This window comes from Aotus nancymaae, unplaced genomic scaffold (genome assembly GCF_030222135.1).
Source record: "Aotus nancymaae isolate 86718 unplaced genomic scaffold, 86718_ANA_hifiasm-v0.15.2.pri h1tg000015l_1, whole genome shotgun sequence".
Lineage (NCBI taxonomy): Eukaryota > Metazoa > Chordata > Mammalia > Primates > Aotidae > Aotus > Aotus nancymaae.
The window spans coordinates 8,774,028-8,834,975 of NW_026988427.1; the positions used below are offsets into that span (position 1 = coordinate 8,774,028).

A 60,948-nucleotide genomic window follows, 5' to 3' on the forward strand; every position below is an offset into this window, starting at 1 on the left:
TGAACCAAGATGGCACCACTGCACTCCAGCCTGGGCAACAGAGCAAAACTCCGTCTCAAAAAAAACAAAAACAAATAAATAATAAAAAATAAATAAATGGATCAATTTAAACCCATAGCTTTTCTTTCATTCCTGACAATTTACAGCAATCTTTATAAAGAGAAATTTGGGAACCTCTCTGGAGGCACTGGGCGTACGGTCAGCCCTCTGTGTCAATAGTGCTCCATCCCTGGTTTCAACCAACTCTCAGTCAAACATAATAGGAAAAAATGGGGAGTCGTATCTGTATTAAACACGTACAGACCTTTTTTTCTTGCCATTATTCCCTAAACAGCCGTGTAAAATGCAGGGTAACGATGGTTTCCACAGCGTTTACGTTGATTAGGTGTCATCATCTAGAGAGAATCTGAAGCAGATGGGAGGATGCGTGTCGGCTATGTGCAAATACGACATCGTCTTCTGTAAGGGACTTGAGCATCCATGGATTTTGGTATCTTTTGAGGGTGCTGGAACCAATCCCCCACAGATGCCAAGGGATGACCATACTTACATTACTACATAATAAAACCAGTTTCTACATGTTCACTTCCTTTCTAAAAGTTCAAGTGACGTGCACAATGTAAAGCTAGCAATAGACAGCTGACTTGGACTTTTGGAGAAGAAAGAAATTTGCGTCGAGAATGCTATTTTAAAAAACACTTTAGGCCGAGCGTGGTGGCTCACGTTTGTAATCCCAGCACTTTGAGAGGCCAAGATGGGTGGATCACAAGGTCAGGAAATCAAGACCATCCTGGCCAACATATTGAAACCCTGTCTCTACTAAAAATGCAAAAATTAGCTGGATGTGGTGGCACAAGCCTGTAGTCCCAGCCTCTCAGGAGGCTCAGGCAGGAGAACTGCTTGAACCCAGGAGTCGGAGGTTGCAGTGAACCAAGATCGTGCCACTGCACTGCAGCGTGGGCAACAGAGCAAGACTCCATCTCAAAATATATATATATATAAAATGGAAAAATTCAGATGTTTGCACAAGCAGAATAGTGTAATGAACTCCCATGCATGGACCCCACATCCAGCTTCAAGAAATTCCAGCTGCATCTCATCCACGCCCCCTTTCTCTGATGTATGACTTAGTTGTCTTTCTTCTAAAAAGCCTATAGCTGAATTTTGGGTTCTATCCAATCAACAGTCTTTGCCTTTTTACTGACAAGTTCATGGCTTCAGCTTGTCCCCTGCATTTTCTAGGCTTCTTGGTTAATACTTTCTTTTTTTTGAGAGGGAGTCTTGCTCTGTTGCCAGGCTGGAGTGCAGTGGCGCAATCCCGGCTCACTGCAAACTCCGCCTCCTGGGTTCAAACGATTTTTCCGCCTCAGTCTCCTGAGTAGCCAGGACCACAGGCGCGTGCCACCACACCTGGCTAATTTTTGTATTTTTAGTAGAGACAGGGTTTTACCATGTTGGCCAGAATGGTCTCAATCTCTTGACCTCATGATCCGCCCACCTCAGCCTCCCAAAGTGCTGGGATTACAGGTGTGAGCCACCGTGCCTGGCCAATCCTTTCTTTTTATAAATAAAACTGTTATCCATGTGAACATCAGTCACAGGACTGCTCCCTCGTGTCCCCGGCTCTCCCCTCCACTCAGTCCCCATCCTGTCACCCTCTCTTTCTCTTCTGGATCTCAGCTAATTGATGGGGGCGGAGGTGGGGAACAGTCTTTGCTTTGGAATCTGACCACCCTTCGATCTACTCGTGTCTTGAACCATGTGCTGCTCCTGTGTGTTTCCTTCCCACGTGGTCTTTACGTGGCTGACTTCTGGGGCCTTCTGTGTTTGAGAATGTGCTGGTCATGCCCTCACACTGGGATGACAGCTGACTGGATGTAAAATTCAGGGTGCAAAGTTCAGTACTTAAAACTTCAGTGCTCACTTCAGTACTCAAAACTGCCTCCTCCCCTGTGGCTTTACAGTCGGCGTGGCTGTCGGAAAGTGTGGTTCTGTTCAAGTCTTGCTCCTTCGTCATGTTCTCTGCTCTCTGGGGACTTTTAGGCATCTCTCGATCTCTGACAGTCTTCAGTTCCACTCGAATGTGTTGCAATATGGATTTTTTCTTCTATGTGGAGCTCTATGGGCCTTTTCAATCTGAGATCCTCCATCTTTCTTTAATTCTAGACATCTCTGTGTTATTTCCCTCCATTGTTATCCTTTCCTCCTGCAGGTGCTTTGTCAGTCTGTGTACTAAGTTGTAATAAAGCCTGATTTCTTATTTAATAAAAGTAATAGGAAGACAGGGAACCTCAAGGAAGAGAGGGTTGAGAATCCTTGGCATATCACAAGCCGTCTTCCTTTTGTTAAATGAATTAATTGTTCCTGAAAGCCTGCCCTGCCTGAGCTTTATGTATGGATCTTCTCTTCCCCACTCCTCTCAGCCCAGCATGGTAGGTCCTGCTTTGCAGACCAGGGTTTTCCGGCATAGGAAGAACAAGGCCTGTCCAAGGTCACACAGCTAGACGTGGGGCAGTGATGGGGTTTGCACCTCGGTCCTCCTGACTGCTGGGATTACAGGCACATGCCACCAAGCCCAGCTATTTTTTTTTTTTTAAGTAAAGATGGGGTTTTGCCACCTTGGTCAGGCTGGTCTTGAACTTGTCCAGGGCCTGGGCAAGGACACTACACTGGGGGTGAGCTTCTCTCAGGCCATGCTGCGTGGCTCGTGGCTCTCCATGCCTTCTCTGCTGCTTCCCTGTTTGAGTTCAGCCTTGGGGCACAGAGTGTGACTGGCATAAGGAGCAGGAAGGGGCCCACTCCACCTGAAGGTGAGGTGGCTCCCAGGAAGGTGCCTGGCTGCAGAACGGAGAGACCGGTGGTCACTGGGCCTGGCACTTGGCACACTGTGGAGCCTGCAAGAATGGCTGGAAGGAGTTGGTTTGCAGAACAAATGGGGCCTTGTCGTGGCAGCGGGAGGGGAGCTTCCCTGGACCTGGTCCTCGATCTGGCAGAGATGAACATCTCAGGCTGTGCAGCACCTGGTTGTGGGTCTGGTGGAGATAAACACCTCGGGCCGGGCAGCGGCTGCATCAACACCACGCTTCCTGATGGCAACACCTGCCACAGTGGCTTGGAGGAGATGCCCACATCAGGCCCTGGGCTGTAAGTCAGTGGGCCAGTGTCCGCCCGAGACAGGACTCCTGGGAGGGGCTGCTGTTGTCCCTCCTGCCTCAGCTGCTCTCAGCTCCCTGCTGTGCCATCAGGTGCTCTCCAGACAGATGCTTCCAGAACAGGCTCCTCCACAAAAAAGGTGTAGGCTCCAGGGCCTGGAGCACGGAAGAGGAAGCTTTTGGACACGTAGGCAGGGTCACTCTGCACAAATCTCTTGGATGAAAATCCTCATTAGAAACTGCATCAGCATTCCTTGGGGACCTGAGGGTTCCTGGGAAGGCCTCGTCTCTATCTCCCACCCCCAGCTACACCTGCCTTTCTGCCTCTGTCCACCTAATGTGGAGTAGCAAGCCTCCTTCAAGTTCAGTCAGAGGCCAGAAGCCAGTGTCCCCTGGCCAGGTCAGAGTCCTTGATTTTGGAGCATTGAGAGATCAAGTGGCAAAGATGAGCAACCTGCAACGGCTCTGGCTGTCGTAGGAATAAATGGCTCTTCAGTCAGGTGCTGGAGCACTGCTGAGAGAACATCTGACCTATGTCCCCACCTTGTGAAAATGGGCACCCCTTCTGTGGATGGCTGGGCTGTTCCTGCTCATCCGAAGTGTTCCCCAGTTTCCTCAGCAGGGAGGTCCAGCCCTGGTCACAGACTGCACATAAAACTTGCATATTTATAGCAGAATTCATCAAAAGTTTAAAACAACAGTGTGAATTTTAGGGTAAGAGCTCTCTCACATGTGTGTGAAATGTGTGGTATCAGAATTCAGTGGCTTTCAGTTTAAACTAAAATAAACAGAGTAGTGCATGTGATGGTGCCAAAAGTGCACGCAATAGAATTTTCCTTCACAAGAAATCTGGCCACAAGAGCTAGACATACAATGCCCAGGAAATACCTTCCGCTGTCCTTCTTAAATTACAGAACAAACATCTCTGTCCCCAGCCTTCAGCACCGGCTCTGACAGAGGCAATGACTAGGCAAACCTGGCACTCAGACCAAGAAGGTGAATTCATTCTGAAATGTAAGACAGCTACAATTTCCTAATTCTAGGACCAAAAGAGTAGTGTTTTACTGAAAGTCTGTGATCAGTGTCTCCAAGAGCAGTCCCAGAAAGGAAGCAACTCTTGTTTCCATGACTAAGAGGAAGACAGAGGTGTGAGGAGAAGCTCTTGCCCAGCAGCAGGGAGGGACAGGACTGGGGTGGGACCGGGTGTGCTTGTGTGAAATAAATGTGCACACTCCTCTGCTGTGATCATTCTTCCTTTGGGACAGAATGGTGTTCTTACAGGAGGGCACTGAAGGCAGAATTTGGATTAGGCCAACCTCACGCAAAACCCTTCTACATCTTCATGTTGAATTATGTTAAACATGAACCTCTGGCCGGGCGCGGTGGCTCACGCCTGTAATCCCAGCACTTTGGGAGGCTGAGGCAGACGGATCATGAGGTCAAGAGATCGAGACCGTCCTGGCCAACATGGTGAAACCCCATCTCTACTAAAAATACAAAAATTAGCTGGGCATGATGGCGCGTGCCTGGTAATCCCAGCTACTTGAGAGGCTGAGGCAGGAGAATCGCTTGAACCTGGTAGGCGGAGGTTGCAGTGAGCCTAGATCACACCACTGCACTTTAGCCTGGGTGACGAGAGTGAAACTTTGTCAAAACAAAAACCACGGCTGGGTGCAGTGGCTCATGCCTGTAATCCCAGCACTTTGGGAGGCCGAGGCGGGTGGATCATGAAGTCAGTAGTTCGAGACCAGCCTGGCCAACATAGTGAAACCCCGTCTCTACTAAAAATACAAAATAATTAGCTGGGCGTGGTGGTAGGTGCCCGTAATCCCAGCTACTTGTGAGGTTGAGACAGGAGAATTGCTTGAACCAGGGAGTCAGAGGTTGCAGTGAGCCGAGATCATGCCACTGCACTCCAGCCCTCACAACACTGTGAGACTCCATCTCAAAAAACAAACAAAACCCATAAACCTCCAAATACCTACAGGGATAAAGGCACAGAGCATTTTTTTTGTTTGTTTTTGAGTTAGAGTCTTGCTCTGTTGCCCTGGATGGAGTGCAGTGGCACAATCTCAGCTCACTGCAATTTCTGCCTCCTGGGTTCAAGCAGTTCTCCTGCCTCAGCCTCCTGAGTAGCTAGGATTACAGGTGTGTGCCACCACGTCCTGCTAATATTTGTATTCTTAGTAGAGACGGGGTTTCACCATGTTTGCCAGGCTGGTCTCGAACTCCTGACCTCATGATCTACTCATCTCAGCCTCCCAAAGTGCTGGGATTACAGGTGTGAGCCACCACACCCAACCAAGTCTTCTTAAGCAAGCAGAAGAAACATCCTTGTTCTCTATGAGGATCCACACAGAAAACAGTCTTGGAGGAATTACTCAAGTAAAGAGAGAAATGAACCCAGAAGAAGCTGTGAGAGATCATGGGAAATAAAGAAATGAAACCAATGGGACTCCCAATGGCCAGCATGAGAGTTCCAGACCTGGTCATTATGGTTTAGGCAGGGCAGCTGGAAATGGAGCCAAGCAGGTGTGTGAAGAGCATGCCTGTGATGGGGGAGGCGTAAGTGGTGATGGGGTTTTGTGAACCTGGGTGTGAGCTGGGGGATGTAATATTAGGAAAATTAGAATGAGTAACTTGTAAAACAGCAGAGGAAACCTGGATTTCTGTAACGAAGAACAAAAATGTAGAAAAATGAAACCGAAATGTAAAATAAATAATATGGAAAATTGAGTTTCTGTAGAAAAGAGTGTAAGATATTTATAAATGAGAAAAGTGACTAATGAAAAAAAAGAAAGTAATGAAAAAGAAAAAGAAAGATTAGAGAGAAATAACAAAGCCAAAATTGGTTATTTGAGCAAAGTAAACAAGACAAGTCTTTAGTAAGATTTACCAAGGAATAAAAGAGAAACTGTAAAGATTACACTACCAAGAAGGGCATTACGTAATGGGAAGGGGTTCAGTTCAACAAGCAAACAACTATTCTAAATATATGTGCACACAACACATGAGCACACAGATTCATAAAACAAGTTTTTAGACACCTACGATGAGACTTTGACAGCCATACAATAAAAGTGGGAGACTTTGACACTCTGCTGGCAATATTAGACAGATCATTGAAGCAGAAAACAAAGATATTTGGAACCCAAACTTGACACTTAACCAAATGGACTTATCAGACATCTACAGAACTCTCTACTAAACACCAACAGAATGCACATTCTTTTCATCTACACATCGCACATGCCCTAAAATCAACCACACAATTGGCCATGAAACAATTCTCGGCAAATTAAAAAAAAAAAAAAATCATACCAAGCATACTCTCAGAACACAGTGCAAGAAAAATAGAAATCAATATCACAAAGATTGCTAAAACCATACAATTACACGGAAATTAAACAATCTGCTCTTGAATGACTTCTGGGTATACAAAAAAATTAAGATGGCTATCAAGCAATTCTTTGAAATTACTGAGAACAAAGACACGACATACTAGACTCTTTGGGACACAGCCAAAGCAGTGTTAAGAAGAAGCAGATCGTGCTAAAAGCCCATATCAAAAAATTAGAGAGATCCCAATTTAACAACCCAACATTACATCTTGAGGAACTAGAAAACCAAGAGAAAACTGACCCCAAAACTAACAGAAGAAAAGTAATAACCAAAATCAGAGGTGAACTGAATAAAATTAAGATGCAGAAAAACTATACAAAAGATCAATGAAACCAGAACTTGGTTCGTTCAGAGATTAAATAACATAGACAGACTGCTAGTTAGACACATATAGAAGAAAGGAGAGAATATCCAAAGAAACACAAGCAGAAATGTCAGAGGACTTTGCCACTGACTGCGCCAAAATACGAAATTCATCAGAGACTATTATGAACACTTCTATGCACACAAGCTAGAAAACCCACAAGAAATGTCTAAATTCCTGGACGCATGCAACCTACCAAGACTGAAGCAGAAGGAGATTCAAACTCTGAACAAACCAATGATGAGTGCAAAAACTGAATCAGTAATAAAAAGCCTACCAACCAGGAAAAGCCCAGGACCAGGCAGATTCATAGCTGAATTCCACTAGACATCTAAAGAAGACCAGGTACCATTTCTACTGGAACTGTTCCAAAAAACTGAGGGGGAGAGACTCTTCCCTAACTTATTCTATGAGGCTGCCATCATTCTGATTCCAAAACCTGGCAAAGGCACAACAATGACAAAAAATGAAACCTCAGGCCAATATGCTTGATGAACATAGATGCAAAAATCCTCAACAAAATACCAGCAGACCAAATCCACCAGGACACCAAAAAGCTAATCCACCGTGACAGAGTAGGCTTTATCCCTGGGATGTAAGATTGCTTCAACATACAAAATCAATAAATGTGATTCATCACATAAACAGAACTGAAAACAAAAAACCACATAAGCATCTTAATAGATGTAGAAAAAGCTTTTGATAATATTCAGCATTTTATCAAGAGCTTTTGATAAGTTTCAGCATCCCTTCATGTGAAAAACCCTAACAAACTAGGCATTGAAGAAACATACCTCAAAATAGTGAGCTACGTATGGCAAACCCACGGCCAACGTCATATTGAATGGGCAAAAGTTGGAAACATTCCCCTTGAGAACTTAAACAAGACAAGGATGCAAACTTACCACTCTTAGTCATTCAACATAGTACTAAAAGTGGTAGCAAGAGCTACAGGCAAGTGAAAAAAGTAAAAGGCATCCAAATACAAAGAGAGGAAGTCAGACTATCTCTATTTGTAGATGATACGACTTTATACCTAGAAACTCTATAGCTTTGGCCCAAAAGCTCTTAGATCTGATAAACAAATTCAGCATAGTTTCTGATTAGGCCAGGTACAGTGGCTTACGCCTGTAATCCCAGCACTTTGGGAGGCCAAGGAGGGTGGATCACAAGGTCAGAAGTTCAAGACCAGCCTGGATAAGATGAGGAAATCTGGTCTCTACTCAAAATACAAAAATTAGCCGGGCACAGTGGCAGGCACCCGTAATCCCAGCTACTTGGGAGGCTGAAGCAGGAGAATTGCTTGAACCCAGGTGGCAGAGATTGTAGTGAGCCGAGATCACGCCACTGCACTCCAGCCTAGGCGATAGAGTGAGAAAGTGCGTGTCGTGTAATGTACATCATTTGCCAGGCTGTCAGTCAGGTTTCTGAAACTACAAAGGCATGGGCTCATACAGATGGTACTTTCAGGGTTAGAGTTTAATTAAAGGACAGCATGGGGATGTGGAGGTTGTGTGGCAGCTTCTTTTATGTTTTATTGTGTGTGTGTGTAGATCAATTTCAGTTTATTTTTTATTTTTATTTTTTAAATTGACTCAGGGTAATTGTACATATTCACGGGGTAGTGGTATTTTGATACATACAATGTGTAGTGATCAGATCAGGGTGTAAGGGTAGCTGAGAGAAAGGAGAATAGACCCAAAGTCAGGCAAGCAAGTTTTATTAACCTGCCAGGCTGCTCGCTCTGTAACAACCAGAGGAGGCAGCCCCGAGCTCACAAGACAAGCGTTTTTAACGGGTGAGGGGGCATAAGGGGGTTTCAGGTAACAGGCACAGAGATAGTTTGTTAACTTGTGACAGACCCACAACACGTTATCCAGTGACTTTTGTGGGGGCAGTCTTTAAAAAAAAGAAACCAGGATTTTTTACAGATATGTGTCAAACAGGAATTTACAAATATGGATAACCAACATATGTCTTCCCTGTCCTCCCTCGAGCTGCCCGTGCTGCCCCATAGCTGTAATTAGGCTTTGCTTAATTGTAACACATCCGGCAGCCTTGATGTGGTGCCTAGGTAGGGGTTCAGGAATGCAGCTGCAGAACAATCAGAGGGGGGTGGGCTCAGCCTGCGCGGAGGGGGTTTTCTGAGGCAGCACAGCTCAGTCCCTAACACAGGATACTTTGCATATCCATGAGCTCTGGCAGGTATCATTTCTTTGTTTTGGGGATGCTTAGGTCCTCCTTCTAGCTATTTGAAACCATGTAATATACTATTGCTAACAATAGTCATCCTACAGTGCCAGAGAACACAAGAACTTACTCCTCCTACCTGGCCGTAATTTTATATCCTTTACACAGTGGCCCCAACCCTTCTGGAACCTGGGAATGGTGGAAGACAATTTTTCCATGGCCAGGGATGAGGGATGGTTTGGGGATGAAACTGTTCCACCTCAGATCATCAGGCATTAGATTCTCACGAGGAGCAGGCAGCCTAGGTCCCTCGTATGCATAGTTCACAATAGGTTTTGTGCTCCTGTAAGAATCTAAAGCCGCCACTGATCTGACAGGAGGTGGAGCTCGGGTGGTGATGCTCACTCGCCTGCAGCTCACCTGCTGTGCGGCCGCTGAGCAGTACCACCCACAGCCTGGCTGTTTGGGACCCCTGCTTTAACAAGGCTCTCCCTAATCCTCCTTTCTCGTTGCCCTTCCACACTCTGATATTCTCTGTCCTAGTTTTTATTGTTGCTGTTGCTGCTTTGGTTTTTATTGAGATGGAATTTCACACGTTGCCCAGGCTGGAGTGCAGTGGTGCAATCTTGGCTCATTGTAACCTCCACCTCCCAGGTTCAAGTGATTCTCTTGCCTCAGCCCCTGAGTAGCTGGGATTACAGGCACCTGCCACCACACCCAGCTAAGTTTTTGTATTTTTAGCAGAGATGGGGTTTCACCATGCTGGCCAGGCTGGTCTCAAACTCCTGACCTCAAGTGATTCACTCACCTCGGCCTCCCAAAATGCTGGGATTACAGGCATGAGCCACCGTGCCTGGCCCTATCTGTTCTACTTTTTATTTCTAGGAGATCACTTTTTTTACCTTTCACGTATACATGAAAACATACAGGAACTTTCTGTTCCTGGTTTGCTTCACTTAAACATAATATCTTCCAGTGCCACTATTTAAATTTTATATGTCCATTATTATATATGTATATATATGTGTAAATAATTACTGCAGTTAAGCAATTTAACACACACAACGACTGATGTAGTTATCTCTTTTGTGGTCAAAGTACCTAAAATTTACTCTGTTTAAAAATTTCTAGAACACAATATAACAATAATAACATAGTCTTTTTTTTTTTTTTGAGACAGTCTTGCACTGTCTCCCAGGCTGTAGTGCAGTGGCACGATCTCGGCTCACTGCAATCTCTGCCTCCTGGGTTCAAGCAGTTCTCCTGCCTCAGCCTCCAGAGTAGCTGGTACTACAGGTGTGCACCACCATGCCCAACTAAGTTTTTTGGTATTTTTAGTAGAGATGGGGTTTCACCATGTTGGCCAGGATGATCTTGATCTCCTGACCTCGTGATCTGCCGGCCTCGGCCTCCCAAAGTGCTGGGATTACAGGCGTGAGCCACTGTGCCCGGCCAATAATATAGTCTTTAAACTGTACTTTAGTTACCTAGATTTATTTATTTTATATAACTAAAACTTCATACCCTTTGACCCTGCATCTCTTCTCCTTCAATTGCCATTCTATCCTGTCTCTAGTATTTAATCATTTTTAAGATTTCATGTATAAGAGAAATTATGCAGTATTTTTCTCTCTCTCTGCCTTATTTCAATTAGTTCACTATCCTCCAGCTTCACCTATGCTATCACAAATGGTAGTATCTTCTTAAAACCTGAATAATCTAGTACATACACACCCCACTACCCCCCGCCTCAATTTTTTTTTTTATTCACTCATCCTCAGTGCACATTTAGCTTGATTCTATAGCTTCGCTATTGGAAATGATGCCGCAAAGGGGGGTGGGAGCAGGGGAGTGCAGATATCCCTACGAGATGCTGGTTGAATTTCCTTTTGATATACAACCCATTAGAGGGATTGCTGAGTCACATGGTAGTTCTATTTTTACTTTTTGCAGAACCTTCAGACTATTTTCCATAATGGCTGCATGAATTTACATTCTCATCAATGGTGTCCAAGGGTTTTCCGTTCTCCACACCCTCACCGATGCTTGTTATCGCTTCTCCTTTTCGTAACAGCCATCCTGACAGGTATGAGGTGATATCCTTTCGTGGGTTTTGTGTGCATGTGTGTGTTTTAATTTCTGTAGTCATACAGAAGTGACAGTCAGCACCGGGGCTGCAGCCTCCTCATCAGCCGTGCCGTCCTTGCCTCTCACGCATTTGGTCTGTTTGCGAGTTACAAACAAACAAACAAACAAAAACCGCTACAAATTCTCTGTATCTGGCATATAAAAACTGAGCAAAAAGTATCTCTTAAAGCAAAACACCTCAGAAAAAGTGCAACACAGGTTTAACTTCTGCAGTATTTTGTTCATATAAACACTAGTAAAATAGGCTTCTTAAAAATTAAATAGTGAAATAGCGACCAAATTGCATACATTGTTGCAGTGCAAGTGAATGAGGCAAAATATCCAGTTCTTAGTTTCCCAGGTGGGGAGGGAGGCGGTCAGTGTCCAGCAGGGAGGGGTGACAGGAAGGCACATTCTGATGTTGCTGTCAGTGCAGAGAAAGGGGCTTGGAGCAGGACAAACAGACGGAAAGAACTGAGTCATGCAGGGAAGATGAGTGGCTCCTTTGAGGAAGCGTGAGGTCATATTTTTATTGCTTGCTAATCCAAGATTTTCCCCTGGCCCGATGCCCCTCTAGGTAGCCTGGATCCCAAATGCTGCAGCCCATGTGGAGCTAATCCACGTCACCCAGAAGCCACAGGGAAGCCACGGCTGCTCCAGAGAAAACAGAATGAGGCTTCAGAGCCCTCAATATCTGAGCTGGGTCCATCCTGGTCTTTCTGGTCCATCAGGGTCCCACATGGTCCAACCGACACACATTTTGCCCGCCGACAGCCACGTTTATCCAAGAACCTGAGGGAGGGAGTGTGGGGAGGCTGAGGCAGGAGAATCGCTGGAACTCAAGAGGCAGAGGCTGCAGTGAGCCGAGATTGTGCCTCTGCACTCCAGCCTGGGCAACAGCAAGACTCCCTCTCAAAAAAAAAAAAAAAATTATTTACGTAACTCAATTTCAATCCCCTCAAGATACAAATTTCAGACTCGCCTGTCATATAAGAAGTTAGCCAAGGCGTCCAGTGAAATGAAATGAGTCCTATTGAAGAAGTCCTAAGATGCTCCTCCACTAACAGCAGGATTATCACTGGGATGTGCAGCTATCTCTAAACTGGGGTGGGTTCTAACATGTACTACAGGCTCTCCGATCCTGAATGGATTGTTTAGTCTTCATCCTCAGTTTTCCTCATCTTAAAAAATGCAAATAATACCTGCTTTGCCCTTTTTGCTTTAAGGATTATAAACACGGCATAAAGGACCCATCTCACTGTCTGGCATGCGGTGATGCTCGCTAAACTAACTGTAATCACGATTAGGGTATTTACATGCACACGGTCTAGTTTAATACATATGACACTATTAAATAGATTTCATGTCTGTAATAAACTAGATGTTAAATAATTGACATTATTTAATCTGTCTCCTCTTCTTTCATAAACTAAACATTATTGGAAAAATTGATGCTTTAGGGCCAGGCACAGCGGTTCACGCCTGTAATCCCAGCACTTTGAGAGGCCAAGGCAGGCGGATCACCTGAGCTCAGAGCAGCCTGGGCAACATGGCAAAACCCCATCCCTATTAAAAATACAAAAAACTATCCGGGCATAGTGGTGCATGCCTGTAATCCCAGCTACTCATGAGACTGAGGCAGGAGACTCACTCGAACCCGGGAGGTGGAGGTTGCAGTGAGCTGAGAGTGCGCCACTGCAATCCATCCTGGACAACAGAGCTAGACTCTGTCTCAAACAAAAACAAACAAAGCCCTGACGTGTTAATGCAGTGACTTGCTCACCTCATCTTCCCAGAGAGCAAATGCCAGAACCTGAATTTGAATTTAAGTTTATTTGGTTGGAGAGCCGATTTCCCTATGTAATGTTATGAAGACTTTTTCCTCTAGTATTTATTTTCAGTTTGGACTTTAAGAGTAGATAGAGAAAAACGTTGAGTCAGGCGTATTATTGAGGAAGAAAGAGTAAGGAAGCAGAGCCCACATTTTTTTTAAGCATTATGTCACGACCCTTTTTCACTCCAAAGACTTCCAAAGGCCATGACAACTCCAACAAGCCACCTTAATGCAGATTTAAAATGGCATGGAATCAGTGCTTATCCTCAGCGATTAGTAAAGGCACTTCAGGAACTAGGTTACCAACGTGTAAAGAGGATGAATTATTGAAAGAAGGGATTTCCATGAGTTTCTTTGACTTTAAGCAACGCTCCACCTACTAGACATTCACCAGGATTGACTTTGGCCCAGATGACCTCTCCAAAGCAATCTCCTTGAAAACACTTCTGTAACTTGCTAGTGATGGTGGCATGCCTCACAGACAGAGACCAGTGGTTCTCAAGCTGGGTTGATTTTGTTCTCCCGGGGATGCCTGGCAATGTCTGAAAACATTTTGTTACAACCGAGGGGATGCTACTTCCATCTAGTGGGCATTTACTGGGGATGCTGCTCGACGCCGTATAATGCACCACACAGTCCCAAAAGCAAGTTACCCCGCCTGCAATGTGGGTGGTGTAGGCCTGAGAACCCTGGTACAGAACCGTACTGCTCGCTTACTGTGTGGCTTTGGGCAAATTACTCTCCCTCTCTGAGCTTCAGTTTCTTCATCTGTAAGTTAAATGACATGATGCAGCTGTGGAGTACCTACCTAGCACAGATACTACAAGTTCAAATTTAACTATTCTTGGCATACCCTGGGATTGAGGGGGTCTTTTTGTTCCAGAAAAGTGAGAAAGCATTTTTTTTGAGATTTTCCTTGCTTCTATCCACAACTTCCACAATAGTTTCACACGGTATACTATCACAGCCATTGAGAGTACAAGTGTGTTGACACTTCTTTTCTCACCCAAAATGGCTCAGGGCTGGCACACTCCTAGGTTGCTCCTTAGTGACTTCAAAGATTTGGATAAGCTAAGCACAAAGGGAAGATGACGCTAAGTTTGGTTCAGGTGACTAGATACACTCCGCGACTAGGACATAAGATATTCCTGGCTTTTAGGTCTCAAGGCAGACTTCTATTTTAGAGGGTTTTTCTCACATTGTACATTAGTGAATGAGTAATCAAACAACCACATTTTCAGTTGCTGGATGCCAAGAAAACCCCCACTTTGCAGATGGGAAACTGGTTCAGAGCAGATAAGATCCTTGCCCAAGGTCCCTATCAGTAGTGAGTCATGGATGTTTTTTTGGATCTATGTTATGTGTCTTTTTTTCTTTCTTTTCTTGTTTTCTGAGACAGGGTCTCAATCTGTTGCCCAGGCTGGAGTGCAGTAGCGTGATCATGGCTCACTGCAGCCTCGACCTCCTAGGCTCAAGCCAGCCTCCTGCCTTAGCCTCTCATGTGGCTGGAACCACAGACCCGTGCCACCACACTCGGCTATTGTATTTTTTGTAGAGATGGGGTCCTGCTGATCTCGAACTCCTGGGCTCAAGCGACCCCCCCAACCTTGGTCTCCCAAAGTGCTGGGATTACAGGCATGAGCCACCATGCCTGGCCTGAAATTTTTTCATAAAGAGCAGACCCAGTGTGGAAACTTTCACAAGCTGAATACTGAACCCCAGGTAGGTGGATAACCCAGTTTATCTAAAGTGGTTCAAGATGCAACAAAGTTCAAGATGGTGGCCTAGAGCATGCCGACTCGGGGACTGGGCATGGAGAGCCCTGGACGTCTGAGTGGGGAGTCTGTGTGTTGCCTTCCTGCATCTGTTTCCCCACCCTCAGCAACATTCAGGCTCCTTTTTGGGTGCAACTCCTCCTCTGCTCTCAGTCATGTGGTTTGAGTTACCCCTGCTCTAGGGATAGATCCAGATTTGGCCAAAGCTGCCTATGTGCTAATAATAACCTGGCCACAGTGATTGATTCCAACATGGCTGTGACTGAATTTGGAGCTGTGTCGGCTTTGGGAAGGAAGCCTCTCTCTCCTGTGGCAGCAAGTGGAAGAGCTCTTCTCTCTGCTTCTGGATGGTGCTGTGTACAGATACGAGGTTCAGCTGGTCCCTTTTTGCAGGCCACTGCCAGACCCGGAATGTTGAACTAGTCAGTTGAGCAGAGATTGACAGAGGCAGTGTCGGGACAAGAGCTTCAGCGACCAAGAGGCACAGAGGAGCCTCTGAGGACCGGCTGGAAGGGCACAGTGTTCGGTTCCAGGGCCTAGAACATTCCAGGTACTTTGTTCAGCCATAACTATTCCCCAAGACGAATGTGTAATGAGGAGAAATGAGGGCTACACATTTAAATGTGTTCGTTAGAGATTCCTCAGAGAGCTTTAAGTAACTTTCTGGAATTACACTTCAATTAACCTGTAGTCTTCTGAATAAACTGAAATCTGCCCACCCTCACCCCCTAGGCTGTTTCTGGACTCCCAAGCCTTCAGAGACTTCTTAGGTGGGAATCTGCTAGACCTGCCATGGCCACGGGCACCCAGAAAAGTTTGGATGTGGCCTGATTTATTTATTTTTAAAATTACTCACTCAAAGATAAGGATATTTTGGAAGACAGGTTTTTTAATTGAAAATAAATTATATTTTGGAAGAACTCACCACATAAGGTGACAGAATTCCAAAATCAAATTACATGAAAATATACATCGCAATTTCTTTGTACAATAGGTGAGAAAAATCTGCAGTAGAGAAGAAAAGAGGCAAAGGAAGATGAAGGACTAAAGAGAAGGCTATGAGAGTAAATAGCATTTGGAACAGCAAACCCAGAGGTGAAGCAGAAAGCCTGTAGCTGTGCATGCTTCATTTATCCAACCTTAATACTAGGCAACTGAAGGTGGGGAGTCAGATTTGCTATTGTTTGGGGAAATTTTCAGTAAGCTGAATTAAGAACCATCTGTTTTTAGTTCTCAGGGGTGATGACTGGGATCAAGAGCTCATAACAGCCAATAAATGTTATTGCTATATCCAATCCAAGAGGTGGGTGCAACCAGAATACGAAAAGGACAAAGCGCCTAGTGAGGACTCCTTCCAAGTCATCATTAAAAATCAAGTAATTGCTCGTTAGGTATTTCAGTATTTGAACTAAATGATTTGAGAACATTCTGGTAGACAGAAGAGATAAAAGCAAAGGGGAGTGTGTCAAAACAAAGAAGATACAAAAGTTTAGTAAGTGAAAAGAGTCTAATGAAGCCTCAATGGTTTAAGGGAAATTAAATGGAAACTTTTAATCCTAATTGCTTTTCATCTGACATGCTTAAAGGAGTCCTTTTAAACTGATAAGAAACAATGACTAGGAAAGAAAACCTGCTAAGATCTTTCAGAATCTACACGATTCTTATTCTACTACAAGAAAGCATTATTTGGTACAAGGTGTATCTGTGGATGTGCATGAACAATATATATATTATCCGGATCATGTTGTGCTATGTACAGGTCTTTACAATTCTTCCTGAAGGTTAAAACAGTTGATTAGAATTCAAAATGTGTAATCATCTGAGCTGGCACTTGTTAGGCTCTTGTCAGCACTGATAACTGGCATGTTTTATTGCAGCCCAGTTCCAGCCAGTGTTTGCCAACTTGTACAACAGAAGTCCAGCAATAGGTGGGTAGAGTGCAGGAAAAACAGTGCCATGTTTCTCAGCTGGAGACCCTGAAATAACTGAAGTTACTAGCTGCTAAATAAATGTCACTCAAAAGCAGTCTCTTGGCTTTTTCTTACACGGCGGGCAACTTTTCTTTTAAATTCTCCATTTCTATCTTCCCTCCATTCTTTCGCAGCATCAACATTAGCAGGTGAGTCTCCATCAGCGTCTGCCAGCGTAGAAATGACACTAATCGTGATGGTTTCCACAGCGTGGGTAGGGAGCCAGCGGTCTTCCGGCTTTTCATAACCACACTCATCTTCCCCCGGCTCATGAAGAATAGAAATGCACACATCACCACTTTTATCAACATTTGGGTGCCAGATTTCTGTAATGAATTTCATTTTAGGAGGCCGGAGGGGATAATCTTTTGGGGAAGTGAGATAAGCCGTAAAAACACCACCTTCACCGCCAGCTGTCTTCGCAGTCGCGGGGCCGACTGCCGCTCCGTCATCCTCCCCGCCGAGGGCCCGGGCTGGCGCCGGGGATTCCGAAGGGCTGGCGACAGGATCCGGGGCGGCTGGAGCGGGGTGTGCTGAGGAACCCGGGCCCCGCGACCCGAGCGCCCGAGCCGAAGGAGGCCGGGCCGAGCGCCTCGCCGCCGGTGCGAGTCCGCTCGCTTCAGCTCTTCTCACAGCGACTCACGCCCGGAAGGGGAGGTGCCCGGGCTGCCGCGGTGCGCACTGGGACTTCGCTCGCCCGCTTCCCTCCTTCAACCCGCCCGTGGGCCCCACCGGGGCCTCCCCCGCCACTGCCTCACTGCGCGCAGGGCCGCTCGGCGCAGGCGCGCTCAGACCCGGAAGACAGGTTTTAAACACACGCTGTCTTTAGGCAGCATATATTCAAAAATCGTTTGTTTTAGTGGGAGGGGGCATTTGTTCATGTGTGATGTCAGTGAGTGTCGTCTTTGGGAGAAGGGAGTTGTACTTACTCTCATGGCTTCCGATACCATCCACAAGCTGATGGCTCTCGAGTTTTTTCACAGCGCAGCCCTCTCCTCTGAGCCCCAGACCTGCTTATCCAGCAGCTTATTTAGAATCTCCACTCGGGTATTGAATGAACATCTCAAATTCGGTATTCCAGAATTGAACTCATTAAATCATCTTCTTACAAATTTCCTGCCTCCAAGTCGACGGTAACTACCGCAGTGACCCGTACCTTTCTCCACCCCGTTACCCACGTGAAATCGTCCATGATGTTTCCCTCTCCCTTTCCTCCACATTCAGCAAATTCTGCCTCCCAAACCTCAGTCCCATGCACCTCTCCTTTTCCATATCCTGAATTCTATTCCAAGCTACCTCATTGTTTTAAATTCTGTCTTCCCACGTATATCTTTACCCTACCTCTACATAGCAATTTAAAAGTTTTTTTTTTTTTTTTTTGAGACAAGGTGTTCTCTGTTGCCCAGGCTGGAGTGCAATGGTGCAATCACGGCTCACTGCAGCCTCGACCTCCAGGGCTCAAGTGATCCTCCTGACTCAGCCTCCTGAGTAGCTGGGACTATAGGCATGCACCACCACATGTGGCTTAATTTTTGTATGTTTTTTAGAGAGGTGTTTTGCCATGTTGCCCAGGCTGATCTTGACCTCCTGGGCTTATGCAGTCCTCCTCCCTTGGCCTCCCAAAGTGCTGGGATTATGGACGTGAGCCATCATGCCCGGCCAGAATCTTTTAATAAAGACTGAAAATCCAATTCTGCCATTTCCCTGCTCACAGCCCTTCATGTGTTCCTATTGCATCTAGGATAAAATCCTAAATCTAAAATCCTGCAGGACCTGGCCACTGCCTCTGTCTGTGCTTCCTCTCACACCAAGCTTGCTGCCACTCTAGTCCCGCTGCCCTACTGCCAGTGATCTCACCGAGCTGCCTCCAGCCTCTCCCTCCTGCCTGGAGCCTTCACTCTGGACCAGTGACCCTGTCCATCCCCGAGATTCAGCTTCATCCTCTCTCCTCTTTAGGGACGCCAGCCCTGACAGCTCCCGTCTCAGGCTAGATTTTGTGTCTCTCATAAACAGAGCAGCTCACACTTTTCCTTAGGAATACTAACCACATATAACTAGATCAAGACAGTTGCAGGTGGGAAAAAAAAAAGGAATGCTAACCACAGTTGTATTGAAGTCCTTGTTTAATGATCAAATATCCATCATCCTCATGAGGCCCTAAGCTCCTGAGACCAAAGTAGGTACCTCTACCACCTGGGACTGTGCCATCCACAGAGTGGGAACTTGGAAGTTTTTGGATGAGCAAATTCATCAGAAGAGGACTTCCAAAAGAGGAAGAATACAGTGTTAAACTAATTTTAAGAAAAATGGGCCAGACATGGTGGCTCACGCTTATAATCTAAGTACTTCAGGAGGCCAAGGTGGGAAGATTGCTTGAGTCTAGGAGTTTGAGACCAGCTTGGGCAACAAAGCAAGACCCTGCCTCTACAAAAAATTTAAGAAAAAATAGCCAGGTGTGGTGGTGCACACTGTAGTCTCAGCTGCTTGGGAGGATCCCTTGAGTCTGGGAAGTTGAGGCTGCAATGAGCTGAGATCATACCACGGCACTCCAGCCTGGCCAACAGAGTGAGACCCTGTCTTTAAAAAAAAAGGAAAAAGAAAAAAGCGAGGGTCCAGCAGGGGTGGCTCAAGCCTGTAATCCCAGTACTTGGGGAGGCTTAAGCAGGAGGATCGTCTGAACCACCTACTACGGGATATAAGCTTGGTCAAGTTTCTCAATTCCTATGAGCTTTAGTTTCCTCTTTTATAGTAGATAATATCACCCATCCTACAAGTTAGTTGGGTGGGTTATAAACAAACTGTCTGGCACACAGTAGGCATTCAATAAATATTAGCGTAATTGTCACCATTATTATTTTAAGAGCCTGTTTCCACTCACGTAATAAGATTGTCCTGGTAAAAGCAAACAGTACTGCTTTCCTTTGTGTATAAATATCATAACCAAGCGTGAAACACATTGAACCAAAGACAAATGCTTTGCCCCTTATCTGACTGGAGACTTCACTCTGTGACCAGCGACCCTGTCATCCACTGAGGGCTGTCTAGCAATTTATATATAATGCTAACATACATAGCAAGCTCTGATATGACTTACATGAGCACAGGTACAGAGGCATTTGGTCTGAGGGATAAGGAAAGATAATCTAGGCAGTGGTGCTTTGGTTCATTCATTCAACAAATATTTTCTTTTTTGTACTAGAGAAACTTCCTTTTTTGAGACAGAGTCTCACTCTGTCGCCCAGGCTGGCGAGCAGTGGCATGATCTTGGCTCACTGCAACGTCCACCTCCTGCAATCTCTGCCTCCTGGGCTCAAATGATTCTTGTGTCTCAGCCTCCCAAGTAGCTGGGATTACAGGTGTGTGCCACCGCGACCAGCTAATTTTTTCATACTTGCAGTAGAGACAGGGTTTCAGCATGTTGGTCAGGCTGGTCTCGAACTCCTGACCTCAGGTGATCCACTCACCTTGGCCTCCCAAAGTGCTGGGATTACAGGTGCCGCCACTGCGCCCAGCGGAGAAACTTCTTTATTTTGTTATTCATATGTTGCTGCTGTTCTTACATAAAACAGGAAGGCTGCAAGACAGCTTTTCAATGAGTATTTTCTGACACTTACTCTGTGCTAGGCGTTTTCTTAGGACATTAAATATGTCCTGGTAAATAAGACTGTTCCTATTTTTTCTTTTCTTTTTTTGTTTTTTTAAGATGGAGTTTTGCTTTTGTTGACCAGGCTGGAGTGCAGTGGTGCCAGCTTAGCTCACTGAAACCTCTGCCTCCTGGGTTCAAGCGAGTCTCCTGCCTCAGGGTCCCGAGTAGCTGGGATTACAGACGCCTGCCACCACGCCTGGCTAATTTTTGCATTTTTGTAGGGATGGGGTTTCACCATGTTGGTCAGCCTGGTCTTGAACTCCTGACCTCAAGTGATCCTCCTGCCTCAACTTCCCAAAGTGCTGGGATTACAGGTGTCAGCCACCGTGCCTGGCTGACCGTTCCTAATTTCAAGAAGCTCAGTCTAACCAGGGGAGGTAGAGAACATTTTAACCCACTTACTGGTGGATTGTTAGAGTCAATTCCAGGAGGTCAGTTGGCAACTGTTGCTTAGTTCATGGTTTCGTTTGCATTCTTGACCTCACGTTCTTTCTTGAACACCTCCCCTCTCCCCTCTAGAGCCTGGCTGGCTCCTATTTCAAGACTCAGTGCAGATGTCACCTCCTCTTGAAGCATTCCTCATCCCCTGGCCCACCACGGGAGGCTGCATTTCCCCTTGTGCTTCTAGTATCCTGACACTTTCCACGGACTCCATGATTGTCTGTTTAGACGTCCGTCTGCCTTCTACACTAGTAATTCCTCCAGTGCAAGGAAGATCAGCCTTTTCTTTAAAACCCCAGTAGCAGCCACCCAGACCCCATGAAATTGCTCATCCCCACCCACTCACTGAGGCCATTTCGCAATGCTGCCACTACTCTTCCCATCCCATTTTGCCTGCATATGGGCAAATATGGATCAAAAGAAGACATGGTATAAAATCAAACTTTATTGAAGACTTCAAATAATGGAAAGGACTTTGAGTGAGGAAAACAGAAATGAAAATAAGAAAATAGACATCCATTATTTCATTCAGATGTTTTCAAAACTTCTGTGTCAGGCACGATTCCATACCTTGGTAATACTGCGGTAAACGAGACAAAGTCCCTACTTCTAGGTGCTTGTGTTCTTGTGAAGGGACAGAGGAAATGGGTACGTCTGACATTGATTGAAATCAGATGTGATTTCAGGGAGTGGTAAGAGCTGTGGTTATGATAAACCAGGTTGATGAAATGGAGAGGCTCAGGAATGGCATCTTCAGTGGAGTGGGAGGAAAGATCTTTGACCAGATTTCCTCTTAAACCAGGCTTTGAAGCCTGCTTTGCCGGGTAGTAGTAGCCCCTGCTTCCCCCACCCCTACAGGAGTTTAACTGTATGCCCTACAAATTTTGTAGTCAGACTAATGTGGGGTTGGGGGAAGCAGGAGCAAATGCTGGAAAAGAGGGGGTGGGCAGTGGAATTCTCACGTCAGCTGCTGCCCAGATGGGTGTGAAGGAAGGTGTGGGTTCAGCTTGCTAATAAGTGTGGAGCCTGGGGCTACTATCGGCCGCTCAAGCTGGTGGGTCTGAATCCCCCATCTGGCTTCACCTTTCCTGCCAAAGTGCACAAAACACCTCACACTCAAGCCACCAGCCGGCTCCTCCCCATCACCCTGGAGAGGTCAGTGAGGTTTCATTGGGAGGTAACAGGAGATCGTGTTCTGATTAAGTATCATCTCTGCGTTAATTATAAATCTCCTTCCCCAAGAATCCGAGACAGAGGGCAGAGGAAATGAGCTGGTTTGGTTCTGTTCTTGGTTTATGCACAGTCCCACTTATGGCAAATTGCAGTGTTTTCATTTATAAAAATACCTTACTTATTCTTCTGACGCCTCCCAAAATGATGCAGCCAACATTTTTGCAAGGTGATATGATTCTCACACCCAAGTCAATGACCCACCTGTGACTGTTTTTCTTCTAATCAGATAGAACTTTGCATTTTAATTCTATTATTGGGGAGGGGAGTGGACTGAGTTTGTAATCCCAGCTACTGGGGAGGCTGAGGCAGAAGGGTTGTTTGAGCCCAGAGTTTGAGATCAGTCTGGGCAAGAGGGAAACAAAGAAAGAGAGAAAGGAAGAAAATAAATGAATGAAAGATAAAGAGACAGAAAGAGTGAAATAAAGAAAAAGAAGAAAGGAAGAGAGAGAGAGAGAGAAAGAAAAACAGAAAAAGAAAGAAAGTAATACCAGCTTGGACTGCAAAAGAGGGTGGGCTGCTGAGATTCAGGAATTTAGGTGTTGAACCTCTGGGCCCCAAGTTTTCTCCTTTCTGCATTAGAGAAAACAGTACCTTTCAGAGTTTTGAGAATTCGGTGAGATACCTACTATATGGAAATTGCACCTAATCATGGCAGTGAACTCAGAGGGTCCTGTTCTATTCTACAGAAAGGATTGAGCCCCTATATACAACATAAAGTGAAACAGAGTTAGTTTTTCCAATGACTTCAAAAGAAAAAGCAAGAAGTTTCTTTAAAAAACTAAACATACAGGCCGGATGCAGTGGCTCACATCTGTAATCCCAGCACTTCGGGAGGCGGAGGCAGGCGGATCACTTGAGGTCAGGAGTTCGAGACCAGCTTGGCCAACATGGTGAGACCCTGTCTGTACTACAAATGCAAAATGTAGCCGGGCGTGGTGGCACAGGTCTGTGATCTCAGCTACTGGGGAGGCTGAGGCAGGAGAATCACTTGAACCCAGGAGGTGGAGGCTGCAGTGAACTGAGATTCCTCCACTGCACTCCAGCCCGGGCAACAGAGTGAGACTCTGCCTCAAAAACAGCAACAACAGAAACTAAACATACAATCACCACATGATCCAGCAATTCCACTCCTGGAATTGAAAACAGGTACTCAAATAGACGTTTGAACACCACTGTTCACAGTGATATTATTCACAATAGCCAAAAGGTGGAAACCACTCAAGTGTCGGTCAACACATGAACAGATAAATAAAACATGATACATACACACAGTGGAATATTATGCATGTATCAGAAGTTCTGACATATGCTACAATATGGGTAAGCCTTGGAAACATTAAGCCAGACATAAAAGGACAAATGTTGTTATGAATATTTGAAATGTGAAATATCTAGAATGTGTAAATTCTCGGAGATAGATTAGAGGTTACCAGGGGCAGGGGGTGGAGGGAATGGGGCGTTACTGCTTCACGGTTGTAGTTTCTGTTTGGAGTGATGAGGAAGTTTCGTCAGTTAGTGGTGATGGTTGCACAACAACGTGAAGGTCATTAATGCCGTCAAACGGTGTGCTTTCAAATGGGTAAAATGGCTCATTTCATGTTATATATATCTTTTCACAATAGAAGAAAGTTACTTCCGGCCAGGCATGGTGGCTCACACCTGTAATCCCAGCACTTTGGGAGGCTGAGGCGGACAGATCACCTGAGGTCAGGAGTTCGAGACCAGCCTGGCCAACATGGTGAAACCCTGTCTCTACAAAAAATACAAAAATTAGCTGGGCGTGGTGCTGCAGGTCTGTAATCCCAGCTACTCAGGAGGCTGAAGCAGGAGAATTGCTTGAATCCAGGAGGCAGATATTGCAGTGAGCTGAGATTGCACCACTGCACTCCAGCCTGAGCAACAAGAGTGTTAAAAAAAGAAGAAGAAGGAGGACGGAGGTGGGGAAGAGAGAGGAAAAAAAAACAAAACAGAAAGAGGCTGGGCACGGTGGCTCACACCTGTAATCCCAACACTTTGGGAGACCGAGGCGGTGGATCATGAGGTCAGGAGTTCAAGACCAGCCTGACCAAGATGGTGAAACCCTGTCTCTACTAAAAATACAAAAATTAGCCAGGTGTGGTGACAGTTGCCTGTAATCCCAGCTACTCAGGAGGCTGAGGCAGAGAATTGCTTGAACCCGGGAGATGGAGGTTGCAGTGAGCCGAGATCGCGACAGTGCACTCCAACCTGGGAAACAGAGCAAGACTCCATCACAGAAAGAAAGAAAAGAAAAGAAAGAAAGAAAGAGAAAGAAAGAGAGAAGGAAAGAAAGAAAAAGAAAGAGGCAGGCAAGGAAGAAAGAAAGAAGAAAGAGAAAAAGAAAGAAGGAAAGAAAGAGAAAGAAAGAAAGCTACTTTTAAAAAGAGTAAGGAAGATAGGAGAATTAGGATGATTTAGAACTGGGAAGTAACAGTTAGTACTCGTCTCCTTTCTTCTGAGATACTCGTTACTCCTAAGAGGTCTTCCTGCATCTACCTTCCTGGTGTCCCGGTTGAATGGTGTCTGTCTTTCTCTCTTTCTCTGTCTTTCTCTCTCTCTCCCCCTCCCTCCCTCCTTCTTTTTTTTTTTAAAATATATATATTTTTTGTAGAGACGGGGTTTCACCATGTTGGCCAGGCTGGTCTCGAACTCCTGACCTCAGGTGATCTGTCCGCCTCAGCCTCCCAAAGTGCTGGGATTACAGGTGTGAGCCACCATGCCTGGCCGGAAGTAACTTTCTTTTATTGTGATAAAATATATATAACATAAAATGAGCCATTTTACCCATTTGAAAGCACACTGTTTGACGGCATTAATGACCTTCACGCTGTTGTGCAATGGAGTTTCTTTACACATTTAATAAATGGAGAGTGTTGGCCAGGCACAGTGGCTCACACCTGTAATCTCAGCACTTTGGGAGGCCAAGGCAGGCGGATCAATTGAGGTCAGCAATTCCAGACCAGCCTGGCCAACATGGCAAAACCCCATCTCTACAAAAATACAGGGAGAATCGCTTGAACCTGGGAGCAGAGGTTGCAATGAGCTAAGATGGAGCCATTGCACTCCAGCCTGGGCAACAAGAGCAAAACTGTCTCAAAAAAAGAGAAGAGAAAGGAAGGGAAGAGAAGAATACAATTCAATATTTTAAAATATATTTAGAGTTTTATAACTATCACCAAATCTAATTTTAGAACCCTTTCCTTTTATCACCCCCTAAAGAAACCTTTTATCCATCAGCAGTTACCCATTTTCTCATCTTCATCTTTTCTAATACTCTGTCTTATATCCATTCATATAAATGGAATCACACAATATGCGGTCTTTGCAACTGGCTTCTTTCCCTTAGCAGGCTTTGAGGACTCATTCGTGCTGTAGTGCAGCTCACTACTCCACTCCTTCCTGCTACCTGAGTAACGCAGTCGCGCTCCCTTATTCATGGCTTTGCTTTCTGCAGTTTCAGTTATCCACAGTCAACAATGGTCTCAAAATATTACAGAAGTTTCAGAAATAAACAATTCCAGAAATAAACAATTCGTAAGTTTTATTTATTTATTTTGAGATGGAGTCTTGCTCTGTTGCCCAGGCTGGAGTGCAGTGGCGTGATCTCAGCTCACTGCAACCTCTGCCTCCTGGGTTGAAGCGATTCTCCTGCCTCAGCCTCTGGAGTAGCTAGGATTACAGGTGCGTGCCACCACTCCCAGCTAATTTTTGCATTTCAGTAGAGACAGGGTTTCGCCAAGTTGGCCAGGCTGGTCTTGAACTCTTGGCCTCAAGTGATCCACCTGCTTCAGCCTCCCAAAGTGCTGGGATTACAGGCGTAAGCCACCACTCCTGGCCACAATTCATAAGTTTTAAATTGCCCACTGTTCTGAGGAAAGTGATGAATTACCCACTGTTCCGAGGAGCCTCACACCATTCTGCTTTCTCCTGCCCACATGAGTCCTCCCTCTGTCCAGCATATCCATGCTGTATGCACTGCCTGCCATTAGTCACTGAGCAGCCATTGGCTCATCAGATAGACTGTCACGTACTGTACTGCTTGTGTTCACAAAATTCTTATATTACTTAACAGTGGCCCCCAAAGTGCCAGAATAGTGATGTCATCATATTGTTGTAACTGTCCTATTTTAGTATTAGTTGTTGTTAATCTCTTACAGTGCCCGATTTATAAATTAAACTTTATCGTAGGTACATACGCATAGAAGAGAACGGTACAGTCACTCACTGCTTAGTGACAGGGACACGTTCTGAGAAACATGGTCCACAGTTGACCAGAACACCCTCATGTGGCACCTGACTGCATAAACATGTTTGGTACTATCTGTGGTTTCAGGCATCCACTGGGGTCTGGGAATGTATCCTCTGATAAGGGGGAGATACTGTATTCTGTTATACGGATTCATACCGCATTTTATTTATCCCTTCCCCCAATGATGAGTATTTGGATTCACAAAGCTTTGTGAATAGTGCTGCTATGAACATGCATGTACATGTTTGGACACTTGTTTTCAACACTCTTGGGTATATACCTAGGAGCGGAATTGCAGGGTCATACGGGGGTTTTGTTTAGTTTTTATTTATTTATTTATTTTTGAGGCACAGTTTCATTTCACTCTTTGGCCCAAGCTAGAGTCCAGTGGCACAACCTCGGCTCACTGCAACCTCCGCCCCCGCCAGGTTCAAGCAATTCTCCTGCCTCAGCCTCTCAAGTAGCTGGGATTACAGGCATGTACCACCATGCCCAGCTAATTTTTGTATTTTTAGTAGAGATGGGGTTTTGCCATGTTAGCTAGGCTGGTCTCAAACTCCTGACTTTAGGTGATCCACCCATCTCGGCCTCCCAAAATGCTGGGATTACAGGCATCAGCCTGGCGAGGAGTTTTATTTTTTAATTGTTAAGGAACTGCCAAATTGTTTTCCAAGAGGCTGCACCACTTTACGTTCTCACCAGCAACGTATGAGGGTTCCATCTCTCCACATCCTTGCCACACTTTGTTCTCACGTCTTTTTGATTATAGCCATCCTAGTGCGTGTGAAGTGGTATCTTATTGTGGCTGTGATTTGCAGTTCCTTAATGACCTAATGATATCGAGCAACTTTTCATGTGCTTATTGGCAGTTTGTGCATCTTGTTTAGAGAGATATCTACTTAAGACTTTTGCCTATCTTTAAATGAGATTATTTATATTTTTATTATGAAGTTGTAAGAGTTCTTTATGTATTCTGAATACTACATCCTTGTCAGATATATAATTTGCAAATATTTTCTTTCATTCTGTGGATTATTTACTTTTTTTTTTTTTTTTTAGACCCTACTCACTGCAGCCTTGAACTCCTGGACTCAAGTGATCCTCCTGCCTCAGCCTCCTGAGCTCAAGTAGCTTGGATTACAGGTGCGCACCACCACAGTGGGCTAAATTTTTAATTTTTTTTTTGTAGGGATGGGGTCTTGCTATATTGTCTGGGCTTCTCCTTTTTTAATGTAGGCATTTACAGCTATGCATTTTCCTCTAGACACTATTTTTGCTGCATTCCATAAGTTGTGGTATGTTGTATTTTCTATTTCATTTATCTGAAAGTGTTTTCTAGTTTCCTTTTTCTTCTTTGACCTATTGTTTTAGTCCATTTTGTGCCACTACAACCAAATACCTGAGACTGGTTAATTTATAAAAATGGAAATTTATTCTCGCACAGTTTTAAAGGCAGGGAAATCCGAGATCAAGGTGCTGGCAGGTTAGGGCCTGGCTTCTCTGCTTCCAAGTGGTGCCTCGAATGCTGTGTCTTCCAGAGAGGAGAAGCACCATGTTCTCACGTGGCAGGAGGTGGGGGCATGGGGGAGAGAGAGAGAAACCACTCCATGGGCCCTTTTTATAGTGGCATTTCCATTCATGAGGGCTCTGCCCTCATGATCTAAACACCTCCCATTGGTCCCCACCTCCCCGTACTGTTCCCCTGGGGATTAAGTTTTCAACACGTGCGTTTTGGGAGGTACATCCAAACCATAGCATCCATTTGTTATTTAGGAGTGTGACATTTAATCTTTCCATATTTATGAATTTCCCAAATGTTCTTCTGTTATCAAATTTTGATTTTTACTGTGGTCACAGAATGTACTTTATATGATTTCAATCCTTCTAAATTTATTGAGGTTTGTTTTACGGCCTAGCACTTGGTATATCTTGGATGATGTACTATGTGTGCTTGAGAAGAATGTGCTACTGTTGGTTGGAGTGTTCTGTAGACACCTGTTAGGTCTGGTTGCATTAACAGTGTTCATGTCTTCTGTAGCCCTGCTGATCTTTCATCTAGCTGTTGTATCGGTTCTTGAAAGTTGGGTATGGAAGTCTTCAACAATTACTGTTCAACTGTCCATTTTGACTTTCAATTCTGTGGTTCATTTTTTTGTCATAATTTGGGGCTGTTTGGTTAGTTGCATATGCCTATAATGGTTACATCTTCCTGATGAACTGATACTTTGTTATTAAACATCCCTCTTTATATCTTGTAACATTTTAATTTATTTTTTATTTTATTTTATTTTTTGAGACAGGGTCTTGCTCTGTAGCCCAGGATGGAGTGCAGTGGTACCATCCCCGCTCACTGCAAGCTCCACCTCCTGGGTTCAAGTAATTCTCCTGCCACAGCCTCCCTAATAGCTGAGATTACAGTGCTCACCACTGCACCCAGATAATTTTTGTATTTTTGGTAGAGATGGGGTTTTACCATGTAGGCAAGGCTGGTCTCAAACTCCTGACCTTAAGTGATCCACCCACCTCCGCCTCCCAAAGTTCTGGAATTACAGGTGTGAGCCACAGCGCCCTGCCTCTTGTAACATTTTTAAAATCTATTTTGTCTCATATCAATATAGCCATTCCAGCTTGCTATGGCTGCTGTTTCCATGGGTATATTTTTCCCATCTTTTTACTTTCAGCCTGTTTGTACCTTTGAATCTAAAGTATGTTTCCTGTAGATAACGTATAGTTATCTACATTTTTTTTTTTTTTTTTTTAGTTTTTTGTTTGTTTGTTTTGGGACAGAGTCTTGCTCTGTCACCCGGCGCCAGGCTGGAGTGCAGTGGTGCAATCTTAGTTCACTGCAATCTCCGCCTCCTGGATTCAAGCAATTCTTCTGCCTCAGCCTCCCGAGTAGCCGGGACTACAGGCACGCGCCACCACACCCAGCTAAGTTTTGTATTTTTTAGTAGAGATGGGGGTTCATCAAGTTGGCCAGGATGGTCTTGATCTCTTGACCTCGTGATCCGCCCACCTTGGCCTCCCAAAGTGTTGGGATTACAAGTGTGAGCCACCGCGCCTGGCCTATAGTTTGCTTTTTAACCAAGGATGACATCTCTGCCTTCTAATTGTTTAATCTGTTCACATTTAAGGGTTTTATTATATGGTTGGATCTGGCTGCCATTCTTGTTTTCTTTTTTTTTGAGATGGAGTCTCGCTCTGTCACCCAGGCTGGAGTGCAGTGGCACAATCTCTGCTCACTGCAGTTTCTGCCTCCTGGGTTCGAGCAATTCTCCTGCCTCAGTTCCCCAAGTGCTGGGACCACAGGCCCAGCTAATTTTTGTATTTAGTAGTTACCACGCCCAGCTAATTTTTTGTATTTTTAGTAAAGACGAGGTTTCACTGTGTTGGCCAGGATGGTCTTGATCTCCTGACCTTGTGATCTGCCCGCCTTGGCCTCCCAAAGTGCTGGGATTACAGGCATGAGCCACCGCGCCCAGCACAATTCTTGTTTTCTATGTCTCATGTCTTTCTTTGTCCTCCTCCCTTATTTACTACTTTCTTTTGCTTTTTTTCTTTAACTTTCTTTTGCTTTCTTTTACTATTTTTAATAGTAAATATTTTCCAGTGTAACATTTTAGTTATTTTAATGATTCTTTAACTATATTTTTCAGTTCTTTTCTTTGTGGTTCCTTGAGGGAGAGGATGAGAAATGCTGGCAGCCCATGCCTCCCAGTGAGACATGGTGAGCCTTGATTGGCTGCTGAGCGAGGAGGGAACCACACACTCAGCCCTTCCTACCTGAGCAAACCCTCCATCACTGAGCTGGTGGAGGGAGGAGAGGGGAGTGGGCTGTAGCTCAATATCACAGATACCTTTGGTTCTTTCTGAATTTTTGTAATTTTCTTGAATAAATGTTTCTTCATTTGCTGTATGCCTTTAGGACAATTTCCAGACACTTTATTTATTTAGCGACAAAGTCTCACTCTGTTGCCTAGGCTGGAGTGCACTGGCGGGGCCTCGGCTCACTGCAGCCTCGAACTCCTGGGCTCAAAGAATCCTCCCACCTCAGCAACCTGAGTAGCTAGGACTACAGGTGCCTGCCCCCACACCTGGCTAGTTTTTTAAAATTTTTGGTAAACATTGGTCTCACTTTGTTGCCTAGGTTGGTCTCAAATTCCTGGTCTCAAGCGATTTTCCCATTGTGGCCTCCCAACATGCTGGAATTCCAGGTGTGAGCCACTGCACCTGGTCCCAGAGACATTAAATGGTGTGTTCTTAATAATTTTTATTGGTTAAGTGTTGTTTTGCTGGGAAGAGGGTCCACTGAGCTTGTCACACAACCATTCCTATGCACATGAAAATTGAGAAGCACTGCTATGTTTTGTAATACCCATAGCATCTAGAACAATCTGTAGCTGCTAAAACAATCATAGCTGCTAATAAATATTAAATAAATCAGTAAGTGAATAAAACTTCTGGCTTGGAAGTTAATTTGTGATAGGTTGAAAATCATTTATAACTGCAGTTGTGTGTGAGAGAGAGTGAGATGGCGGGGTGGAGAGACGAGTCTCTGTGGTCAAAGTTAGGAAGGAATTGAGTATCTAATATATATTTGGGGAAAAAAATTCTAACCAAAAACTGATCAAGTCAAATAGAAAAACAAAACAAAACAAAAAAACTGATCAAGTCTTTAGTTCTAACTACTGATTGCCAGGAAATACGTGGACTCGAGGAGCGTATTAAATGATACCACAAGGTCACCTTCAGCCAAAACCGGAGAAAATCACCAAGTTCCTTTTTCAACAGACACATTGAGAAGGAAAAAAAGCCAGAGGCAAGACCTACAGATTACAAATGCCATGAGACATATCACCTAATTGTAATGTGTAGATCTTATTTGGATTCTGATTCAAATAGTCTTTTAAAAATATGATATTTAGGCGGGGCACAGTGTCTCACACCTGTAATCCCAGCACTTTGGGAGGCCAAGGCAGGCAGATCACAAGGCCAGGAGATCGAGACCATCCTGGCTAACATGGTGAAACCCCATCTCTACCAAAAATACAAAAAATTAGCCGGGCATGGTGGCACACATCTGTAGTCCCAGCTACTCTGGAGTCTGAGGCAGGAGAATTGCTTGAACCCGGGAGGCGGAGGTTGCGGGGAGCCAAGATTGCGCCACTGTACTCTAGCCTAGGTGACAGAGTGAGAGTCTGTCTCACAAAAAAAAGGTCTCTTAAAAGGATAAAGGGGCCAGGCACAGTGGCTCCCACCTGTAATCCCAGCACTTTGGAAGGCCAAGATGAGTAGATCACCTGAGGTCAGGAGTTCGAGGCCAGCCTAGCCAACATGGTGAAACCCCATCTCTACTAAAAATTAAAAAAATTAGCCAGGCATGGTGGCACGTGCCTGTAATCCCAGCTACTCGGGAGGCTGAGGCAGGAGAATCGCTTTAACCTGGGATGGGGAGGTTGTAGTGAGCCGAGATCGCGCCATTGCACTCTGGTTTGGGCAACAAGAGCGAAATTCTGTCTCAAAAAAAAAAAAAAAAAAAAAAGGATAAAGGACATAATACCTGGTAGAAGTAAACTTTGAAATACCATCCTCTCTAAATGTTCATGTTGTTTAGAGAATTAAAATATGTGGCTTAGTAGCTTGAGTTTCTTAAAATGACTTCTAAAAATATTACATTTACTGTATCCTCTTTCCTGGCCACTCATTGACTTAATTTCTGTCCTTGTGTGCTGTATCTAGGACATTTAGATACAGGAGGTAAATTCTAGCACATTTGGGAACATCATGAATATAGGAGCTGATAAACACAGGGAGTGAAACAGGAGCCAAGAATTGCTGTGAATATTAAAGATAAACAAAGGCAGTAACAGGAAAAAGAAAGAGATACAAGATTCATTGATCAGTTTCCTAGTTAGGAAAAAATGCTCTTGCTTAAAGATTATCCCATTTCGGGAAAATGGTTATGGCTGGCTCACTCTCCGCTCTCTTTTCTACATTATCATAGAGTAAAATGGACTTTTAGGGGAGGTTTACATTCAATGCATCTTAAGAAGTGCATAGATTCATGCAACCACCACTACAAGCAGGACACAGCACAGTTCCATCACCCCAAAAACTCCCTCATGCTGCCCTCCACAGTCACCCCCACCCCGCCCCCACCTCCTGGCCACCACTGATGTCATATAAACGGAATCACACAGAGTTTGTAACATTCTGATATTGGCATCTCTCTCTCTCTCTTTTTTTTCTTTTTTTTTGAGACAACGTCTAGATCCATCTTAGCTCCAGAGCTCTACTGTAGCCTCTGCCTCCTGGCCTCAGATGATCCTCCCACCTCAACCTCTCAAGTAGCTGGGACTACAGAGGCCCACCACCATGACCAGCTAATTAAAAAAAAAAATTTGTAGCGACAAGGTCTCACTATATTGCCCAGGCTGGTTTCAAACTCCTGGGCTTAAGTGATCCTCCTGCCTCAGCTTCCCGAAGTGCTGAGATTATAGGCATGAGCCACCTTGCTCAATGTCGGCATTTTCCACTCAGATAATTCCCTTGAGATTCACCCCAGCTGTTGCATTTATCAGCAGTCCATCCCTTTTCGTTGCTGAATAGTCCACGGTGTGGACATTCTACAGTGGCTCATTTTCCTTATCTTTCGGGGCCTGCCTGATGTCATGCACAAGCCAGCTCCTTCAGCTCCTTCTGACTGTTGATTGCCGTCCATCTTTAGCGTGACTTCAGAGCCTGTCTCATTGCAGTGGCAAGAGTTAGGACTCACTCACAGCCTTGTGGCTCCTCCACGTTGAGAAGCCGTGTATTGGCCTTGACGGTGAGACTGGTGGTGGCCTGGGGAACACTGGAGATGTGGATAATGTGTGGTTCCAGTCTGAAGCTCCTCAGCTAGTGTCCCAACTGCCTCAAGTGATGATCAGGACAGCTTTTCTAAACTTTTTAATATTTGTTTATTATTTTGAGACAGAGTCTTACTCTGTCATCCAGGCTGGAGTACAGTGGCACGATCTCAGCTCACTACAACCACTGCCTCCTAGATTCAAGCAATTGTCCCACTTCAGCCTCCTGAGTAGCTGGGATTACAGGCACCCACCACCACACCGGCCTAATTTTTGCATTTTTGGTAGAGACGGGGTTTCGCCATCTTGGTCAGGCTGGTCTCGAACTCCTGACCTCAGGTGATCCACCCGCCTTGGCCTCCCACAGTGCTGAGATTACAGGTGTGAGCCACCTCGCCTGGCCTAAATATTTCATTATTTATAACACTTGCTTGAATTCTCCTTTTTGTACTTAACGCGGGCTCCATCGTGTGCAACACTGCCATCTGCCATTAGGATTGGGAGGTGCTGCGTCTGAGAACCTGGGCCCACAGTCTCGCTGTGGATGCAGAGCTATCAGAAAAGCCTATTGCACTTCCCCTGTGCGGTTGAACAACAGTGGACAAGTCCAAGGTGGAAGGAATAACCAGTTATGTGCCGTAAGATCCTTTCTTGGAGGTCCCCAATGAAATACTCATCAGATCCTTCAGCATTTCATCCTGTCCAAAAGGATACCGCTATATTCCTGACTGTATTTTTGTCATCTTCCAACCAATCATGGCTTTTTAATGATGCATTATCTCATTTCCACAGAATGTCTGAGAGTTGGCTGGGCGCAGTGGCTCATGCCAGCTCTTTAGGAAGCCATAGAAGGAGGATTGCTGGAGACCCAGAGTTCAAGACCAGACTGGTTAACAAAAGTGAGACCTCGTCTCTACAGAAAACATAAAAATTAGGAGGCCAAGGTGGTGGATCACTTGAAGTCAGTAATTCAAGATCAGCCTGGCGAACATGGAGAAACCCTGTCTCTATGAAAAATACAAAAATTAGCCAGGCATGGTGGTGCACACCTGTAATTCCAGCTACTCAGGAGGCCGAGGCAGGAGAATCACAGGAACCTGCGAGCTGGAGGTTGTAGTAAGCCATCCAACCTGGGTGACAGAGCGAGACAAAAGAAAGGAAAGAAAGGAAATATAGGAAAAAGAAAGAAAGAGAAAGAAAGAAGGGAAGGAAGGAGAAGGAGAGAGAGATCAAGAGAAAGAAAGAAAAGAAGGAACAGAAGTTGAAGGAAGGAAAATACAGATAAGAGCAGCAAAATAAGAAAAAGAAGCAGTAGAGTATCAAAAGAGCCAGACATTGGCTCTTTGAAAAGACTAATAAAATCGACACATTTGTTAGCAACACTAATGAAAGGGAGAAGAAAGAGAAGGCAATGTAAAGTCGAGATTAAAAAAGAGTACATTTCTGATTTGAACATGGCAACTGAAAGTTAGATTTTCCCTCTTTTCGTTATAGAAAACGAGCATAAAAAGAATAAGAAGCAAGCCGGGTACAGCGGCTCACGCCTGTAATCCCAGCACTTTGGGAGGCTGAGCTGGGAGGATCAGTCGAGCCCAGGAGTTTGAGACCAAACTGGGCAACATAATGAGACTTTATAAAGAAAATAAAATTTAATTAAAAAAACATAATTAGATATCAGTTTATCCCCATCAGATTGCCACAAATCAAAAGTCAACAGTATCATGTCTCCCTGCAACATGCATGAAGAAGAAAAAGAAGAAAACAGAAACGAAACAACAGTATCTTGTGTTGGTAAAGACATCCGGTAACTGGAGGTCTCCTGCGCGTGTTGGCCACGTTTTCGCCCTTCATTTCAGCAGTTTCACTCTTAATGATACAAGCCAGAGAAACTCTTACTCATGTGCTCCATGGACAGGTAGGAAGGCCCAAGGTAACCCTGTTTGTAATTAAGAAAAAGTAAAAGCAGGAAACAAGCCAGGTGTCCAGTGGGATAACGGATTAGTAACTTGCGACACACAATGAAACACTATTGCAAATGACCTGCGTATACGCACACATCAACACGAATGAGCGCTCCAAACATCATGTTGACTGAAAAGCAAATCACAGAATACAAAAAATATAATTCCTTTGTATAAAGTTCAAAAACAAACAAAACTTAGCAAATTTTCTTCAAAAACATGTATGCATACATACATATATGTGGTAACCATGAAGGAAAGCTAGGAAGCGATAAATAAAAGCTCAGAGCAGATTACTAGGGGGATAAGGAGGGAGCTGATTCAGTTGGGAGGGGCTGAGAGTGGCTTCAGAGATATCCTTAGCATTCTATTTCTTCCAGTTTGGAGCGCAGTCATGCGATCATAGCTCATTGCAGCCTTGACCTCCTGAGCTCAAGCAATCCTCCCACCTCAGCCTCCTGACTATCTGGGACCACAGGCATGCACCAACATACCCAGCTAATTTTTATTTTTTTTGTAGAGACGGGATCTCACTATGTTGCCCAGGCTGGTCTCATATCCCTGGGCTCAAGCGATTCTCCTTCCTTGGCCTCCCAAAGTGCTTGGATTACAGGAATGAGCCACCATGCCCAGTCAGCATTCTATTTCTTTTTAATTTTTGTATTTAATTTTTTTTTTAGAGACGAGATTTCACTGTGTTGGCCAGGATGGTCTCGATCTCCTGACCTCGTGATCTGCCCACCTCAGCCTCCCAAACTGCTGGGATTACAGGCGTGAGCCACCGTGCCCAGCAGCATTCTATTTCTCAAGCTGCATGCTGGGTGCTCATATAGGGCTCATTTCATTATTTGTCATACCTTATATATGCATGTATAAATATATATGTTTCATATATATGAAAAAATAAAATCTCATAAGAAACAAAATTGAATCTAAACAAGAAGAGGACTGTCTGCATCTGTGGCAGTTATGAGAAATGAAGATGCTTTCTCGCTGATGCTCCGGGAGAGCTGGGGAGCACTCGAGTCATTAGTGCCTGTCATCTGCACCTCATCATACGTGGCCCCCTTTGGATCTCAGAAGTTCCCCAGGTGGGACCCACCAGCAAGACGGCCCTGTGTTGGAGGTGGCAGCTGTCACTGTGGCTTGTCCCAGGGTCACCAGAAATTCTGGAAAGAAATAGATGTGGTCTGTGAAATGAGATAAGTGAAACCTTCACTTCTACTTATTTGGAAAGCCTCCCTCAGACTTAGTTTCTTCGTCTGAAAAATGGGCATAATAACTACCGGATGGGGTTATTGCGAGAATCATATGAGATAATCTATGCTCAGGATGCAAAGCATGGAACTCCTCTTGCCTTTTGAAGTTACATGAGAACAGCTCCAGCACCACCTGGTGGGAATCTAATTTTCTGCTGCTGCCAGGCAGGGGGGCTACCTTCCTTTTCCTTCATTCCAAGACTCTCCCAGCCTTGCACGGTCCAGAGAAGGTCGCTGTCGATTAAAATAGACCCAAGAGGCACATCTACCAAACACAGTGTGTGGACTTCAGGTGGATCCTGATTGAAACGTACCAATGCAATTGTCCCGCTTCACCCATGGTTTCACTTTCCACCATTTCAGTTGCCTGGGGCACAGTTCAATAAGGTCTTTTTAGGAAGAGACGCCACATTCACACAACTTTTATTAAGGGATATTATAAATTATTGTTGTTAAACTCTCACTGTGCCACCTTTATAATTAAACTTTACCACAGGTGTGTATGGATAGGAAAAAACATAGCATACAAGGGCTCAGTACTATCTATGGTGTCAAGGCATCCAGAGGATCTTGGAACATATACCCCGCGGATAAGGGGGGACCGCTGTATAAAAACGTATTCTTGAGAAAATCAGGAAAGTGCAAATAAGGATTGGGCATTAGAAGATGCCAAAGTGGCCAGGAGTGGTGGCTCACACCTGTAATCCCAGCACTTTGGGAGGCTGAGGCAGGCATATCACCTGAGGTGAGGAATCCCAGACCAGCCTGGTCAGCATGGTGGAACCCTGTCTCTACTAAAAATACAAAAAACAGCCAGGTGTGGTGGGGCCCGCCTGTAATCCCAGCTACTCGGGAGGCTGAGGCAGCAGAATCGCTTGACCCCGGGAGATTGCAGTGAGTCAAGATCATGCTATTGCACTCCAGCCTGGGCAACAAGAGCAAGACTCTGTCTCAAAAAATGAAAAAAAAAAAAAAGATGCCAAAGCGTGATAGTGGTATTGAGATTGGGTTTTTTTTTTTTTTAATTCTTACCCTTGTGGTAGCATACACCTGTAGTCCCAGCTGAGGTGAGAAGACTGAGTGAGGCCAGGGGTTCAAGACCAGCCTGGGCAACATAGCAAGACCATATATACACAAACAAATTTAAAATTAGGTAGGCATGCTGGTGTGTGCCTGTAGTCTTAGCCACTTGGGAGGCTAAAGTGGGGAGATCACTTCAGCCCAGGAGTTTGAGGCTGCAGTGAACCATGATCACACTACTGCACTCCAGCCTGGGCAACAGAGTGAGACTCCATCTCTTAAAAAGAAAATTTCATCCTTTAGAGATACAACCCAAAGTATTTGTGGATAAAATATTATATTTTATATAGTATAAAATGTATATAGTCTTGAATTTGCTTTTAAATAATCTGATCATGTGAGTGGACAAAGATGAAACAAGAGGCCAGGCACAGTGGCTCACACCTGTAATCCAGCACTTTGGGAGTCTGGGGCAGGTGGATCTCTTGAGCACAGAAATTCAAGACCAGCCTGGGCAACATAGTGAGACCTCATCTCTACAAATTAAAAAAAAAAAACAAAAACTGAACCTAAAGTACAATAAAATATGTATGTGTGTGTGTGTATATATATATATATAGATAGATAGAGAGAGAGAGACAGAGAGTAAGGTTTAAATGAGAGGCAACGGAGGAGTAGAGGCGTTCCAATTGGCTGTGGGAGAGGAGGATGTGGGCGGGGCAAGCTGCCATTGGCAGGTAAGCGGGATGCACAATGCTATTGGGCAGATTTACAAGACTTCTTTTGCATTTTGGTGGGGTTTTCCAACGGCTGACTAGGTACTGAGTGCAAAGCCTAGTGCCGAGTGCAAAAGTGGGCATGGGGTGATGACGTAGTTTCTAGGCGCGGAGAGGGATGGGCGTGGCTGAGCTCGGGGGGGGGGGGGGGCGTGTCCGAGCTCCTGGCGAGGTGACTGGCCTTACATACACACACACACACACACACATAAAATTTGTGTGTGCATATATATATACACACACACACACATAGATATACCTAAAAAATAAAGAAAAGGTGAAACAGTCCCAGCACAATGGCTCATGCCTATAATCCCAACACTTTGGGAGTTGGCGGCGGGCCTGAGGCAGGAGAATCACTTGAACCTTGGAGGGGGAGGTTGCAGTGAGCCAAGATCACACCACTGCACTCCAGCCTGGGTGACAGAGTGAGACTCCATCCCAAAAAAAAAAAAAAGGTGAAACAAGAGTGGTCCTGAGATCCTCCCTGTAGCTGGCGGATAGTTGCCTGATAGGTACAAGAGAGTTTATTGCTCTCTTTGTTTTTCTTTGATGCATGTGTGAAATGTTCTGTGGAAGGAGGGAAGGAGGATGGGAGAGAAGCAGGAAGGGAGGAAAGTACTAGGAACATTCCCTCTCCTGCAGGGAAGAACTTCAGTGCGTCTCAGACCAGCAGAGCTCTCTGCAGCTGAGGGCCGCCCTCCTGCTGGAGATGACATCGTTAGCAGCATAAGCTTCCAGAAGAGGATGGTTCCAAACACAAGGCCAACTTCACCACTCCTTTTGGGCACAAACACATCCAAAAGACTCCTGCATCGAGAATGTAGGGTCTGGGCTCCAGCACCTGTCCCTATGGATTCCACAGCCCTTGTCCTCTCCAGGCCCAGGAGATCCTGCACGAGAGGTAGGACCACTTTCCTTTGTCAACCTTCTGAAATACTAGAGCAGCTCCCCTTGAAATTATCCCTTCAGAAGGGGCTCAGATCCGGGAGGAAAGGGGCTGGGGCACTGTAGCCCTCCACAGGACACAGAGGACCCTCCTGGGATGGGGAAAGAGATGGGTGGGCTGCGTGGGGAGACACTTGTTGCTCCCCATTCTACATCCCCCCACCGGAATACAGACAAGGAGACCTCTTGCTATAAAAGTGACATCGGGGCCGTGCGCAGTGGCTCACACCTGTAATCCCAGCACTTTGGGAGTCCAAGGCAGGCAGATCACTTGAGGTCAGGAGTTCAAGACCAGTCTGGCCAACATGGCAAAACACCGTCTCTACAAAAATACAAAAAATTAGCCAGGTGTGGTGGCGTGCACCTGTAATCCCAGCTACTCGGGAGGCTGAGGCACTAGAATTACTGGAATCCCGGAGGTGGAGGTTGCAGTGAGCCGAGATTGCGCCATTGCACTGCAGCCTGGGTGACGCAGCAAGACTCTGTCTCAAAAAAAAACAACAACAAAAAAGTGATACCATAAAAGTTAAGTGTCCGTTAAGTCTCCACGCTACAAATGGAACCAGTGAGCTGCCAGGTGCAGATGGGAGTGGTCCCTTCCCAGTCCCGAGATCAAGAGCTCCTCATGCATCCACCAGCTTTTACTGACCCCTTGTGGTCATTTGCTTCTTCTCGCAGACGTTCCTGAGATGAGAATACCCACCCAGCCTGCCTTATTGTCAGGGAGAAAGTCTGTCACTTAAACCTTGCTTTAGGCCAGTCTTTACCATGAGACAGACATGTGCCTCAGAAGTGAGAAAACTTCCTCCCAAAGCATGTTAGTATATGAGTATCTTCCAGCCAATTTCTTTTCTTTGAAAAAACCTTACTGGCCCCAATTTTTCAAAATAAAAAGTTGGGGAGAGAAGGATTCTAAGACAGTGGAGTAGCAAGTTCCAGAAATCTGTCTTTTCATCTCAACAACAATTGCCTTGACAGAATTCCTCTGATGTAACTATTTTGGAACTCTGGAGTCTATTGAAGACTTCCAGTTGTAGCTAATTTGTGTCAATTTCAGCTCTTAGCCGGCAGCAGCCACCCATCCCCATCCCATGCCCCTGGCTGGCAGCTGTGCACATATTCCTGGAGCAGCTTGCAGACAGCTGGTGGGTGGGAGCCGGGTGGACAAAAAAGACACTGTCCTCCAAATATGGGAGGTCTGTGCTCTGTTCACTGATTGCTGCTTCTGATCACTGCGGTGCAGACAAAGAGGTGGTCCTTACTGTGATTGCACCTGCCCCCAGTGTTGCAAGCCCTTCCCCCTCTGGCTGAAGTGACTCCCAGAGGATTTAAGGAGTCTGGGTCTCCCTGCCCCTGTTTCACTTTTCTCTTTGTCCTCTCTTGGGAGCCAGACGTTGAAGACAGGGACATTCAAAAGCAGCTGCGTATACGGGGGAAACGAGAGTCACTGTGCCCCAGGGAAGGCGCAGGCTCAGCGAAGAGTTGAGAAGACCTTGAGTTTATAGCTCTGGTTGATCACTGGCACAGAGACAGACCACAAAGGTTTAAAAAAAAAAAATCCCAGCACTTTGGGAGCCAAGGTGGCTTTTGATCACCTGAGATCAAGAGTCTGAGACCAGCCTGGCCAACATGATGAAACTTTGTCTCTACTAAAGATATAAAAATTGGCTGGGCATGGTGGCTCACACTTATAATCCCAGCACTTTGGGAGGCTGAGGCAGGTGGATCACCTGAGGTCAGGAGTTTGAGACCAGCCTGGCTAACATGGCAAAACCCCATCTCCACTAAAATTATAAAAATTAGCCAGGCATGTTGGCACATGCCTGTAATCCCAGCTACTCGGGAAGCTGAGGCAGGAGAATTGCTTGAACCCAGGAGGCAGAGGTTGCGGTGAGCTGAGAGGACGCCACTGTACTCCAGTCTGGACGACAGAGTGAGACTCCGTCTCAAGAAAAACAGAAACAAAAAACTGAACTAAAAAGAAAAATGAAAACAAAAAACAGCACACCATGGGGAAGAAGAAGACCGATTTCCAGAGTTCCCACATTATTCAATTCAGATGTCTGGTTTATAGCAACAACAAAACCATAAGGCATACAAAGAAAGAAGAAATCATGGTTCATTCAAAGGAAGAGTCAACCAACTGAAACTGTCCCTGAAAAAAGACCTAATGGCAAATCTATGAAAGACTTTCAAAGACAGCCTTAAAGATGCTGAAAGAACTCAAGGACGCCATGGAAAAAGTCAAGTGAAAGATACATGAACAAAATGGATGGAAAGGCAAAAAGAAATTGTGAAGCTTTAGCTCCAGAGCACGGGAACTGAAATGAAAGGGTCGCTGGAGGGAATCAAAGGCCAATTTGAGCAGAAGAAAGACTTGGCAAACCTGAAGATAGGACCATGGAGACTATTGAGTCTGAGGAACAAAAAGAAAGAAGACTGGCCTGGCGCGTGGCTCACGCCTGTAATCTCAACACTTTGGGAGGCCAAGGCAGACCGATAACTTGAGGTCAGGAGTTTGAGACCAGCCTGGCCAACGTGGTGAAACCCAGTCTGTATTAAAAACACAAAAAAATTAGCGAGGTGTGGTGGTGCATGCCTGTAGTCCCAGCTACTCAGGAGACTGAGGCATAAGAATCGCTTGAACCCAGGAGATGGAGGTTGCAGTGAGCTGAGATCATGTCATTGCACTCCAGCCTGGGTGACAGAGAGAGACTCCCTCTGAAAAAAAAAAAAGATTGAAGAAAAGTGAACTGAGCCTACAGGACCTGCAAGACACCATCAAGAGGACCCACATACACACTGTGGAGGCCCCAGAAATGCATACCTGTGTATAAGCAGTGTTTTTCCAACATGACTTGGAGGAAACCTTGCCTTTCTGGCTTATTGGCCACAGCCATCTATGAGAGACCAACCCAGAGAGACTGGCGCCTTGGGGAGAGAGGCGAGCCAGCGGAGGGACGCTCTGGTTGGGAGCTGGACAGTCCCAGTTCTGCAAATAACTGTATGTGCTTGTGAGACCGACTCACCCCACAAAACCTCTTTACCTCACCTCTGCAAGAAGGAGAACACCAGCACCCTGCTCTGGCAGTGTGAGGGTTTCAGTAGGGGGACACAGGTATGGAGGATGGCTGGGATTTGCTCACACCACTACTTAGATGTGCAGAGAAAATGTGTTCAAGTGAATCTTCTTCCCCAGTCATGGGGGCTGGGGGTGGGGTGTCAAGACTTTAACTTGGCATCTCAGTCTCTTCTGAGGCATTTTTGTTTTCCTGCCCAAATGTTGCATTTCCCAAGACCACCCTGGCCTGCCACATCCCCATCTTGTGCTTGCAAAAACCCCCGAGACTGTAGCTGGCAGACCCACAGGCGGCTGGAGGTCGAGAGGAACACACAGACAGCACACTGGCAGGCCAGCGACCGGCACGACGACGTAGAGTTTGGCTGGGGCAGTTGGAGGAAGGCTCTGGCCACCGAGTGGCCCGACTCCAGGGAACACCATCTCCCTCCTGACTCCCCCACCTGAGAGCTACTTCCACTGAATAAAACCTTGCGCTCATTCCCCAACACCACGTGTGATCCGATTCTTCCGATGCACCAAGGTAGGGACCACAGGACTCGGAAAGCCCTCTGTTCTTGTGATAAGGCAGGGGTCTAACTGAGCTGACTAACACAAACCGCCTATGGACAGCCACACTAAAAGAGCACCCTGTAACACACGCCCACTGGGGCTTCAGGGGCTGTAAACATTTGCCCCAGATGCTGCCGTGGGGTGGGAGCCCCACAGCCTGCCCATCTGCATGCTCCCCTAGAGGTCACTGAAGAAGGGAGCTTTTCTAGTTTCACTAGTCAATAAAGTAACAAATCCTATTTTTGTTCGCTCCCAGAAAGACTGTGTATCCAGAAATCTGTGTATCCCCGGTGTGAAGACCTCCGAGCTTGTCTACCTGACCTGGGAACTAAAGACATTTAGTAAATCCTTTTCCCTTTCAACCTTGTTGGCGCTCAGCTCTCATCTGAAGTACAAGCTTTGCATTCCAGCACAGCACTAAGGTAAAAGTCGTATTTGATAGGAGGCTACATTCAACAGACTGCAGCAGAAAAATGAATCACAATGATAGAACTTAAAGCCCTTGTCCCCATCACACCTGTAAAGCACAGTGACAGGGAGGTGGTGAGCACCAAGACCAGGGCTGTCAGAACGGCCACGCTTCACAAGCATGAACTGGGTTCATCCAGCAGGGCTCCAGGCTGCACTGCTGTGGCAGGGGCCAAGTGACTTGGTGCAGAGGGGCTGCTGTGAGCTAAGGCTCTGAACCAGAGCTTCCCATGGCCCAGAAGTGAAATGCGCGCCCCATGCCAGCCCTGGGCCGGCCCCAGGACCCGCTCTAACTGCCTCAGGATCCTCCTGTGAGCTTCAGGCCTGTGAGATGGAGGTGGAGGGTCCATGGGACCTCCCATGGAGTTGGCTGGGCAGGGAGGCTGCCAGTCATCCTGAGTGACCACTCCAGTCCTCAATTCCCAGGCTAGAAGCCACCATCTGCTGAAGAAATGGCAGAGAAAGGCTCAGAGTAGAGGATGCAGCCGGGCAGGTTCTGCCCTCCCTTCAGCCCAATGCAACTGGAAGCCCCTGGAGAGTGGGACCTCTATCTGCAAACCCGTGGAGGTCCCACAGGGGGAAGAACACAAGATTTGGAGTCGGGTAGACCTGGACACACACCATGGCCCTGCCCTGACTCACTGAGTGACCTTGGCCTTCTGCGTTCCACAGCGCGGGGTTTCGACCTACTATGCCTGTTAACCAGGCGCCTGTGAAAAGCTCACCCTACTCAGCCTGGCAGCCTCTGATATGGTCCCCCCTCCTCAGCTCCCGCGCCCCCTCCCTTGGGTTTATAAACCCCAGCTCACATTGGGACAGCCTCTTCTCGTATCTAGTCTCATCCACCACTACCCTGAGAGCTGCTTTCTTGGTGGAGCCCAGACTCTGCCTGGTTAAGACGTCTGTGAGCAACACCAGGACCCAAACCTCATTTTGTCTGACTGTGGAAACGGCCATTTCCATTGGCCCGTCACTGAATCACAGAAGAGGCACAGGCCCTACGAATGCCAACATCTCCTCCAATAAAACCTGGCGGGGGAGGAGGAGGAGGATCTCATTTTTAGTGTTAGAAAAATGTAAATTGTAATGCATGTGCTACACAAGATGTTTCGGGGGAAGGCGCTTGGCAAGCATTGTCCTGCAGGGGGTGCTATCCACTCAGCGACCCACAGCAGCCTTGGGGCTGAGGGGTGGAGGCTGTTATCAGCCTGGCTGAGTCCCACGTGCTGTGGGGTTATTTGCCAGGTATCTACTTGTTGAAACGCTTGCTTTGCTATGAGCAATCACAGTGAGCCCAGGCAAATAACACTGTTCTTCAAAATCACAAAAATACATGAAGGCTGCAGAACACACAGAATCATTTCAGAAATACATCATCATGCTGGGCTCAGGGGATCAGGCCCGTAATTTCAGTACTTTGGGAGGCCAAGGCAGGTGGATCACTTGAGCCCAGAAGTTCAAGACCAGCCTGGACAACAAAGCAAGACCCTGTCTCTATAAAAAAAAATTTTTTTTTTTTGAGACGGAGTTTCGCTCTTGTTACCCAGGCTGGAGTGCAATGGCGCGATCTCGGCTCACTGCAACCTCCGTCTCCTGGGTTCAGGCAATTCTCCTGCCTCAGCCTCCTGAGTAGCTGGGATTACAGGCATGCGCCACCATGCCCACCTAATTTTTTGTATTTTAGTAGAGACAGGGTTTCACCATGTTGACCAGGATGGTCTCGATCTCTTGACCTCGTGATCCACCCGCCTCGGCCTCCCAAAGTGCTGGGATTACAGGCGTGAGCCACCGCGCCCAGCCCCCAAAAAAATGTTAAAAATTAGCCAGACATGGTGGTGCACACCCGTAGTCTCAGCTACTCAAGAGGCTGAGGCACGAGGATCACTTGCGCCTGGGCGGTCAAGGCTGCAGTGAGCCTAGATTGAGCCACGGCACTTCAGCCTGCACAACTGAGTGAGACCTTGTCGAAATAAAGAGGCTGGGCATGGTGGGTCACGACTGTAATCCCAGCATTTTGGGAGGCTGAGGTGGGAGGATCCCTTGAGCCCAGGAGTTCCAGACCAGACAGGATCTCACTCTGCTGCCCAGGCTGGAGTACAGTGGTACGATTTCAGCTCACTGCAGCCTTGACCTCCCAGGCTCAGAAAATCCTCCCACCTCAGCCTCCCGAGTAGCTGGAACTACTTGTGTATGCTACTATGCCTGGCTAGCTTTTCTTTTTCTTCTTTATAGAGATGATGGGATGACGGGATGACGGGGGTGGGTCTTGCTTTGTTGCCCAGGCTGGTCTTGAACTGCTGGCCTCAAGCAATTCTTTCTGCCTTGGCCTCCCAAAGTGTGAGGTTACAGGCATGAGCCACCATACCTGGCATCATTTTCTTTTCTATTTGTATTATTATTAGTATTATTATTTTGAGGCAGGGTCTTGCTCTGTAGCCCAGGCTGGAGTTCAGTGGTGTAATCCTGGCTCACTGCAACCTCCACCTCCCAGGTTGGAGTGATTCTTGTGTCTCAGCCTCCCTAGTAGCTAGGATTACATATGTGTGCCACCACGCCCAGCTAATTTTTGTATTTTTAGTAGAGATGACGTTTCACCATGTTGGCCAGTTTGGTCTCGAACTCCTGGCCTCAAGTGATCTGTCCGCCTCAGCCTCCCAAAGTGCTGGGATTCCAGGTGTGAGCGACCATGCCCGGCTTCTTTTCTATTCGTATTCTATTTCAGGTTTGCTTTTTTTTTTTTCTTTTTTGGTTTAACTGCACTTTTTTAGTGTGTAAGATAATGTTTATGATTTGAAAGTCAAAAACCATATCAAAAGCTGAGCTCTGAGCATCTCCCTTTCCCGTGGCGGAAGGACATTTGCAGTAGCCACCTCCAGAGCCTCCCAACTCTGCTGCTCCGGCCTCCATCCTGGCCCTCTTGGACGGAGAGCTCAGACATCCAGGTTCCCATCAGGACTGCAGTGGCCCAGAGCTGGCAGGGCCCCTGGAGGTCATCCAACATGCTTCTCCCTCTGGCAGACAGAAACTGGATGTCAGACTTCTGGCCATAAGGGCAGGACCAGGACTCAGGCATGGCTCTTCACAGTTCCAGAACGCTAGGGTCACTCAGGCGGGAGTGGGGGTGGGGCACTCACCTTTATCCCGCTGCCTCTGCTAACCAAGCATTTGGTTAGCAGGCTGTTTTCATCTAAATCCTCCTGACAACACTGGGAGATACTCCAAGGAAGACAAAGAGACATGGACAGCTTAAAAGACCTGACTGGTCTGACCCAAACCCCTTGCTTTTCTGATGCTACATCACAAAAAATGTCTTCTCCTGCCCCTCCCACCAGTGGCAGCATCTTCCAGGCTTCCAGGCTGGCAGTGGAGGAGTCATTTTGAGCTCTTCCTTCTCCTTCACGCTGGCATCCCTTTTGTGGGCACAGAGCCCAGCCCTAGAGGGCTGGGAGAAACCACCAAGGGCATCCAGTTCAGCTGCCCACGTAACACTTGGGTTTTCTATAAACATTCATGATGAAGCCGCTGCTCAGGCTCAGCCTAAACACGGCCCCCACCTCTGTGCCAGGGAGCTCGCTACTTCCTGACATGACCTGTTGCATCTTGAAATGGTTACGATGTTCAAAAGTCTGCCTCAGTTTGAGCAGAAATCTGCCTCCCTGTTGCCTCCCCTCCCGCTCCCTGCACACACGTCCACTGGTTCTAGTTTGTTGCGGGGGGGGCATAGAACAGATCTGACCCCTTCTCTTATCTTAGCCCTTTGAACGTGAAAGCAGTAATCAAGCCCCTAGAGGGTAAATATCCCCCATTGCTCCAGCTGGTCCTCATATGATATAGTTCCAGATCACTAGACAGTCTGGTCCCTTCTCCAAATGTGCTGCAGTTCCTCTAAATCGGGTGTTACAAACTCCATGCCTAAGGGGGCCAAGCAAGTGACATCAGTGAGTGAGATGGGTGAAGCATAACAACAGGGATTAGTGGGGACTGCGGCCAAGAGGCGTTTCAGCCAATTGCTGCCATGGAGAAGTGAGGCCCTGCATTGCCAGATCTTCTCACTTTCCAATAGAAACAGTAAATTTGGGTTTGGATTTGAAATGTTCTGATTTTTTTGAGTTATTAATTTTTCAAAAACAACACTATATGAACCAACACTGTGCAGCAAACAAAAAGCTATGGGCACCTTTGTGCAACCTCTGGTTTACTGGCCTCTTAAAATGTGCTACATAAAATTTGCTGGGTGCTGGCCGGGCACAGTGGCTGGCACCTGTCATCCCAGCACTTTGGGAGGCTGAGGCAGGTAGATTGCTTGAGTCCAGGAGTTTGAGACCAGCCTGGGCAACATGGTGAAACCCCACCTCTACTAAAAAGACAAAAATTAGCAGGGTATGGTGGCGCGTGCGTGTAGTCCCAGCTACTTGGGAGGCTGAGGTGGGAAAACTACCTGAGCCAGGGAGGTTGAGGCTGCAGTGAGCAAAGATGGCACCCCTGCACACCTGCCTGGGCAAACGGAGGGAGATCCTATCTCAAAAATAAATAAACAAATAAAGTGTGCTGGGTGTAGTTATGCTGCCTGTAGTCACAGCTACTTGGGAGGCTGGGGTGGGAGGATAGCTTGAGCACAGGACTTCCAACCAACCTGCACTGCCCTGACCAGCCAGCCGTCTCCCTCTTCTGCCCCTCTTCCTCACCGCAGCCCAGGGCACTCTTATCACCCCGTTGTCATCAACCTGCCCTAGGGACCTACTGTGGCCAAACCTCAATCAGCCAGGCCTGGCCCCTCCTGGAGAGCAGGCAGGCCGAGGCCGTGTCTCACGCACCCGTTGGCTTCTCCCCTCCTTTCTCGCCCACTCCTCCACACCGTTGCTGAAGCCACGTCTGTCTCCAGCGTGCCTTCTTCCTCTCCCACCCGCATCTTACGTCCTCTCTGAGGCCTTCCCTGGTGGCATCAGCCCACATTGGTGTCCGTCATATGCTTGACTACGTGTAAAATGGGGAGAGTGACAGATCAAACTCAGAGTGTCTGAAGAATGAATGAGGGGACTCGGGTCAAGTGCTTGGAGTAGAAGCTGGCACACAGCAGTACTTGATGAACAGCAGCACCGTTCATTCTTATTAATATCACCATTAATATCCCATTTCATGCTGAATCCACATGCTGCCTGGTGCTCTCTTTCACATTTGCTAATCATATCTCTCCAACTGACTGAGGAAGCAGGAAGGACCCTGGAGGCAGAGCCTGGTGGCTGGGTCCGAATTCCACGTCTCCCGTATATTACCCCAGGGAAGTCACGTAACCTCTCTTGGCCTCCGTTTCCGAGTCTGTAAAATGGAGCTAATGAGTCCCGTTTCTCAGGGCTGTGATAAGGATCTGATGAGGCAATGTCTGCAGAAGCTCTAAGTAAACTGGGAAGAAATGCTGTAAGAACGACACAGTTGCCGGGGAGGAAGTTCCAGGCCAGCCATCGCATTGCTGGAGTCAAGGGCCAGGTGGTTCTGCCTTTGATCAGATCTAGAATGTCCACAAGTGACTACTCTGTGCCAGACTTTTGAAGTATGAAGGACACTGTAAAGTCACCTCTAAACCTCTCCACTTGTCCCCTCCACTCTGTCCCCGGCTGCCATCTGCACCAGCTGGCCCTTCTCACTCTCTCCTGGTATCCCAACCTCCTGACCTCCCTTCCCAAACTCTGCCCACTGAAGTCAATCCCTGCCCTGTGGCCAGCTTGATCTATCTTCCTGCACCCCATTCACTCTTTCTCTCACTCATGCATTACACAATTGTTCCGGAAATAAAACAGACCAAAATCCCTGCCCCGATGGGTTTTACATTCTAGCACAATACAGACTCATTGTGTAACCTCTTTGCTTTAAAAATGCCACAGTTTTCCAATTACGCTGGAGTCAAAAGTTGAGTGTGGCCTCCAGGACCGTTTGTGGTCAGCCCCTGCTCGCTTTCAGCTCCCGCCCCACTTTCCCGGGAAGGAAGGCTGCCTTGGGTTCCAGGTGGGCCACGCCCCTTCAGGCACAGTGACCTTGTTTTGGTTGTTTTTGTTATTCTAATCCAATAGTACCGAATATTAAATGCATTTAAGAAAGAGATCTTCCAAACAGGCTTTGTGTGGGCAACAAGGCTGTTTTATTTCTCGCTTGGGTGCAAGCGGGCCGAACCCGAGAAAGGACAGGTGCAGGGAGTAAGGGTGGGAATTGGTTTTATAAGTTGGGGTAATTTTGAGGGGCGGGGATGTTGCAGAGTAAGATCAGTTACAGTGGTGGGGGGTAGAGGCGAGGCGTCTACATGACCACAAGTTCAGTTACAAGGGCGGGTTGGGTAAGGCGGTAGAGCAGTTAAGATGGCAGGATGGGGCAAGGAGCTTTCACGTGATCATAAGAACAGTGAAGATGGCAGGGTGGGGTGCGGGGCCTGTCCGGGGAAGTTCCGCTGGGCAATTAGGGACAATGGTGACCGCAGTCGGTGGAGTGGGAGACGATTCGCTGCGGCAGGCAGAACTTCAGACTTTCTGGTTCCAGGCTTGCGTATGGAGACCTCACGGTTTTCTCAGTAAGTTCCCGGTTGCTGCATGTTTTCTCCATAGAGGAGTCTATTCTCAGTCTAGCCCAGTAGCCCAGATCAGGGGCCTCTCTCCTCCCCTGAGCTCTGCAGACAAGTCACCTGGAGGCTCCTGACAAAGACTCTGCTTGACCCAGGCCCCTGAGGCTTCTTCTAGACACAGCTATGTACTTCCTTATAAAATGCAGTTTCAGCAAGAACCCTGCTAGCTCACTGTAGTGTAATCCCCCACCCTCAAAATCTGATCACCCTTGATATCTGGTCAGGTTCCTCAGTCCCCACCAGCCCCCAGGTAATGTCTGGTCACCCTAGCCTGTCTTCAGGTAGAATCTTGTTAGGTCAGTTTAGCTGGAATCCCCGACCCCTGATGTTGCTTTTAGTAATTTCCCATCCCTCCAGTCCCCACCCTGCTCCTTGGCTCTCAACCCCCACTTTCCCGTGCTATATTCAGAGTTGAGCCGGATCTCTCTCCCCCACTGCAGGATTCCACTCTAGTGCCTCCTGTGCCTGTCTCCATGGTCCTGAATAAAGGCTGCCTTACCGCGCTGTATTCAGAGTTGAACCGGATCTCTCTCCCCCACTGCAGGATTCCACTCTAGTGCTTCCTGTGCCTGTCTCCATGGTCCTGAATAAAGGCTGCCTTACTGTGCCCTTTTTGTTTGTTTGTTTGACATGGAGTCTCACTGTGTTGCCCAGGCTGGAGTGCAGTGGCACAATCTTGGCTCACTGCAGCCTCTGCCTCCCAGGTTCAAGTAATTCCCTACCTCAGCCTCCCGAGTAGCTGGGATTATAGATGCATGCCACCATGCCCAGCTAGTGTTTGTATCTTTAGTAGAGATGGGGTTTCACCATGTTGGCCAGGCTGGTCTTGAACACCTGACCTCAGGTGATCTGCCTGCCTCCACCTCCCAAAGTGCTGGGATTCCAGGCGTGAGCCACTGCGCCCGGCCTCAGTTTTTCTTTAACACTCCCAAAGGTCGTTTGCCTAGTTGCTTCCCCAGCATCTACACAATGGATGCTTAGCCGTGTGTGTGTGTGGAAAAGGGGCTGGTAAGGGATATGTGTGTGTGTGTGTGTGTGTGTGTGCATGTGTGTGTGCGTGTGTATGTGTGTATGCAGAAAAGGGCTGATAAGGGATAGCAATGGTATTGTGGGTGGCCAGAGGAGAGAAGCAGGAAGCACTTTCCAACAGGGAGATAAGAGAGGGTCTCTGGGGATGTGCATGGAGTCTGGGCCTCGATGAATGAGTAGGATGTGACTACAGGAAGGAGAATTGCCGGTTGGGTGACGGGGCCTGCGGGTGCAGAGACAGGGAGGCCAGTGGCATGGCACATACTATGGAGCCATCCAGTGTTCCCTGGGCCAGGAGAGGAAGTGAAGGAAGGAAAGGAATAGGGAAGGAAGGCAGCAGAGAGGTGACATTGCCTGAATGGGAAAGGCCTTGAGGGTCAAGCTGAGGAATCTGACCCCAGCCTGTGAAGTGGGTCAAGCAAAAGCTCCCACAGGACAAGAACAGGTTATAGAGTGGCCAAGGAGAAGCAGAGACTACTAACTTTTTTTTTTTTTTTTTTAAATAAAGATGGGGTTTCACCCTGATGGTCAGGCTGGTCTTGAACTCCTGACCTCAGGTGATCCACCCACCCTGGCCTCCCAAAGTGCTAGGATTACAGGCGTGAGCCACCGCGCCCAGCCCCAACTTTCTAAAAAGGAGAGGCATGCTTAGCTTTTGGTGATGAGGCCAAGTGGAAAACCGGGCATGGGGCTGCCACAACTCCAAGAAACCAGAAATCCAGTCTTTTTGTTTTTTTAGATGAAGTCTCACTCTTGTTGCCCAGGCTGGAGTACAATGGCACAATCTCAGCTCACTGCAACCTCTGCCTCCTGGGTTCAAGTGATTCTCCTGCCTCAGCCTCCTGAGTAGCAGGGATTACAGGCGCCTGCCACCACACCCGGCTAATATTGTATTTTAGTAGAGATAGGACTTCACTATGTTGGTCAGGCTGGTCTCAAACTCTGACCTCAGGTGATCCGCCTGCCTCCACCTCCCAAAGTGCTGGGATTACAGGTGAGAGCCGCTGTACCCTGCCAGAAATCCAGTCTTTATAGTCAAAATTCCTGAATGAAAATGTCACCACCATCAAATAAAACATGTTTTTTGCGTTTTTGCTTCACACTCCCCAGGGCAGAGTTTTAGATGATGCTGACCAAAATTAAGGCTGTTGAGATAGACAAGACTTGATAGAGGTTTATTGGAAGCCAAAAGTGGGGATTGACACAGGAAGACTCACTAATGAAGTCACACCAAGAAAGCTGGGCTTGTTCCAGAGTCTGCGGCAAGGTGAATGGCTTTTATAAGAACATTTAGAGGCCGGGCGTGGTGGCTCACGCCTGTAATCCCAGCACTTTGGGAGACCAAGGCGGGTGGATCACGAGGTCAAGAGATCGAGACCATCCTGGCCAACATGATGAAACCCCGTCTCCACTAAAAATACAAAAAATAGCCGGGCATGGTGGCATGTGCCTGTGGTCCCAGCTACTCGGGAGCCTGAGGCGGAAGAATCGCTTGAATCCAGGAGGCGGAGGTTGCAGTGAGCCAAGATTGCACCATTGTACTCCAGCCTGGCGATAGAGCAAGACTCCATCTCAAAAAAAAAAAAATGAACATTCAGCAGAAGAGAGGGGAACTCCGTGTACTGGAGTTGTCCTATTGCATTGGGGGTACAATATAGAGGTTACACTCATGGGCTGCAGATGACAACATGCAGGCTAATTTTTTCTTTTTTTTTTTTTTCTGAGGCAGAGTCTCACTCTGTTGCCTAGGCTGGAGTTCAGTGTAATCTCAATCTCAGCTCACTGCAACCTCTGCCTCCCAGGTTCAAGTGATTCTCCCACCTCAGCCACCACATCCACCTAGTTTTTGTATTTTTTTTGGTAGAGATGAGGTTTTAGCATTTGGCCAGGCTAGTCTCGAACTCCTGACCTCAAGCGATCCACCCAACTCAGCCTTCCAAAGTGCTGGGATTACAGGCATGTGCTGACATGCACCCAACCTAAAATGTTCTTCTTGCAGGACAATCAGCAAAGCTTCAGGATTCAGAAACAGATCGGTGTCATTTTCAACGTCAGTAGGTTCTGTATTAATCGGTATGTTGGCAGTTTGAGGAACTCACAGAGGGGCTCACGGGAAGATTCTTTACTCTTCCTGTGACAGTATGTAAGCCCTGAGTCTTAAGACCTTCCCCTTCCCCGGTGATTAATTTGGAAGTATGCCAAATGTATCCTGAAGGTTATCAATGACAAGATCAAAGATGAGCATGGGCCTGATGATAATGCTGGTGACTGGCATGGAGGTGAATTCCACCTAGGGAGGACCCCAGCCAGCAAGCCCAGCAGTGGGTCCACAGGGAGTGGGCTGCATTGTTCAGGTGGGCCTGAGAGGAAGAGTGGGGAAACTGGAAGAGGAGTAAGGTTGCCAGACAAAATGCAGAACACCCCGTTAAATGTGAATTTCAGATAACAATTTTTTTTTAGATGGAGTCTCGCTCTGTCGCCTAGGCTGGAATGCAGTGACTCGGTCTTGGCTCACTGCAACCTCTGTCTCCCAGGGTCAAGCAATTCTCCTGCCTCAGCCTCCTGAGAGCTTGGATTACAGGCGCATGCCACCACCGCCCGGCTAATTTTTGTATTTTTAGAAGAGATTGGGTTTCACCATGTTGGTCAGTCTGGTCTTGAACTCCTGACCTCAAGTGATCCACACACCTCGGCCTCCCAAAGTGCTAGGATTACGGGCGTGAGCCACTGCACCCAGCTCGGTAACAAATTTTTAAGTGTAAAAATGGTATAAACAAATAACTGGTTGTTGCCGGGCGCGGTGACTCACCTATAATATTACCTAGCAATTTGGGAAGCAGAAATGGGAGGATTGCTTGAGGCCAGAAGTTCGAGACCAGCCTGGGAGGCCAGGTGCAGTGGCTCACACCTGTAATCCCAGCATTTTGGGAGGCCGAGGCCAGTGGATCACTTGCGGTCAGGAGTTCGAGGTTCGAGACCAGCCTGACCAACATAGAGAAACTCCACCTCTACTAAAAAAAATACAAAATTAGCTGGGCGTGGTGGCACATGCCAGTAATCCCAGCTACTCTGGAGGCTGAGGTAGGAGAATCTCTTGAACCTGGGAGGTGGAGGTTGCAGTGAGCCGAGATTGCACCATTGCACTCCAGCCTGGACAATGAAACTCCATCTCAAAGGAAGAAAGAGAGAGAGAGAGAGAGAGAGAGAGAGAGAGGAAGGAAGGAAGGGAGGGAGGGAGGGAGGCAGGGAGGAAAGGGAAGGAAAAGAAAGAAAGGAAAGAAAAAAGAAAGAAAAAAGAGACGAGCCTGGTAACAAGGGGAAAACTTGTCTCTACAAAAAAATATAAAAATTAGTGGGGCAGAGGCTGAGGCCGGAGCATTGCTTGAACCCACAAAGTCCAAGATGCAGTCAGCCCTGATGGTGCCACTGCACTCCAGCCTGGGTAACAGAGCAAGACCTTGTCTCAAAAAACACAGAAAAGAAAGAAAAAGAAAAACTGGTTATCTACAGTTGCAATTTACCGGAGTATTCTGTATTTTTATTTGCTAAATGAGCACACTTGACGAGGCACACTGAACAAGTGGACGGTGGGCAGGGGTGGAACACAGTAGGGTAGCAAGTGTCTCCCCGGGTACTGGCCCCAGAAACCCATACTGGCCATCATCCTGCACAAAGAGGAAGCTGAATCACCTGCGGTGCCTGGAGCGGAGGAAGAAGGCAGGTGCCCATCCTTTCCCAGAACCCCTCCTCCCCAGCACCGCCAAGCACTCGCTGCCCATCTTCTCTGTCCCTGACCTGCAGGCAGCTGGCTCCCGAGCGGGCAGGTGTGCGGGGCCATGCCTGGTTTCCTTCTCCCCCTCTGATGGCTCCCTCCAAGGGTCTTGTGGGTCCCCCCTTCCTTTTCCTGCAGCCACATCTGTCAGCCTTGACCTTGAACCCTGTTCTCTGTTCTCTCCAGACCGTTTCGTCCCATTCCGGGCTTCAGTACGTGGAGGACTTCAGCAGGGCATTTTAAACCCCATTTTGACTTGCTTTACTGCGTATCCTCTCATGCTCGCCCCACTCTCCTCCATCTCTCTCCCCTCCCTTTCTCCTTTCCGCTCTCCTGTTCACAAAACTGCTCAAAATTTTATCTTGGATTCCCTGAGAAATGCATAGAAACAATCACTCTTCCAACACCACAAAATAAAACTGACCACTGCTGAACCTGCACTGGGTAAAATTTAAGATTAATTTTTTTTTTTTAAGAGAGGGGGTCTCGCTATGTTGCCCAGGCTGGAGTGCAGTGGCTGTTCACAGGCGCGATCCCACTACTGATCAGCACGGGAGTTTTGACCTGCTCCGTTTACGACCTGGGCCAGTTCGCCCCTCCTTAGGCAACCTGGTGGTCCCTCGCTCCCGGGAGGTCACCATATTGATTCCGAACTCAGTGCGGACACCCTATCGGCATAGCGCACTACAGCCCAGAACTCCTGGGCTCAGGCGATCCTCCAGCCTCAGCCTCCCGAGCAGCTGGGACTACAGGCACGCCCCTCCGCGCCCGGCGATTAATTTTAAAATAACAGAAAAGCCAAATTTCTTTAAATAACTTAGATCTGTAAAATCCGATCCAAGAGACTGGGGCTTGGTAGAAACGATGGCTGCAAAAGGAAATGCAAACAGATGATGAAGAAATCAATTTTGTTTAAAAATGGAATCAGGCCGGGCGCGGTGGCTCACACCTGTAATCTCAGTACTTTGGGATGCTGAGGCCGGTGGATCACCTGAGGTCAGGAGTTCGAGACCAGCATGGCCAACATCGGAGAAACCCCATTTCTACTAAAAATACAAAAATTAGCCAGGCATGGTGGCGCATGCCTGTAATCCCAGCTACTGGGGAGGCTGAGGCAGGAGAATTGTTTGAACCTGGGAGGTGGAAGTTGCAGTGAGCTGAGATGGAGCCACTGCACTCCAGCCTGGGTGGTAGAGTGAGACTCTGTCTCAAAAAAAAAAAAAAAAAAAAAGAATCGAATTAAATTTGATTTAATTAAAATTCAAATTAAAAATCAAATTAAATTGATACTAATGAAAAGAATTTCCGGGTTGGGCGCGGTGGCTCACGCCTATAATCCCAGCACTTTGGGAGACTGAGGCGGGTGGATCACGAGGTCAAGAGATCGAGACCATCCCGGTCAACATGGTGAAACCCCGTCTCTACTAAAAATACAAAAAATTAGCTGGGCATGGTGGCGCATGCCTGTAATCCCAGCTACTCAGGAGGCTGAGGCAGGAGAATTGCCAGAACCCAGGAGGCGGAGGTTGCGGTGAGCCGAGATTGCGCCATTGCACTCCAGCCTGGGTAACAAGAGCGAAAATCCATCTCAAAAAAAAAAAAACTAAATTAAAATAAATATAGTTTAAAAAGCAAACCAGGACCTCCCCTTTCAGTAAAGGCAGACTAGGTACTTTGGACAAAACCTCCTGGTAGACAGCTACAATAGCTGGTTAAGTGTTTTAAAAATTTACCCACAGAGGGCCAGGTACAGTGGCTCACGCCTGTAATCCTAGCACTTTGGGAGGCCGAGGTGGGTGGATCACCTGAGGTCAGGAGTTTAAGACCAGCCTGGCCATCATGGTGAAATCCCATCTTTAAAAAAAAAAAAAAAAAAATTTACCCACACAGGCCGGTCGTAGTGACTCACGCCTGTTTTCCCAGCACTTTGGGAGGCCGAGGCAGGCAGATCACCTGAGGTTAGGAGTTCAAGACCAGCCTGATCAATATGGTAAAACCCATCTCTTAAAAAAAAAATTTATACACACATACACACAAAATCTGTTTTTTTTTTTTAAAACAGGGTATTGCTCTGCCACCCAGGCTGGAATGCAGTCACCTGATCATATCTCACTGTACCCTCAAACTCCTGGGGTGCTTGTGAGATTCTCCTGCCTCAGCTAGGATTACAGGCACATATCACCATTCCCAGCTAATTTTTAATACTTTTTTCTAGAGATGAGGTCTCGCTATGTTGCCCAGGCTGGTCTTGAACTGGTTTCAAGCCATCCTCTAGCTCAGCCTCCCAAAGTGCTAGGATTACAGGTGTGAGCCACTGCACCTGGCCAACATACACAATCCTTTTTTTTTTTGAGACAGAGTCTCGCTTCCTTACTAGGCTGGAGTGCAGTGGCACAATCTCAGCTCACTGCAACCTCTGCCTCCCGGGTTCAAGTGATTCTCCTGCCTCAGCCTCCTGAGTAGCTGGGAATTGGGCAGGTATGGTGGTACCTGCCTGTAATCCCAGCACTTTGGGAGGCCCAAGTGGGAGGATCACCTGAGGTTAGAAATTTAAGACCAGCCTGGCCAACATGGTGAAACCATGTCTCTACTAAAAGTGCAAAAATTAGCCAGGCATGGTTGTGGGCACCTGTAATTCCAGTTATTTGGGAAGCTGAGGCAGGAGAATCACTTGAACCTGGAGGTTGCAGTGAGCTAAGATTGTGCCATTGCACTCCAGCCTGGGTAACAAAAGCAAAACTCCAACTCAAAAATAAATAAATAATAAGCATCAAAGAACTAACAAAATAGTGAAGAATTGCTACGTTGAGTTCTGAGAGAGAACAGGATTCCCAAGAGGTGACCCAGATACATGAGGCTGCAGTTGCCCTGGAAGCTTCTGCCAAATGAAAAGAGTGGCTGAGAGGCTAAGCTCAATTTTGGTGGCTTTGCATGGCTGGAGATAAACATTGAAGTCTGGGGCCTGCCAAGAGTGGGGGTGATAAGCCACCTCCCACACTTGACTCAGCCCCCAAAGGACTGCATTTCAGAAGTAAAGGTGAACTGAAAGTAAACCAGTCCTTACCTGAATGATAGTCCAGGTCTGAGTCATCCAGGTTCCCGAGAAAACATCATGCCCTAAGTATGAACTAAGATGATCTCAGTTTGCTAATACCTCCAGGTGCCTGGCAAAAGCAATAGAAAATTCTCTTTAGCCGGGCACAGTGGCTCACACCTGTAATCCCAGCACTTTGGGAGGCCGAGGAGAGAGGATCACTTGAGGTCAGGAGTTTGAGACCAGCCTGGCCAACATGGTAAAACTCCATCTCTAGTAAAAAGAAAAAAATTAGCTGGGCGTGGTGGCAGTCACCTGTAATCCCAGCTACTCAGGAGGCTGAGGCAGGAGAATCAATTGAACCCAGGCGGTGGAGGTTGCAGTGAACCAAGATTGCGCCACTGCACTCCAGCCTGGGCAACAGAGTCAAAAAATTCCTGGACTCTGTCTCAAAAAAAAAAAAGAAAAAAAGAAAGAAAGAAAGAAAAAAGAAAGAAAGAAAGAAAAAAGACTCTCTGGTGAATGATAAAATCACCCCATTTCAAATTACTTCTACAAATAATTTCAGAAACACAATTTTAACATACAAAAATAAACAGAAAAATGAGGAAGCAAGATTTCTTGAGCTAAAACCATCAGAAATAAGTCAATAGAAATAGAGCCAGAGAGGAACTCCAGACTTTAAAACAAATTATACTTATTATGTTCAAGAAATTAAATGCCAAAACTGAAAATTTCAGCAAGGAACTGGAAGCTCTACAAATTATATAGCATATGTGAAAAAGAAATAAATAGAAAGCCAGGTACAGTTGCTCACACTTGTAACCCCAGCACTTTGGGAGGCTGAGGCAGGGGGATCACTTGAGGCCAGGAGTTCAAGACCCGCCTGGCCAACATGACAAAACCTCATCTCTACTAAAAATACAAAAATTAGGGCTGGGTACAGTGGCTCATGCCTATAATCCCAGCACTTTGGGAGGCTGAGGCAGGCGGATCACGAGGTCAGGAGATCAAGACCATCCTGGCCAACATGGTGAAACCCCATCTCTACTAAAAATATAAAAATTAGCTGGGCATGGTGGCACGCACCTGTAGTCCCTGCTACTCGGGAGGCTGAGGCAGAAGAACTGCTTGAACCTGGGAGGCAGAGGCTGCAGTGAGCCAAGATCGTGCCACTGTACTCCAGCCTGGGCAACAGAGTGAGACTCTGTCTCAAAAAAAAAAAAATACAAAAATTAGCCAGGCATCGTGGTGTGTGCCTGTAATCCCAGCTACTCAGGAGGCTGAGGCAGGAGAATTACTTGAACCTGGGAGGTGGAGGTTGCACTTAACCAAGATTGTGCCACTATACTCTAGCCTGGGTGACACGCAAGACTCAGTCTCAAAAAAAAAAAGTTTATGACTAAAAAATTCAAACTAAGTTCAATGGATGGGTTTAACAGCAGATTTGACATGGCTGAAAAATGAGTGAGAGAACTGGACGTCAGGTCAGAAAAAACAATCCAGAAACAAGCATAGAGAGACAAAAGGATGTGAAATGCAGAAGGAAAGATTACAGATATGGAAGTTACAGTGAGAATATCTCCCAGGCCACATTTCCTAGGCCCCCCTGGCCGGCTGACTTCTTGTTAGCTTCTGCCAATGAGAGGCACTAAAGGGAGATTAGCAGGTGGGAGAGGGGATTCCTTCCTGTCTCAGACAAAACAGACTCAGGAAAAAAATAACAATAATAAAATACTAGAGGCAAAGCGCGTCACTATATAATAAAGGTTCCGTCTCCCAGGATGGCGTAGTGTTTCTTTCAGTCACCTGTTAATGCAGCCTCAAAATACACAAATGAAGTAAAATTTCCTTTTTGCTTTTTTGAGACGGAGTCTCACTCTGTTACCCAGGAGTGATCTCGACCTACAGCAACCTCTACCTCCCCTGTTCAAGTAATTCTCCCGCCTCAGTCTCCCGAGTCGCTGGGATTATAGATGTACACCACCACACCTGGCTAATCCTTGTATTTTTAGTAGAGACTGGGTTTCACCATGTTGGCCAGGCTGGTCTTGGACTGCTGACCTCAGGTGATCTGCCTGCCTCTGTCTCCCAAAGTTCTAGGATTACAAGCATGAGCCGCTGTGCTGGGCCTCAAACGAAGTAAAATTTCTGAAAGCCCTGATGTTAAAATGATTGGGAAGCACTGACTTACAGAATGTCCCATGAGGCCTGTGCTCTAGAGAAAAATCACCCCAGGTAAGAACCATAGGAAAATAGCAAGGCCTGCGGTGGGCCAGTGTGACTGGAGCTTGAATAAGGGGACAGTGGGAGAGGATGGGGTCAGGGCGAGGCTGGAGCCATGGCAGCTACAATCTGATAGGACACGGTAAAGAGGGGGCCTGGGAAGCTGTAAAGTCCAGCCCTACAGGGTCCTTTGAGCCCCTCTCTGCTGGTGTGGAGACGAGAAACTGTAGAAATAAAAGACACAAGACACAAGACACAGAGATGGAGAAAAGAGAGTGTGGGCCCAGGGGTCCACTGCCAGCCACAGCGCAGAGTCCGCCAGTGGCCCCGAGTGTCTGCACACTCTGACTTCCTGAGTACAAAGCTGGGGGCAGGGTAGGTAGGGCATGGCGTTGGTGCAGTGATAGGGTCAAGTGCACCTCGTGTTACGTAGGCAGGGGCCCAAGACTTTCAGGTAGCCGAGATGAGGAAAGGAGCGTAATGCGTCAGCCCTGTTCCATACTTGGTAAGAAAGAACAAAGACATTAAGATTTCTATCACTTTTACTGATTATCTCTTCTAAGAAAAAAGGAACATGAGAGTGGACATGGAACATGACCACTGAAACACAGCATCACATAGAGACAATTAAGCCCCTGGATGTCTGCGGGGCTCCCTGACAGTGTCAGGCCCGCCGAAAGGGCTTGGAGGAGCAGAGTCTTCTCCTAACTCCCCCGAGGAAGGAGAAGTCTCGACCATCTTGGACGTCTCCTTCCCTAGCTGGCTAAACAGCAGACGCTTTCCCATCGCTGGCGCTACCGCACAGCGAAGGCACCCTACCCTTACACTGGCGTGACAGAGGGCTTAAATCATCTTGCCTTGGGGTCATTTCCTTCACACTTTCACCCCAGGTTCACGCTTCCGACCTGAGAGGCATTAGTAAAAGAATTAGGATCACCTATGAATAACTAAGATCTAACTACTATGTT

General features: G+C 46.8%; 1 long non-coding RNA gene and 1 pseudogene across 1 annotated transcript; one reads left to right on the forward strand and one right to left on the reverse strand.

The window, feature by feature from the left end:
* Positions 1-15,696: 15,696 nt before the first annotated feature.
* LOC135275153 (ubiquitin-conjugating enzyme E2 G1-like) lies at positions 15,697-48,221 on the reverse strand (annotated as a pseudogene).
* Positions 48,222-49,708: 1,487 nt separating this feature from the next.
* On the forward strand, positions 49,709-50,526 carry LOC110569408 (uncharacterized). The gene is made up of 2 exons (XR_010342864.1): positions 49,709-49,868; positions 50,360-50,526. It is a non-coding gene; the product is annotated as an uncharacterized LOC110569408 (long non-coding RNA).
* The last annotated feature ends 10,422 nt before the right edge of the window (positions 50,527-60,948 follow it).